Here is a 55,258-nt window from a genome sequence, read left to right as displayed (position 1 = left end):
TATTTTAACCACAAATCAAATTTTAATCTAAAGAGACATTATCGTTAAGTGAGCATGCAGCAACGGGAACTATCACAGGGCCATTATTTATTTCATATAGGCCCATTATTCTTGGGCATCGAGGAACCACGAATATCAGGAAGGTACTCTATAGAGGAAACGATTGGGACATTTAATCATGCATTTTTAATGTGGCACAATTGGAAAAAACGCTAGTTTTGCCAGGGTGATCTCTTACACAGATACTGCTTGTACAGCGCAAGTAGCTCGGCTTCTGTATTTCAAATCATTCTGATTTAACCCACCGCCGGTGACAGCTTCATCTTGACAGGTGACAGGCACGGCTATAAGAGTAATAACAAGGCAGTCAGACCCGGGATTTTTAGTGTCCCTTTCGTGTATTGCATCACTGATGCACATATCCAGAAAGCTGAACCCTTTTGCTATTTAAGCACACAATTCCTACATAACACATCTTCGTATAGTAAAGGGGCTTCAGAGCAGGACTATAATGTGTGTATGTGTGTGTGTGGGGTGGGGGGGATTGTGATTAGGTGCCGGATCATTGTTCGAAGGTTCGAGGCCCTCCTTTTACCTCTAAGATTCCATCTACCACTAGGTATCTTTTAACGTAAGCAAAATCCTCCCAGCAAAATGACCTTTATGATTCACTGAAGCATTGGGATCAGATAATTTATTGCATGGAAATAAGATTAAAATAGTTCATGATACAAATGATAATGTCGCCAATTTCATTATTGATAAATGGAATTACAATCTGATTCCTTGAGGTGTATGGAGTTTACACACAGTAACAAAACTGTAATGCGTGGAAAATAACATGTATTATGTGATTTATGGTGTGAATGCCCTCTTCTGTCTCGGTTATCCTTCAAGATTTTGTTGATATTAAAGTGACGATCTCGCGTATATCATAAAATCTTTTAATGCTTCAACAATTTCTCACTATAAAGAAGTTGAACGTAAAGAAAATATATTTTATTATTAAGTAAGTGATGTCACCAACAACCTGTGTGTTTTTGTTAGCTCTAGTAAAAGTCCCAGATGTAGTGGGTTCCGTGGAGGCTCAGTGTGTAAGGCGGCGGCTCGCTAATCTGGAGCTCCCGGCTTTGATCACAGTGTTGGCAGAGAAAATTCGTTCAGTTTGCCCTTCCTCCTCGCCGGGGGGGGGGGGTGTTAACGCGTGCGCTTTAAATCACAAGCTCTATCATTAATTCAAGTGGCATGATTTCGACGCTGCGCGTGTACGTGACAAGGAGCAGGGTCGCCTGCACAAACTCGTGGGTTTTCTCCGGGTCCTCCGGTTTTCTTCCACTGCTAAAGACTCCTACACGCATGCGAATTATTGAAATAAAAATTGAACCGTGTGTTAGTATGTTAATCCCGAAATGACCTTGTTTGTGTCGACGAGTGAGTGGACGTTACCCCCCCCCTCTCTCTCTCTCTCTTCCTTTCTCTCTCTCCTTCATCAGCCCGGTAGGAGTAGAAAAGTAAGACTTTAAGTCACATTTCATTTCATTTCCTAGATGCCGTACGCCTTGTTCCAACATTCATATCAGCGATGGCTTGGAAGATGTTTCTTTATGCAACTGTAGAGTCAAATCACGAAATCACGTCAAAAAGAAAATAGAAACTGGCGAATATGTTTGCCTAATTAAAATATAGGAGATTGCGTCAATAGAATAGTACATCTCATAATAGGCGTATCTAAAGTCGAATGAAATCGACTGAATCCAACAAAATATTGACGAGTTTGAATTCCTTTTGAAATGATTTAGATTTGCCATTCATTCCAGTGGCGGGTAAAGGGGGGAGAACCCCCTCCCCGAATAACAAATTCATTTATTACGGAACGTTGGTTAGGGTTATGTAGCTATGAAATTGAATGTCGTATTCGGGTCCAGATGTTGGCCCCAAGTAACCACTGAAACCCCGATTTTTCCAAATTTTATTAAAGGAGGACCCCTGACCCCTCCACCTCCCGTACCAAAAATCCTGCGTCCGCCACTTCTACGTTCGATGGATTGTTTTACCAGAAAACCATAGAATTCTGTAACAACAGTAGGTGGACATCCGGAATGTCGAGACATTGGGTCCAATATAGATTTCATGATGCCCTACCAAGCTATACAATGTCAGTTTGACCAGACAATCGTTTTCATCGATTTGTCGCAAATTTAATTGTCTGAGTACTGTGCCATGTTTAATATACAGATCGATTTTTCTCACACTTTAAATGAATAAAAAACACAATACGATCTTCTAGTATAAACTTTTTTATACTCCCAGATGTGAGGCAGCTTAATCGCAAATAACCTTCGAAACAGACCCTTCCATATAATATCATACCAGAAAGAAGCGTCCAGTGTGTATTGATTTGATTTCGTAATTCCAACACGAATTCATGGGAGGTAGTTGCCTTTTGACTGAAGATACCGTTACTCCATTTTATCTTCACCTTGTCAAGAGAAAAATGGGGTTTAATGTCCACTCTATACAAACCAGCTCATTTCGGGATCAGCATTATTGTAAGCAACACTTTTATTTCAAAATGAAATGAACGAAAAAATTAATGTGTAGAGTTCGCAAAGGTGTTTTCCTGCGAGAGTGGGGTGACCAAAAAGTCATTAGATTTCGGTTTATTATTATTAATTTTTTTTTTGTGTATTTCTTTTTACTCGCCTGGTAAAGTGCTTACATTATATCCATTTTGATATTTATCTATCTGAGAATTCGCTCACCTTAAAACGATTTGCTGGCGCGACTGTATAGGTGTATTGTTGAAAATGAATGACTCTGTCGTCAGACGAAGAAATAATATTCGAACGTGTTCACGATTTTATTCAACGCTTTATTGCCGAATTTTTAAGTGTGCCTGTGCATATATTTAAATAAATACAGCAATCTTGAAAAATCAAGTGATGATATGTCAGATACAAATAGATCTTAAACATGTAATATCTTCAATGGTTTGAAAATAATTGTCAGCTTGTTGACGTTGACGTGGACCACAGAGTGACGTGGACCTTATAATGTCCATGACGTTGACAATAAATATTAAAATAACCTTGAGCAAATATTAAATAGGGATAATATTCATCATTGAAGGGGGATAACTCTGATTACTGTCCGATATGGCGGGAAAAGTTGTCATTCATTCAATTTTGCTCGACGAACCATTTCGGCTACACAATAGGCACAAATACATTTCATCAATCACAAGAGCTAGAGAAATAGGGTCATAACGTTCGTCTAAAGCAGCCTAGACCCGAACCCTTTTATCTCTACGTAGAGCGAAATTGTGAAGCCGCCGTTGTAGGGAATTTAGTCTATTTTTGGTACTATTTCAGTAACGTGTCGTACTTTCGTAGAGACTTGAAATTTTCAGGGGGTGTTATAAGTTTCATCAATCACAAGAGCTAGAGAAATAGGGTCATAACGTTGGCCTAAAGCAGCCCACACCCGAACCCTTTTATCTCTATTTTTTTAGCATTTAACTACATTTTTACATGATCATCATATAGTTTCATAATCATGCTTGATGACGCAAGAACTCAAATTATAAGCCATGTTAGAACAGTTTGATTAGTAACCTGTTTAGCTAGATTCCTTTTTATTCTTTAGTAAAATGTCCCCCCCCACCCCAAAAAAAAAATGCCGACCATATAGCTCTAAAATACCTACTGTAGACTGTGCCCCCGGCCCCCACCCCCCACCCTAAAACCTTCAATGCCCCTACGCAGCCAGCAAGTTAGCTGGCTACAGTAATGTAGGGCACACTCGCCTTAAATTAACTATCCTAATAATTTAAATGTAAGTTTATAAGTAGAGAAGAGAACCCAAAATCAAAGAATTTTACTTGGGTAATTGAACATTTAACAGCTCCCTAGTAAAGTGTTTCATAAAGACAATGAAAATGCAAATAAAGCAACTGAATTTAGCAAGGTCTATATGAAAACTAGGAACCAATTAACTAATCTAGTGGTGTAGCAGGTAGGGCACATGCTCTGGGTTTCACTTGAAGGCACCACTGAGCTGAGGGGTTCTGACTGTAAGACCAGTCTCCTGTGTAAACTAGTGAAGTGGTCTAAAACTGAAAAACTGATCGACTTTTCCCACATCTTAGACCATTTCGCATCAGTGAAAGCAAGGAAATAAGTTGAATAAGATTACAAAATTTATTTGAATTTTTTAATGGATTTTATGGTAGGCCTAAAGTTCCCTAAAATAAAATGTTTGTCAGATGTTTAGACAGGACCACAATTTCAGGACCACAATGTGACCATAGTAGTCCAATCCCCCCCACCCCACTTCACTCTACTAACAAACACACCTGTTGTAAAAGCATATTATTCTGTTAAAAATACATTTTCTCTTATTTTATTTTTTTAGACATTTAATTAAGTATGGATGTGGTCACAGCAGCACCAGGTCATGTTGATCATGATATTGCATGGAGTGTAGTATCTTTATCTTTCCCAGAACCTGTTTGTATAGCATGTTTGATACAACATTTAGAAGATACATCTATACCGAGCATACAGAAACGACTTATATTATCAATATTTACCAATATACTGAAAGAACATGAAGATATTGCTCTGTTGTTTCGAAAAAATCTGTTGGTGGCCAGACATTTGCTTGATATACTTACAGGTGATTATTATTACTTTTATCAAAATTTTAATGTCTTGTCAACATTCTACTTCGGTCATTTTGATCCAAAAATATGGTAATTTATATAACTATGGTTATGTGTACAATACAAGATGCATAGGCGTACGAGCCAGGGGGCAGGGGGGGCAGCTGCCCCCCTAACTTTCGGGCAAGCTGACTTTTCGGGCAGATGGGTAAAGTGAAAAAAATTTTTTTATTTCATCTACTTGGCAAAATAAAGTGCCCAAAATCTAATAAAACACTAATTTTACGGGCTGACATAGCATGAAAACGCGTTTGTGTCTCTCAAATATTCAAAATTTTTCTTGGGGGTCCATACAAGGTCAGTTCCACTTCTTCACCACTCGAAGAAAACCGGTGCCGCTGTCTGTAATATTCAAAATTTTTCTTGGGGGTCCATACAAGGTCAGTTCCGCTTCTTCACCACTCGAAGAAAACCGGCGCCGCTGTCTGTAAACCCGAAATTTTTTCGGGCATTTTTAGTTTTGCTTCCCTTACTGTTATCGAGCCCTAATATAACACTAATTTTACTTTTCTTTTAATTGAATACCACGAATTTGTACTGAGTTGACTATGGATTAAAACATGTGCCACATTTTTCGGGCATCGATTATTATTTGTGAATGCAGCTGCAACAGTCTGATTGGATGGTTGGGATTCAGAGTGGGATTTCGGTTACAAAACCATTGGATACTTTTGGAGTTTACACAGGCTAGAATAGCAGTAAACGCATTTGCGGTAGTTAAATTTTCAAACCCCGAACCCAGCGACGATTGATTTGTTGTTTGGAATTCCGGTCAGCCAGGTAGGCTATATTGGACCAAATTAAAGTTGCTGTATTCACAGGCTGGAATAGCAGGAAAACGCGTTTGCGGCAGTTAAAATTTCAAAATTTTCTCCCAACGGTCCCGTCTTCGTGGACTGTAAACGATTGATTGGAATTCGAGTCAGCCACCTTAATAAAGCTATATTAGACCACTTTAAAGTTACTTTGTTCGCGGGCTGAAATAGCAGGAAAACGTGTTTGCAGCCGTCAAATATTCCAAAATTTTCTTTTGAGGGGGGTGAGGGTGGGGGCAAGGTAAGCTCCGCTCTCTTCCTCTGTCAAGGAAGACTGGCGCTCTCTGTAAACCCGAAAATTTTTCGGGCATTTCGGGTTCTGCCCCCCTAACTGTCATCAAGTCCGTACGCCTATGACAAGATGTTAGAATTTAGCCCAGACAACGCCATTTCAAACTGTATGCCAATGTGTATATGGTGCCACCAATGACAATTACCACAGCCCCCAAAACATAAATACAAAAGTGATAAAAAACTAAATCCTGAGACCACATATATCATAAAACCTGTACAAAATTCTATGTGTGACACGGTTACGGCAAATATTCAGAGACCAGATGGCAATGTTTGAAGAGATTCTCAGTATACTGTAGTGTAAAATAAAAAATCGATCCAAGCAAGAAATTAATTTGTAAAATGTGACCTGTCGACACTGACTTTAATTTCAGTTTTCAGTAGAAATGTTTTTCAGTGTAATTAAACCCAGAAATCAATAAATATTGTCAAACATGGCATACCTCAAAACAACACAATAATCAATTGTGATTAATTAGAAAATAATAGGCTAACCAGAGTCATTGATAACAGCATAACAGAGTCATTGATGACTACATAACCATCATTGATAACTACATATGTACATATTAGCAGTCATTGATAACCACAGTCCAGCTTAGGCATGGGCCAAATTGGTCAGGACCTTGCGGTTTAAGGGTCTCCCGCGGTTCACAGTAAAAAACCCAAAAAAACTATTAAATTCCAGATGAAAGTTCCACTCATTGGTCTAGCGGCACGATGGGCTGAGACTGGGTGAGTCGGCAGGGGACAATTGAAATGGGTTTACTTTGTCTTTACATCTGTCTGTCTGTCACACTTTTTGGAGAACCACAATAATTCTGCTTCTAATTGAGGTAGTGTTCAAACCTTGTGTAGATGTTTATTAGGTGAATATCTTGTCTAAATTTGACTATGGGGTTTTTCTGCATAGTTTGATTTGTTGATGCTTTGGTGCACGATAGATTTGATCCTAATTGAGTAAGAGTGATGAAACTTGTTGCATAACTTTAATAGCGTGACTAAGATCAATAATGATCATTTTCTGCATATATCGACGGGAGTAATAAGCAATTCGATTCGTCAGTGCTTTTTGAAAAAGCAAACTGTGCATGTGATTAATGTTTTCAGACATTAGTGATCAAGAGAATACTTGTTGAAATGTCGTGCTGTTAGAATAAAACCAGTGATTGTTTCCCATAAAAAATTGTGTCCTGCTAACTAACATTAGCCTCATCTTTTGGCTATTTTCATTATACATTCGTGTCAACCTCTGTTGGTTGACCTTCCTCAAATTCACAAAGAATAAAACATGTCTTCTTGGAGACTCGTTGTTGATATTGTCCAATAATTCTGCTTTATACATGAAATTTTTTTTTTGTTGGGTTTTTTTTTTTCAGATAGTGACGTAACTGATATATCTGTAACAGTATCGGGTAAAATTGTTTATTATAAATTAATAAAACATTATTTATATTATATACTGTTTTAAATCAAAATTCTAAATTTGTAAAGGAAGAGAATGAAGTTGTATGGATGAGATGCATGTGACATAGCAAGTAAAAAAAGCATAGGAATTTTGTAAAAAAAAATGTTGGCAGAAAAACGGCTACTCTTAAATAATTAAATGCTTCCAAGCTTTGTGTATATTACTGTAAAAAATAATTTATGATGTTCTTGAAATAATTTTTTTTATACAAAAACAGATTAGAAAATATTAGACAAAAATGGAAGTCTATAGATAATTGAAAACAATGGAATAATATAATTTCAGTGTGTCAGTTGTTAATGGAAAAAATGGAGTGTGAGGAGTTAGTTTTATATTTATTAGATAAAACTGAATGGCAGGTAAAACGCTAATTATGGTATTAAAATGTTAAATTGACAAAAAAAAAGGACACAAAAATGAAAACCTCCCTCCTGCATCATATTTTGTGGAAAGATTATCTGAGAACCAGAATTGTGTTTTTGTATTATCCCATTGTGTTAATGATTTGTGGGTTCTTTTTTTTATTAATTAAGAGAAATACCATATGAGGTCAATAAAATGTATTGCTGCATGAATCAATGCTTTTGATTTCCATATAATCAGTAGGGCTGTGCCTATATGCTGATAAACCAGTGCGTATCGATGCATTTGAGCAATATTTATATCGCTTCGAGAATTGAAAGAATATTCTATCGATGTATTGTTGCAAAATGTTCTTTTACAGAAGACAATGAAACTTATTGATGTCTTAAATAAAAATTAAATTACTAATTTATTGTTAATCAGTTTAAACATACATTATGCAAGAACTAAATCTGCCTATTGCAGGTCTTTCTTTAGGCCTGAAATGTTATCTAAATTATTAATTAGACATTAATTAACTTATCCAGGCCATAATCAACTCTCGATGTCATCGAATGGCTCCAATATTTAGTAGATTTGAATACATTTTGCGATTGATGAAATAACCGTCAAAATGGACAATCAAGACTTTGTTTTATTATCGTAACGGTAGCAATGATAATCGCCGATAACTCAGAACAATCTGAGTAAAACACAGATCCTGTTCATGCAATGCAGTGCACGAAACTGTAGGTATCCCACTAGAAACGTCATAGGGTCAAAAGCCGTTCATATGACCCCTGACACGACCTTCCACTACAACCGGGCCATTGAAAGTATAAAAAAAAATGAAACGAAATATAGATCTGTATTTTAATCAGATTGCAGAGTGAAGTAATTTGACTGAAATTTTCAACATATTGCCTTTTTATTATGTTTTTTTTAACTATTATAGCGAGAACTGTCGTCTCTTTATCTAAACTTACCTATTGCCCCTTTTAAGATAGATATAATATATTATGTTTGAAAATTCAAGACAGGTAAAGCATAATTTGGACATAAATTTTGATTACTGTATCCCAATATGTATATCGTGTATTATCTTGCCATATTGACAATCATAATGTGGAACAGTGTCGGCACAGTCCTAATAATCAGTCTTGTCATACTACCTGCTCCTCAGATCAGATTCCAACATGTTGTCTCTATCATCTTTTATGAAAATATTACCTTGTTAGTCACAAAGTTTTTCCTTCAACAATTCCTGTTTATTTTTTAAAAACAGGTTGAAAATATGTGTGAAGAAAAGAAGATATTAGCATGTTTATTATTGATAGGTCAACTAGTATCTTTATCCCCTGTATATAGTTCTATATTACTACAAACACATGGTAAATATTGTACTTTATTATAATAGTTCTATATTACTACAAACACATGGTAAATATTGTACTTTATTATAATAGTTCTATATTACTACAAACACATGGTAAATATTGTACTTTATTATATAGTTCTATCTTACTACAAACACATGGTAAATATTGTACTTAATTTTTCATTAGATGTTTTTCATTTTTCATCTTATTTGTATGTAACTATTAAAAATGTATCTAGAGAGGTGCAATTGCTTGATTAGAGTACAGTGCAGGATGGGGGATATGGCAATGAATAGTGTTTGGTCGTTTGGATGGTATGGAAAACTGAGGTCCTGTGTACACATTGGCTTGCATGTAAAAGAGCCCTTGTAATTCAATGATGAGTATGCTGTAATGCTGCTGTTCATGCAAGATATCCCTCATAGCACACTACATGGGGTATACCTGTTTTCATTAGCCCAGTTGTTGCAGAAAAGTAGGATGTTAAACCCCATTTCAGAATATTTCAGTTGTGTGTGGAAGGCTATAAAAATCTGTCCATAGTATACTATTCAAAAAAAGTAGGGGATATTTGATTTTTAAGTGTTATTAAAGTCACCTAATGAAACTGACGAAGAAACAAATGACAAAATGAAATGAAGTTCACATTCATCGATTTATTCCAAATGATCGTTAGACTAAGTAAGGCACAGACTGACCATTATAAGGGTAAAATGATACCCGGGGTCAAACAGCAAAGTTACCACAGCATCACAACCAAGTCAGTAACGGGTAAATCCTCCTCTGTTTGCCAAACAAGCATTGATCCGACGTGGCATACTCCTAATGAGACGTCTAAGGTCATTTTGGTCCAGATTGTCCCATTCCTGTTGCAACGCAGCAGCAAGTTCTTGGACATTGGCAGGACGTTGTTGACGTTGACGTAACCTCTGTCCAAGCATATCCCAGACATGCTCGATGGGGGAGAGGTCGGGACTCAGTGCTGGCCAAGGTAATGTGGTGATGTTCTGTTGTTGGAGGTAACCTGTAACGATCCTGGCCCTGTGACATCTTGCGTTGTCATCCTGGAAGATGAAACGGCGGCCATGACGTCGTGCGAACGGCACAACATGGACTGCCAAGATGTTGTCCCGGTAGTACTGGCCTGTAACACGCCCTGCAACAACATGTAAAGCCGTTCTTCCAGCAACAGTGATGCCTCCCCACACCATAACAGAACCACCCCCAAATCGATCATGTCTGATGACGTTAACGTCTTGGAAGCGCTCGTTTCGACGACGCCACACCCTCCTACGTCTGTCCAAAAAATCAACAGTGAACCTTGACTCATCTGAAAACATCACATTGCTCCAGCGTCGATTATCCCAGTGTTGACGATCCCTACACCAACGACGTCTTGCCTGAATGTGATGATCTCTCAAACAAGGGATCACGCGAGAACGTCGGGCGCGAAGGTGACCCCTATGCAGTCGATTCCGAATCGTCTGGCCACTCACTCTCACACCAGTGTCTGTTTGAAGACGAGCGCTGATCTGATTTGCTGTGATGACACGATTTCTCAAGGCCAAGGTACGGATAAATCGATCCTGGGCTTGAGTTGTCGCCCTTGGTCGACCTGAGCGTGGTCTGTCCTGTACAGATTGTGTATCACGGTATCTGGACCATAGCCTGCTAATGACAGACTGAGAAACATTCATCGTCCGCGCCACAACCGCCTGTGTTGTGCCGATCTGTAGCATGCCAAGGGCACGTAACCTTTCATTTTGGGTAAGCCGACGCATATCAAAATTTGTTTTCTGGTCACTAAAACAATTAAACTGATGTTTCCACCCTGGAATTCAATGCCACAATGACTGTAACATTCAAAGTCAGAGTCGTGCAAATCTTGGGTTGGACCCCCATGATGATCCCAAGCATCACCTGCATTCCATGCGGTAGCTATTGGTGCGTTTGGGCGTCACATGTAACTGGAAATGTTTCTTCTGTTAGGTTCTATAGTGACTTTTTTCGTAGTCATTTGCATATTTTAGTATTATGCCCCCAAAATCAAATATCCCCTACTTTTTTTGAATAGTATATTATTCAGAAACTATATACCAATGTCCAGTTGTCAGGACATTTAACCCATTTCATTTCAATTTATTACAGGCCAATTAGTAGAGAATTTGGTGTTTCTGTTAGCATCAGCAGTTGAAAGTTTACAATGTTGTATTGTGTTTATAATGGTACATGTATTTGAACCAGCATTAATCTCTTACATTCCTGTACAATTAAAACAAGCCTTAGTCACTCAAACAGTTCAATTACTCAATACTGCTCAAGATTTAGAATTGCAGATAAATATTTTAGGTAAGTATCAGATTTAGATTACACAGAATCTATTTTTGTTTGAACCCTAGTATTACAAAATCAGTTGTTGCTTGATATTACAAAATCTGTTGTTGCTTAAACACTAGTATTACAAAATCTTTCGTTGCTTGAACACTAGAATTATAAAATCTGTTGTTGCTTGAACACTAGAATTACAAAATCTGTTGTTGCTTAAACACTAGAATTACAAAATCTGTTGTTGCTTGAACATTAGTATTACAAAATCTGTTGTTGCTGGAACACTAGTATACAAAATTTGTTGTTGCTTGAAAACTAGTATTACAAAATCTGTTGTTGCTGGAACACTAGTATACAAAATCTGTTGTTGCTGGAAAACTAGTATTACAAAAACTGTTGTTGCTTGAACACTAGTATACAAAATCTGTTGTTGCTTGAACACTAGTGTTACTCTTATATGTCCCTAAACATTTTGTGGCCTCTACATCTGATGCCTGGACATAAACAAAGGATGATTGAACCAGAGCACAAAAAAATCTTATTGTGGACATGATAATGTTGCTTTCTTGGTTTATTTCTAATAATCCATCTTGTGATGCTAATTGTATGTCTGGATGTAAACGATTGCAGGTTGAGGCTGATGAAGCAGCTGTTTGTATTGTTGCACTGTAACTTCACTGCTGGAAGTTGTGCGGCTTGTGTTTAAAGGGTTAAGAGTAGTGGTTGTCCATGTAAAAGTGTCCTACTGAAACACAAGCTATTATACCCCAGTCAATTTATAATGAACTAAGTTGTTATCTGAAACTTTTGGAGGATGGATGCAATCAAAATCATATCTTTTAGGACTGACTTCCATATTAGCCTCTACAGAGAAAGAAATAGAGTTTAACATTCACTTGACACAATCTAGGTCATTTCAGGACTAACATATGTGATAATTTTATATTAATAATGCGCTTGCACATGCGGTCCTTAGAAGTGGAGGAAACCTGAGAACCCAAGAGGTTGGCCAGGTGACCATACTCTCTGTCACATACAAGTTTGGGATTGAAACCATGCCTTTTGACTCAATGACAGACATTACGATGGTAAGCGCATGTGTTAGACCACATTATTGAATGTTTTGCACTAGATGCATATTTTAGTCAGCAAGTTTAAGATTCGTAGAAAATAACCAGATGTAACTGATGTAATAAAATCATCAATTGTTCTCTGAGTATATTTGTCGAGAATTCATCATGAGTCAGCCAGATAATATTACCAGAAAAAATATCTTGAGTGTAGTTAATTCATCAGATGGAAATGTCATGTGTATGTTTGAACAATTTCTTCTTCATGTAATCCACTAGAGTCTAGAACAGATGCTGTCATTGATTTCTTTAAAAACTAAGAACATGGCTAACGATTCCTCTAAAGCCCATGACTTGGTTATTAGCTTTGGTTGAAAATGATCAGGCATTATATTGACCTGCCATTTATTTTTTTTTTAGCTTTTTAAAAAAATTACCCCAAAACACTGAAACATCACCAGTGATATTGATACACTGGATCATATACAGAATGATAGTCATAAGAGAAAGTCGTTAGTAAGCGATTTTAAGAAATTGCTTTTAATTTTTTTTTTTTTAGCTTTGTTTATAGAAAATCGAAACATCAGCATTGATACAGAATGATAGCAACGAGAGAAAGACATTAGTAAGCGGTTTTAAGAAACTTACTTATATTTATTTTTTTTTAGCCCTGTTAAAGAAATTATTAAAGAACATCGAAACATCATCAATGATACAGAATGATAGCGATGAGAGAAAGTCGTTAGTAAACGGTTTTAAGAAACTGTACGTAACTAAACAAGAAGTATTACAGACGGCTGGAACCCAGTGTATAGTCAGTCTGTTATCTACGTGTCAAACGGATCAGCCTATACACGATATACTAGACAGTGATTTAACAGGTATTATCTCTAGTTCTCTACTATTAACAATGGTGAACACAAGATAATTATTTGGTTAGGGGGTCTTGAGTGTGGTGTATGCTCCCAATTGCTCATAACCCCACCCCACCACACCCCCCAACAAACAATAAGCTAAAATTTACGTGTTTCATGGAAATAGAATAATAAGTGAATTTTTTATACTGTTATTTATGGGTAGGGGGGCTGTTCCCAAGGATCCCCATCTGGATCAGCCACTGTGTATGAACTCTAACTCAGTAATTATATAGTACTATCAGTCCATCACTGACCATTGTACAGTTAATATCACCATCTGTAATCTTAGTGCCATTATTAATGACAGGTACCATTCCTCTAACTATACGTTGTGTGACACCTAGATTAATCATTGGTTTTAAAAGATTCATGTCTAGTGTGATATCACACACAAAAGAAATATAACTAATCTCATATAATCTCTACAAATATAAGATAAAACCTATCTTAAAATCTCTGATACTTCTCATATCGGCATCTTGCCTTCTGGAAATGGGATATTTTTGGTCTTTGGTACTATATATCCAGATTCCAGAGTTTAATCTAGATCCATTTATAGAAATATCTAGTCTGGCCAATTATTGGCCTTTATGTCTAATCTCAGTGCTATGCAATTACTGATTCTTATAAAATACCTGCCTCTGGCTGTCTATATCTTATATAGAACTATCATTCAATTTGTTTTCACTGACACCCATTATTTTATATTTGTTCTGTTCTAATTAAGGTTGATCGATTACAATTACATATTGGGTAACAAAATAGCAACCATAGCTTTGATTATATCCAATTCCAACTATGTGTATTTAAATGATTCTTCAGTTGGTGACTTTTTATTCAACAGATTAAAATATTTAAATTAACTTCTCGGAGACAAATTATATGAGGGGTGAGGGGGAGCGCATGTGGGTGCTGTATCATAAGGTCTGTCATTGAGTCAGCTGGGGCATGGTTTCGATTTTCCGGTTGTACGTGACCAGGAGTAGGGTTGCCTGTCCAACCTTGTGGGTTTTCTCAGGATCCTCCGGTTTCCTCCCACTGCTAAAGACCCCTACATACAAACAAATTATTGAAATAAAAATGAACCATGTGTTAGTCCCAAAATGACCTAGTTTGTGTTGAGTGGACATTGAACCCCATCTCGGTCTCTATGTCTCTGTCTGTCTGTCTGTCTGTCTCTGTCTCTCTCTCTCTCTCCAATTATATGAATTTAAAGAAATAATTATGGTCAGAATTTGAATGGTGTCATTGTCATTTTCAGAATTTCTGTTTGAATGTTTACATACCCAGAGTGCTACACAGATTGAGTATGATATCATCTGTATTTTGTTGTTTTAAACTTGTTTATTATTCTGTTATTATTACTTAGTTTAGATTTGTAAGTTTTCAATAATCCCTTGTTGCTTTTCTATTTTCTATTTTCTTTCTTTAAATTTATGGTTTAGAGACTGGCCCTTGCTGACAAAATGTCCAAGTCTAAATCATGCTGGCAATGCATGGTAAATGTCTTATAATAGATGGAATAAGTACTACATCTTCCATTCTTTGATGAGAAATTAAATCACTTTCGATTTGATTTTAAGAATAATCATATAAAGATTATGATTTGAAATTATTTATCTGGTGTTTGATAAAATTTACCGACATGCAATAAAATGTCATTTCTTGTTTATTTACACCTTTTAAAACATTTCAAGAGGAAAAGTCTAAGAATATAATGTATGTTATATTTCACAGGTGTGTGATGAACTGTTTATTGAAATTAACAGAATATGATCTGTTTTTTACCAGATGTCATGCTGTTTATGGTGATTATATTATTCATGTATTCTATACCTCACAGTCATATCCATTATTACCCACTCTATTCTTTATTCAGCTGTGTTGAGTGGACATTAAACCCATCTTTCTCTCTCATTCTGGGAGTCATGGTGGCCCAGTGAGTAGGATGTTGGCTCGCTAACTTGGAGGTCCATGTTCCATCCCTGCATTGGCCGAGAAAGTTCATCAGGATTTTCCTGCGTATTTCCCCCTTGTCAGTGGTATAGGACGGAGGGTTTGGCAAGGGACAATGTATAGTTGTTCAGATGGGCCAAAAAACCCAAGTCCTGTGTACACATTGGTGTGCACATAAAAGAACCCTTGACAGTTGGAATTCAAAATAAGAGTAGGCCATATCTCAGACTGTCTGGACAAAATTTCGCTCATAGCAAACTGCGTGGCAGATTCTTGTCTTCATTAACCTAGTAGGACGTTAAACGCCATTTCATTTCATTTCTCTCTCTTTCATTGAAATATATCTTATAATAGTCAGACTTTAATGCATGTTTTTTTTTTTAATTTTTCTAGGTACTGAATCAGTACTGTTGGCTCTAGATGCTCTTCAAGCAATGAAACACATCAAACTTATAGAGAAAGGATTAAATCTATTGGCCAGCTTCTTAGAAAAGTTAATTTTTATAAATGATTTCATCACAAAGAAGTTATTATATATTTGTCTGTGACGGACATAAATTGAAATTGTGGATTCATTTCATTTCAAAACAATATTCTTTTGAGCATATTTTATGTCCCCTGTCTGTTTATTAAGTGGTTGAGAGTTTGGAGTTTGATAACTTTGGTTCTAATTGAGTGAGAGTGGTAAAACTTGGTGTATAGTCTCATTACACCAATACCTTGACTAAGCATTTTCTGCTTAGGCTAAGTAGAGATAAGCAATATGAATGGTCACCAAAGTTTTGAGAGAGACTGATCAAACTTGGTGTATAGTTTCACTACATTGATACCATGATCAAATTTGATTATCAGCATTTTCTGCTAGACGAAGTATAGATAAGCAGTTTGATTGCTCAATGCTTTACTTAGTGTGCTGGTGTCATTATTTAGGGGGAGATCATTGTCACTTCTTACTTGTTTTATTTTCAGACAACCATCTAATATACCATTATTTGTAAATACATCAACTATATCTACATGTGTAAGTAAGATACAGAAAGGTATACAACAACATCATAAACCTATAGCTATACAGGCTTTTAGATGTACTGCTGCTTTCTTCAGGTAAATACTAAATCACGTATCGCCCTGTAACTCGTGGATCAAAATAACATAGTCAATGTTATAATTCCCTGCTTTCTTTAAGTCAAATATAAATAGTGAATCAGAGTATATTAATTATTTTGGAAGGTATGATGGTACCCCTACACCAAATCCCAATTTCATGAATCTTGAAGGTTCAATAATGAATCAAGTGAAAATGAAATAGGGTTTAGCGTCCTGGGATATTGATTGAGTTACAGGACAATTATACACAGATTCTATGGAATACAATTAAGCTGTTTATTTCTGAGTGATGTTCCACAGAGGATTCTTTAGTCTTATCAACATAGAATTATGCTCAGACTAATTCATGCCTTATTCTGTCATTGATTTAATTCATTTTTTTTACACAATTTCAAGAATGTGGTCTTTGATTTTAAGACTGGGGTATAGGGTGTCAAATTGGTCTAGTGCATGTGATTTTGATTTCAGACTTATAAATAAAAAGGATTTAGAAGCTTATCGGCTCTATTTCCTGAAGCGTACATCAACCTTTGGTGACCTAATTCTGGCCTCTGTTAACCCTATAAATATTATACATGCATCATTTTGATACAGTATCCTTGGGCTAGCAAATGTGTGTTAGATCACAGGGTCTGTCATTGAGTCAGGTGGCATGATTTCGATCCCTGCCTAATAAGTGACAATTAGTAGGGTCTCCTGACTAACCTCGTGGGTTTTCTCCGTGTTCTCCAGTTTACTGCAACTGCTAAAGAAATATTTGATTGCTCTATTATTATACTGATTATTAATACACTATACTTCTGATTTCTATTGTTTATTAAACAGAGAAGATTATTTACCACCAAGTTATGTTTATACAGCTCTAGAAACATTATTAAAAGATATTTCACATCGAATGTCCCAGATTAAATTAGATAGATTTACTAAGAAATCTACTTGTGACAATAAAAACCGTAATGAAGAGGAAGAATTGATGATTCTATTTATAACTGTCATAAGTGCTGCTGCCAGGTTGGTAACTATTGGTTCTAATGATTTGTCAAAGAATACCCTGGTTCAAATCTTGCCAAGGGTCAATAATAACCCTCACCGTCATGGGTAATGTGTGCTGGGCTGGCAAGGTCATCTATGTTATCACTTGAAGGAACACCATCTCCTTTAAGCCATATTCCTTTGCTTTATTATGAGATATGACACCACCACACCAAACAATGAATTAGTTCTGGATTCAAATTAAATCTCACTTATCTTGAAAGTTTTCTTGTATCTTGTCCATGCATTTCTCAATATTTCATTGTTTTTATAATAAAGTTTTTTTTTTATGGTAGCCTTATGTTGGTATGAATATGTACATGTAGTCAATTTGGAGGTATGGAGAGGCTTATAACTTATGTTTTATTCCTTTTTCAGATTGTTAGATGTAAATATTATTAATTGTAATATACCATGTAGTTCTCAAGATACATCATCAACAGCTACATCTGATACAACACCATTAATATATACTCTATTTATACAGATTACAGTTGATTTAATACTACCTTATATCATGGTACAGTTAATTTAATTCTACCTTATATCATGGTAAAATTATTTATACAGGTTACAGTTAATTTAATACTACTTTATATCATGGTACAGTTAATTTAATACTACCTTATATCATGGTACAGTTAATACTACCTTATATCATGGTAACATTATTTATACAGATTACAGTTAATTAAATACTACCTTATATCATGGTAACATTATTTATACAAATTACAATTAATTTAATACTACCTTATATCATGATAACATTATTTATACAGATTACAGTTAATTTAATACTACTTTATATCGTGGTAATATTATTTACTACCTTATATCATGGTAACATTATTATTTTAATTGTTACATATGGACGATGCTCGTGGTAGTTAAACAGATTGGGAACAGAACTTTCAAATAGAATGTCCCATGTACCCATGTGTGGATTATTGAAGCCTGGCTCCTACTTGTCAGAATGTACCCAATCGTTGGGATGGTACAAAAAATCAAACCTTTACATTGATGGAATTGGGAGAATAGTACAGGCAGAAATCCACCTGTGTTCTCATTGAACACATAATCGTAGTATATCTGTTCATGTATCTCTCACAAAAACTTTGGTAAAGAGACGAGACATGGAACTCAATTTCTTTCTAGACGTTTTTACTCTTATTTTGTTGTAATGAACTCGCCATGATTGCTGGCACTAGAGACAACGCCAGAAAATTGATTTTTGCAATGTATTGTATTTTTGTCAACGTGTAGTCCATTTCGAGGAGTAATATCTATCTATAAACTACGAAAGATCTTGCTGAAAAAATTGTGAAACTAGTTAAAGATGCATTATGTAAGAGCTAAATCTGCCTGTTGCATGTCCTTATTTGGACTTCAAATGTTATATAAATTATTATTTAGATATTTATTCACATAGCAAGCCTAAAATCAACTCTCTAGAGTCTAGAGTTTTAAATGGATTTGAACACCTGCGAGATTTAAAAATGTAATGATAAAATGGATGATTTAGACTTAGACTCGATTGTCAAGTACTGTTGCTACAATAATAAAAAATCTACGCTACATCTTCAAACACTCATAACTCAGCTCAGAATAAAGTAATTTGAATGAAATTTCAATATATTCATTTTTCATTATCTATTTTTGAACTATTATAGCAAGAACGGAGAGATCTGTATCTGAATCTTCCATTAATGCATCTTTAAGAGTAAGAATATAATGAGTTTAACTAGGTTGTATTTTTTAAAACGACTAACTGATTTTGAATTTGCTAATTTCAGATTTTATATGAAAGGAGTGAAGATATAAGATTAATATTAGAACATTGTGATATATTATTAACTGTATTTAAACTGAATCTACCAGATATACAACCATTAACTGTTAAACTTGTTAGTTGTGGTTGGTTAATAAAACTACTTTCTATTAAAACACAAATCAAGTAAGTTGTATTTATTCTTTCAAATATAAAAGGATACAATAAAACTATTTTCTATCGTATACTTAAGCCATGTTCACAGTAAAACTGCTTTCTATTAAAACACAAATCAAGTAAGTCATGTTTATTCTATCAAATATAAACGGATACACTAAAACTATTTTCTATCGTATACTTAAACCATGTTCACAGTAAAACTACTTTCTATTAAAACACAAATCAAGTAATTAAGTTATTTACTCTTTGAAATATAAAAAAGGATACGTGTATATACTTAAGCCATGGTCACAATAAAACTACTTTCTATTATATACTTATTGTTCACAATTTAGTTTTGATTAAATGTAGGATCTGATAAAGACAGTGTGACTGGATTCCTGAGGTAACCTGGTAACTAGCTTACAATGTCTTTTGGACTTGTTTTGTCCCCAGTTTAAAGCAATTGTTGCATATTTTCGAAGAAAGTCAAAACATAATTATTTCTTTATCTATTCCTTAAAAGTTTGTCCAATCACTATTATGCAATCATAGGAATCATTCTAGCACATTCACAGAAAAATTAGAAATATTTTCTAAAAATGCAACTATCGCTTTAAAGGGAAAGAACGTAACCACTGTGGCTCCATGCATATTGTCCTAGCTCACTAAGCAGGAATTCCTGGTTTGATCCCAATGTTGGGTAAGAAAGTTTATCAGAGTTTTCAACCCAGTTTTCTTTGGTCATTGAGGCAGGACGGAGAGCCTGGCATGGAAAATCATCTATTCATTTAAAGGTGATGATAAAACTGAGGTCCCATGTACACTTGGTGTGCATATAAGAGGACCTTTGGCAGTTGAAATTCAATGAAGTGTTGGCAGAAATGTCACTATGTGGGCAAAATTTCATTCATGACACGCTGCATGGCATATATCTGTATTCATTAGTCTGATTGATACAGAAAGAAAAGTAAGTTGTTCAATCCCATGTCTTTGTTTCACAACCTGATTAAAATACAAATCTATATTTCGTTTCGTTTTTTTATACTTTCGATGGCCTACAAAACATGAAGATCTGACAAGTTATAGTGGGAGTTCACGTCAAGGGTCAAACGAGCGGCTTTTGACCCTATGATGTCAGACATTAATTAATCAATTTACCCACAGTTCTGTGCATCAAAAGACCAAGAACTCGCCGTAACAGACTGTTTCATTGGCTAATCCCCAAAATCATCCAGAACACGTCAATGATAACAACTCGTCCAGATCCTAGTGTAGTAAAGACAAATAAAATGAAATTTTGAACTATAAAAAACGAAACGAAATAGGATCTGTGTTTTAATAAGATTCTTTGTTTCATTTCTTGAAAGCAAGTTTCATGTGTTCATGTCTTAAATGACTGAAACGTATAAATTACCTGATTGTATAGATATAGTGGTGAGATGATGAGGGACAGTGATAGAATATCTATATTATTGGTATTGGCCTTTAAACAACTACTACAGTATGAAAATATGCCTGAATGGTTGGTGGTTGGTTTAAAACAACTAGAATGTAAATATTATATTTTTATAACTTTTTGTACTTGAATCATTTATACTAGTAATTATTTTGGATCTTATGCTCATCGTTTCTGGAACACATGACGCCACTTGTGTGTCTGTGACAGGGTTTTAGTCTTGTGATGAGTTTATTGCCCCCTAATCTTTGGGAGACTTAATGAATGATATCCAGAAAGTTGTCTGTATTATACCATGCTTTCACTAAATACCTTTAAGAGATACTTTTGTAGACTATTAGGACAATAAAAATGTGCTTGTAAGCCTGTTTGTCACCTTTTGTCACAGTTTTGACTTTTTATCTGTGCCATATTTATGTGCATTTCTTCCCTTTTATTCTGTTTAGCTGTCCGAGCGATATTATTAAAATAAACATAAAAAACATATTTGATGATGTCTTTAAGATAAGACATATTCTAATAATAATTGAATTTCTGAATATCATGTATTACAGTGCCAGAAGTAGTAAATGAATTTAATTTAGATGAACTAACGAAATCAGCAGAAACATCATCCGCTTTACTTATAGTCCTCTATTATTCTTATCTATATGATTATATGTAAGTATACATTATAATTTATAGCTATGTGCACACAGGGAGGCCTTGGTGTTCCATCCCATCCAACTGACTAGACACACTTGCCTTGTCAGCCCCTGACAAATGAGACGCTTCCACTGCCCTTTGTTCACTTAATCATACTAACAAACGTTTATTAAATTTATTTTGTTGCCCTTTAAATGTAATAAAGTCATACCTTATGTTATTATAGGATGTGGGCACCTGTATTATTGATGGGTAAACAGCTAGTATGTAATAAAGTTATATCTTATGTTATTATAGGATGTGGTCACCTGTATTATTGAGAACATATTTAGAAACATTTACTACAAACCACACAGATTTAAAAACTTTACCTGTACAATGTATTAAATGTTTAGTTCTATTATTGGCTGTAAGTATAAATATACTCTTCATCAATTTATTTTTATAATATTCATGTAAATCAGCCAATATCTGTCTAATTTCTCATAAGTTTGATACGTACAGTTTTTGTTGCCTATCTTTGGTAGATTTTCCAGTATTTTGGTTATTTATTCAAATATCATTTATTAACCATATAGTAAATTTTGTTTGGTGACTTTGCATTTTGTCAGAGCAGTGTTACTAGTCTTTGGTAGATTTATTTGAATGAAACATATCTTTATATATTGTTGTACCAGCAACTGGTCCTCAAGTGCTACTCATCTTCTACGTGACAAGGAGTAGGGTCGCCTGTCCAACCTTGTGGGTTTTTCTCCGGGTCCTCCGGTTTCCTCCCACTACTAAAGACCCCTATGCACAAGGTAACGAGATGTAAAGAGGGCTAGCGCTAACCCTAACCCACAATCTCGTCGACAGTCAGTGCCCTAACCCGTTTACATCTTGCGACCTTGACGGAATCTGCAGGTTGTCTTAATATTTAGACCTGACCCAATGACCATCAATTGACAGACTTCTATATATGACGTCACAATTCCAAGATAGGGGTGATGCCATCATGCTTGGTTCCAGGTCCATAGCACACTCATACTGTTTTCTTAAAAAATATATTTAAAAATTTGCATTGAATGAAATATGCCATATATCTATTTCAGTGGCTATCAACATCATCAGAAATCAGTTATAGTAATAGTTGTTGTACAAGAAGGTTATTAGATATATTACGATCATCATCAATAACTAACTGGTACACTCATCATCCATGGATATTAAACTGGGCATTTACTGATGTACAGATAACAGAATGCTGTGGTGCTAGAATAGTAAGTTGGGCAATAAACAATACAGAGATGGGGTCTAACATCCAATAAACACAATTAAAATACAGATGTGACATCATCCCTTATGTTGGCGCACCATTATTTCACATAATGGTACGAGCAATGTGCCAAGCTTACATTATTTATACTAGTTGAAATATTAGACCCGCATGACTTTTTCATTGAAATGCACGTGCTGGATAGTGTCTGTTATAAACGCACTCATGCAATATCAATATATTACTTAATGTCTCCTCGCACTCGACCATTAAACTACACTTAACACACCCACCCACCCACAGAGAGAGGGAGGGGATAAGAGAGCGGAGAGAGAGAGAGATTTTAACCTCAACTTAACACGAACTAGGTCATTTTGGAATTAACATATGGTACAATTTCATTTCAATAATTTGTTTGTGCATTTGGGAGGAAACCGAAGGACTCAGTGCCTAATTTATGTTGCATAGATTATAATGTAAAACCTTTCATAATTAGCTGGTGTGGGGATTCCATTGTAATTTACAATGTAAAGGAAGAGTCCAGATGAATACAGATGAAGCAGAAATTTGGATTAAATAATGCTTTAATTGTTTTCAGTTAGAATTATGGCTACCAACCTTAGTAGAAGAAATAGAACATGATGAAGAGAATAATGGGGGTCGAGAATCAGAGAATTGCTTATTACATATTCCTACAATACTCAAATATCGTGATACTTCTACAGTACTAATAGTAAGATATTATGTCATTTTTTAACTTTGAGATAAATTGACAATATTAAATATATGGTAAAAATGAAGACACAAATGTTGGTAATATATGTACAAGAATTACTGTTTATTTAATTTGCTAAATATAATATTTTCTAGAGTTTAATGGGATCTGAGGACAAAGAAATTTCTGATTCTTCAAAAAACATTATTCACTGGATAATAAATAAGGTAAGTATTTTGTTGAAAACAACGTTGATATATTTTTCTATGTTACCTTACAAAATATTTTCTATTTCATCTGATTACCGGTACGTTAATGTTAGCACTAAGAAAAAATCAAATTTTAATTATTTCTGATAATTACTTCATAGATTGTTACCCTTGATCAATTTTTATAAGCCCACATTGAAATGTGGTTGTATATTGTCGTCACCCCCTTCCGTCCGTCCGTCCGGCGTCCACAAGCAGGCTAAAGTTAATATCCAATTGACTTTAAATTTAAGGTCATGAGGCGAAGAATCATATTGATTTTCAACGATTTCCGATAATTACTGCCAAAGTTATGGCCCTTGATCACTTTGAAAAATCTTGTGACGCACTAGAGGCTAAAGTTATCATCCGATTGATTTCAGATTGATACACAGAGTTTAAGATCTTGAGACAAACAAGTATAATGATTTTCAATTAATTTTTATGACTTGAACAGCTAAATCCATGATATTAAAAGTTTTGTATACTAAATGTTAGCATGGGGCAGAACTTTATAAAAACCAAACAAATTCTAATGATTTTCTGATAATCACTTCATGAGTTGTTACTCTTAATCAGATTTTAGTGTAATATAAATGTTTCATTACAGAAAAAAGTAAAAATATGCGACAACATTTGTTGACTGCCCGGATGATTTAGCTGCTGTGGTCGTTGACTGGCAACCTATCTTTAGTGTTCTATTCCCATTACCTACAAAAGAATAAATTAACAGCGCTTGTTGACTGCTCCAATGACTTGCCTGCTGTGGATTTAAGTTTCGTTGCTTTGACATAATTTATTTGAATACTATTGTAAATTATTTTAGAATGATGAATATGAAGAAAGTACAATAGATACAATGACTAAACATTCTACAGATTTACTTCATCAATTATTTAGACAAGAACAATATCCACAAGGTAAAACTTTAATACATGTTATTAATCTCTTATATTTCATAATGAGGAAATGAATAACCAATGACTTTCTTAACACCATTGATGTTATCAATATTAAAGCGAGAATTTCATATTTTCTAAGAAAGTCAAAACATAATTATTTCTATGTCTTTTGCTCAATAGGTTGTCAACTCACTATTATACGATCATAGGTATCATTATCACACTTATAAAATCATTCCCACCGGAAATAATAACACAATTACCTCCCTTGTTTTTCTATTCCCCCCTCCCCACCATGGAATAGCTATCTTCAAACGTTTGAATTTGAAGTTGAAAATATTTTTGCCAATTTCTCAACTGGCAATAGTGAATTATAGGATTAATAGGATTATTCTTTAACAAGGTAGGACTGTTTATAGATACCATCTATTTTAAGGCTTTATTTTAATCCATTTTAAAAATATAACTTAAAAATATGAAATTCTTGCTTTGACAAATGTTTTTATATACCCTTTATTGCCCCACTAAAGGATTATAGGGTCCTAGTTGAAACCTAGCTCAGAAATTGATAATTGTATTCTATAGAATATCTTATGTATATCCAATCATTTTATTACAGAATATCTTTGTCACTAATTTACTTCCAATTTCTGACAAAAGAGAGACCACATCCAGATTTCTGAGCAGGATCAAAAGCCGTTAATTGCAGTCAGTTTTAATAAAACATTTGATATATTTATATTTTTCAGATCATCAGATTATAAATGTGTTAGGAGTATTAACAAAACTATTAGATAATCCTAAACATAATGATACTATCACAAGAGGAGTAGTACCAACTCTTTATCATAGTAAGTGTCCATCAGATTTATTTTAGTGGCTAATTTAATATAAGCATTATTAATAAAGTGTATAAATTCTATTCTTTAGATGATGATGAGTTAGTTGTATTTTACGTCCGCTTCCACCGAGGTGATATCGCAGAATTCTTTTTATATGCCGTCACCCCCGTCCGTTGTCCACAATTATGGCCTTTGTTTCACTTTGTTGCACCTTGTGAACGCTCCAACGCCAAAAGTTATCATCCGATCTTTGAGAAATTTATATGCATTATTAAATTAGTGGAACGAAGAAGCCTATTGAATTTCAGCAATTTTTGTTAATTACTTCTAGAGTTATTGCCTTTGTTTCACTTTGTTGAACCTTTTGAATGCCCTAACACCAAAAGTTATCATCCGATCTTTGAGAAATTTATACCCATTATTTAAATTAGTGAAAAGAAGAATCCTATTGAATTTCAGCAATTTCTGTTTATAATGTCTATTTGTAGTTATAAAGATGATCGGACAAGAAGAAGATATAGAGAATGATATAACATCAGTTAGTTTACAATATATACTCACTATACTACATCATAAAACAGATCTAGGACATCTTGGTGGTAAGATAAATTAAATTTGAGTGGTCTAAGTGTGCGCTTTTGATCATAAGGTCTGTAATTGAGTCAAACGGTGTGGTTTCGATCCAACACATATACCCGAGAAGAAATTGAGCTTGCCTGCCTACCATAATCCCACTGCTAAAACCCCCCTACATGTAAGCAAATTATTGAAATAAAATTGATTCATGTTATAGTTCCAAAATGTCCTAGGTTGTGTCCAGTGGATGCTAAACCCCAAATCTCTCATAAACTTTTATCAGATCATATTAGATGTAAACCTATTTTTATTTTTCCAGTGACAGTAGCACCAATGCTGACACAGAGTACAGAGTTTATGAGTAAATTAGAGGAATGTGTGAAGTGTAAATTATGGAAAATTAAAAATAAATCTCTCCATATAATAACATGGTTAGCTATGTCACCTCAACACATTAATGTGAGTATTATATGACAGCTTCATCTACTAATCAAAATACATTTATAAGTTGTATAGCCATGCTTCCTAGAATGATGCAAAAGTAGAATTACAAATAAACTATAATTTTTATATTCAAGCTGCTCAGAACACTATAAACCTAGAGTTACAAATGTGAGCAGTCATTTAATCTACATTACTTAGGCCGTGTTGAATTGATTCCTTGTTTCTCCTCGCCCGCGCGCTTAGGTCGAGGACCCCGAAAATCGTGCGCTTACGTTTTTAACACAAAAAAAAATATTCAAAAAATTACGTTAATAACATCTAAATAAAATTCTACCAAACATCAGAAGTCAATTCTCGTTGTTTATTCCTCGTTACGAACTAAATAAGTAAGTGCAGGGGGCCGCACTACACGCAAAACAATAAACCTGCGGACAAGACAGAAAATAGGCATTGCACCGAATAAACACATATCAAATCAAGTGAATGGATCCGGTTGATAATACACATGTAGGGGCCCGCATACTATGGAATAAGTTACACTGTATATGATTGGATGAATTCCGCAAAATGGCGCGTGTAGCAGTCATTTCGGCTAATGAGAAAGCATATTATAAACTGTAAGACAATCGCTAATATTCAACCGCGAACCTGAATAATCAATTTTCCATTGGCTAAAATTATAACACGTCATTATTATTCAAGTATTACCCAATCATATCTTGTGTAATAAATAACGCACGCCTTACAAAATGGTGAGCTATGCCGGGATATAGGTAAATTCGCGTACCGGTCGGCCTAATTTATTGATGTTCAAGGAAATAATAGTGGCCCCGTTCGCTCGTTTGTGGAGTTTAACGAACGAACGAACAAACGGGACCACTATTATTTCCTTGAACATCAATAAATAAATTAGGCCGACCGGTACGCGAATTTACTTATCTCGACTCGACTTTGGTGGTTATTCCCAGCACTTTCACGTTCGATGATATTATCGAAACCATCTGTAACTCAACAAGCGAATCAAATATCGTCTAACTGGAATGTTTCCATTGTATTTTAACACAAGAATACGGAAAATTTATATCAAAATATGGTTATTTCATTTTTTAAAAAGTTAAACAAGAAGCCACTTGTTACCAAATTTTAGTTTGTTATTAAATTTATTTAATTAAATATTATCTGTGTTTTTATTCTAACCAATAATATAACTAGATTATTTATAATATTATTAAAAATGGTACACAACCCTCAGACTATATAGGTATTATGCCAGACCACTTTGTGTTTTGAAACCCACTTTGTGTTGTGTTTACCGCACTACCGCACATGATTGTCTGAGTGGTGGCAGGAGAAACAAGGAATCAATTCAACACGGCCTTAAAGATACTTTCCTCACATACAAACTGTGATTTGATGGACTAAAAACATTCAAACAAATTAATCTATTAAAAATTTGCTTGAAATCCCTCTCAAACCTTTGTATATGCGGGGAGATTCCTCAAGCTGTAAATAAACTGATGTTAGAGGCCATGTCTGTCATCTCACTTGAGTGAGGGTCCATTTTTCATAATGTATTTTTCATTACTTACTGTCCATTTACCATATATATTGAGGCCTAAGTAAATTCTTAATTATTTTCTGTCAACTTCTTTGTCTGCTGTTTCATTGCAGAGTCTTTTGTAGGTTGACACCCCTTCATGTTCTCAAACAACGGCTTCCCTCGGTCAAGCTAGCACACAATAAGCTGGCAGACAATAAATACTTTCTGGAGAATGTATCTTTAATAAAATGTGCTTGTGTTTTGTATTTATATGTATATTTACAGGTGACATCAGTTATTAGAATAAAGACGAGTTATATTATAGAGTTAATATCTACCTGTCCTACCTGGTGTATTATACCTACTCTACGTTTATTGACTATAGCGTTATCTATACCTGTTAAAAACACCCCAGTAGTATTTTATAGAGAGAGTTGTATCGTAGAGGAACCATTATTTACTAAACGTGAAATACGACATATATACATGTACATGCAACAGTTTATGTGTCAGGTAATAATATATTCTGTTTTTTTAAATAAATTTTGATCCTTCATTGAGACTGAAAATAAATACTTCATACATGAGTCTTTCGTTTTCAAATAACCCAATGAGGTAAAACGTAATCCCTTTAATTTTGCTGAAATTTGTTTTATATATGCTTATTTTGGCTGATATTTGAATGATGAGAGTTTGATCAAATTTTGTTTATTCTTTAGGATGATATTGAGATATTAGAACACTGTACAGACTGTCTCAAAACCATTTTCAGTTTCTGTAAAAAGTGCAATAATGGATTAGGTATGGTTTAGATTTTATATTCATATATTTTGTATAACCATCAAAGATGGAAATATTCTAAATTTTATTCAAGTGTTTTTAATAAGGGGTAAATTTATCAATTTGAATTTTAATATACTGGTTTATATGATAACATATTCTATCTGATTGATATAATTGATGTAATGACTATCTATCTGATTGATGTAATGACTATCTGATAGATGTAATGATTATATCTGATTGATTTAATGAAATATGTTTTCTAGATAAAGAATTATTAAATCATCCATGGAATCAACATTTAATTGATACATTGATAGAAATCAACTATGGTCATGGTGTTAAAGATGCTGTATTAGATATTCTTATATTAGTAAGTCTTATCAAATTTATAACTGATACTTATATCAGCTAAAATGTTCAATAAAACAGAGAACAAACTGTACACAAAAATAGAACTTACAATTCATTATGTCAAATGTGAATCGTGCATTTTACTTTGAACACAAACAGCATCCCTCCCACAGATATTTTTTTGGGGGGTGGGGTGGGGGTGGATGGTTAACTGGTCTTAATGTTTTAGATCATAAGGTCTGCTAACCTTGTGGGTTTTCTCCGGTTCCTCCACCATCCCTGTTTATCAGAGTATATTATTATTATAGTTACAGGTTGGAGATGATAAGGTGTATTTTTCAGAGTATATATTGTTATGTATTATATATAGTTACAGGGAGATAATAAAGTGTTTATTAGAGGATATATATATAATGTATTATATATAGTTGCAGGTTGGGGATAATAAAGTGTGTTTATCAGAGGATATATTAACTTTATGGTTATATTCGATATTAGATACAACATTAACATCACATAAATCACATCTTCTACAACAATTACTAGCTAAGGTAAAATATATTTATTTATTTATTTATTTATTTATTCTTCAATATTTATATGGTACTCAATATATGCCACTCAATGCCCAGTTCAATATATGTTACTCACTACCCAGCTCCAAACATGTCACTCAATGTCCAGTTCAAGATATGTTCCTAGATGCTCAGTTCGAAATATGTTTCTAAATGCCCAGTTCAGTATACTTTTCTTAACACCAAACTGAATGTGTTACTCAATGCCCAGCATGTGTTACTAAAGGCTCAGCTCAATACAATGTCCAGCTAAACGCTTTATTTCAGGTCGATGTGGTGTCTTGAAAGTGTGCCTAGTCAATTAGATAAAACTTAAATAAATCGGGTCCAAGTGTGTAAACAAAGAAACCTTTGGAATTAACAGTTGAAGTTCAAAGACAGAAACTTGACTGCCTGGGCAAAATTATACTCTCTTGCAAAGTATAGAAAAGAATAGTATAAAGAATTAACAATATGACCTAGATTACATGTCGAGATGTTAAACCAGAGAGAGAAATGGGGTTTAATGTCCATCCAGCACAAACTAGATCATTTCGGGACTAACATATTGTACAATTTTATTTCAATAATTTGTTTGCACGTAGGTGTCTTTAGCAGTGGGAGGAAACCGGAGGACCTGGAGTTAACCTACGAGGTTAGGCAGACTCCTTGTTACTAGTGTGGGATCGAAACCACACCAATTGAATGACTTGACTCAGTAACAGAACTTATGATCTGTACCATCCAATCCCCCTCTGTTTTAAGTCTCATTTGTTCATTTACAGGTAAAGAAAGAAGGTGTTGATAGTCAATTATTAACAGATGTTAAACAACATCTACTGAATGTCATGGAATAATCATTATATTATATTAAAGACTAAGTGTTATTTTAGGGCAATAAAATCAAACTATAATATTCTAAGTTGAATAGGAATGTCAATGCAAAAATATACTGCTCCTTACAGTCTGCCACCATCTTAGTTGCCATGAATCAAATTGAGGGGCTTGTTTTTAATCTGACTAAATCCAAGCCGGGGATTATCTAGTGTTGGTATTTTGTTTTCTTAATTACCAGTAAATGCTAAATGATCAGTCTGATTACATAATAGTGTGTATTAAGCTGTGAGGAACAGATGCAAATTCGGCATCGTTACTTTAAAGACAATAAAATACATTATTATAATCATATTTTTATTACGTTTTGGATGATATGAGAGTTTTTTTCTTTAAACTACCCGGTGTTACCGGTAATTTTCCCCGTTTTGTTGATTTAGTCATAAAATTAGATTTGGGGGTTTCTATTTTGGGGGTTTTACTTTTTGTACAATGAACAACTGGTGACACTTCTACCTTGGTGCGCTTGCCTTGTTTAACCTGGAAAAAAAGGCAAAACAAAATGTTACCTAAAAGAGCTGAACCCCTTTGATTCAAAATCAAAATAAAGTATTGAATAAAGTTGATCTGATGTGATATTTCGAACAGTGATGGGACACCTGCTACATTATCAAATTTTCATTTCAAAAGATTAAGCAGAAGTGCAGTTTTTTTTTTATTAATTTTTATTTTAAATTTTGGCTTAAAGATGTATTATGTAAGATTTAGATAAAGAGTTGACAGTTCTTGCTATAATAGATTATGAAAAGGGAATATGTTGAAAATTTTAGTCAAATTCCTTCATAATGAGTGGAGTTATTATTGTTTGCAAAACAGTGTAGTCTTGATTGTCATTGCTTCCGTTGTTACGATAACAAACAAAGTCTCCATTATCCATTTTTAAATTAAATCATTAACTGCCAATCATATTTAAATCTGCTGGAAATCAAAACCATCCTTGGTTCTAAAGAGTGGATTATGGGCCTGGCATGTAAATAAATGTCAAATGAATGATTTATATAACAATTGAGACCAAACGAATGATCTGCATTAGGCAGATTTAGCTCTTGAATAAGGCATCTTTAAGCTGTTATCTTATCTAAAATTTGAAACACAGACAGATCGTCATCTCCTAAGGCAGATGAACTGGCAACTAGTGCAGGAAATTTACCATAAATTTTGCTGTATATTTATAGATGCCATTGTCTGGGATATCACCTTGGTGGAAGCAGACATTAAATAAAGCGGTTTCACACTATTAATATGAAGAACTAGCAGGATACCCGGCATCACTCGGGAGTCATAACTCCAAAACTGGAAGTGGTAGACTAACGCCACCTGGCCTATGTTACTCCCCTGTCCAAGCTACCCCTATACCCCAAATTTCAGACTCGGGGCAGACCTAGTGTAGCCGCCAACCCTGAACAGATAGACAGACAGACAAACGACAGTCACAAATATATATATATATAGATAATCATAACTTGTAGAAACCAATTTACCTTTTTAGAAGAATCTGTGTTTGTGTGTCGTGTTTTAAGGGGTGATGTTTTAAGGGGTGATATTTTGGGTTTTGTTTCTACTTCCTCATCACTCTCCTCGGATGATTCAGATTCATCAGAGTCATTGTTTAAATCTAATTGTTTAGGTTCAGAAACTATGTCAGTGTTCATATCACTTTCTTCTGAACTTTCATCATTATCACTATCTTCTTTCATTTCGATATTCTTCATGGGTTTTGATCCCTCCCTAGATTCGAAATATCCTACTTCAGGTAATGTTGTTACTTCCATTCTGAAAAAAATAAATGTTAATTAACTATTTACTCAAATAGTCATATATTAAAGTCATCTTTATAGTAATATAAACTGGGTGATAAAAGTTTATACAGAAATAAAATAATATGATATAGGAGTCTTTGCCTCATTCTAACTACAATTACACAGGCACATTTTCTATAGCAAATCATATTTGCCTGGCAGTTGTCTTTGCCAGAAATTTTCCTACTTCCGTGTTCCATCTAATAAGGGGGTCCCATCTAATAAGGGGGTCCCGGTGGCTAAGTGGGTAAGATGCTGGCTCAGTGACTCGCTAGCCTGGAGTTTGGGTGTTTGATCCCTGCATTGGCCGATAAAGTTCATCCAGATTTTCCGGCATGGTCCCCCTTGTCAGTGATGCAGGACAGAGGGCCTGACAAGGACAGCCGCTAGTTGTTTGAATGGTACAAAGAATGTACACATTGGCGTGCACGTAAAAGATCCCTTGACAGTTGGAATTGAATATAAGAGTAGGCCATAGTGCTGCTGTCTGGCAAAATTTCCCTCATAGCAGACTGTATGGCATATGCCCGTCTTCATTAGCCCAGGTCGGAGCAGAACAGTAGGATGTTAAACCCCATTTCATTTCATTTCCATCTAAAAAAACAGTCCCAGAATCTTTGCCCAATTCAATCAAAGTGAATTTGACAAAGTAAAAGCCATTTAAACACCAGGACAAAGATTATCAATAGATTTAATTAAAACATACATATTTTGTTGATCTGCTATTCTGCCCATACATGCCCATGTATAATCTACAAACATTGACTGTTGTAATAAACGATTCATTCTTCGAAAATGGCGTTCTGAAACATCAAGTAGTATGAATGAAAAGGTTTGAAATAAAACACAAATTTAGGCTTTGTCCAGCACAACCCCTCTGATTTGTCTTTTTGCTATGTTTTTATTAAAGGCTCAATACCACTCTTGTTGTAACTGAATAATATGTCCCAATCTTTATTCAGGTCAACAAATTGTACTATTTTACAATATTCCAATTAATTGATGATAAACCTAATTTCAAAAATTGGAAAAATTCAACTAAATGATTTGAAAAGCCTGACGTAAAGCTTTTCAAATGTGACTTGGATTTAAAAATATTTTTGAACCCTATGGACAAGTAAAATAGGATTTAATGGATAATTTACACAACAGGTAGGACACTGAAACATCTAGTACTTATAAAAAGGCTATTTTTTATTTTCTGGAGCTGTCAAGCCAGCAAGAGTGTTATTGTCCCTTTAATACATATCAAAATATCAGGAATTACCAGTTAGTTCAGTAGTGCCCGACATTTTGTCGGCTACAACTGAACTCATTATTTCCAGGCATGTTCTGCTGTTATTTGTTCATTACTAAATTATATATAACCACATTAATACCTACAATCACATAATAATTATGTGTTTGGTCATTGGGATAAATAAACAATTTTATATTCAGGGCAGGTTTATTTTTCTTTAAGGCTAGTGGTTCAAAAGTGAATTTGTGCATTCCTGCACAAACTAAGAAATGAGAAATGGTATTAACCTGTGTATGGTAGAAGACCCTCTAATGTAGATTGTATATTAGGAAACTCCACTAGTTGATTTGGTGAAAATGATTTTAAAACTATACCAATCACAAACTGTGCTTCTTGACAATGTTTACTGTTTGTATTCCAAGTCACAGCAAATCTTAATATAGCATCTTTAAAAACAAACGTCATAATACATTTTTATTGTTATTTGTAAAATATTCATGTACCTCAAATTTAACATCTTAAGACTGACAATAAAGGTCTAATCTAAAGACAATCAATTCATTGGGGTTTAAAGTCCTCCTTTTCTGAAGACCGGTGTATGCCATTCAGTGTGCTATGAGGAAAATTTTGCCCAGACACTACAGCCTATTCGAATATAGTCTTGGTCACCCAGAACCTCCTAGTCTTCAACATACAGAGGGTCTGGGAAGGTTGTCAATATTTGACGTAAAGTCCATTGCCCATGCGTAACCGGGAGTTTGGTTTTTAATGTGGTTGATTATCCAGTCTCTTTAGCCAAGTCAAGTAAGAGTTGCGCCCCTTCCCACAATAAATCCCATAATTCTTGCATTAATATAAACAAACATGAATCGTGACGACGAATTAGGATTAATTTTAAAAGCATATGGCCCATGAAGAGAGAAATTTTACAATAAAAAATTAAGAGTGTTAGATATTGAACTCACATGCAATCAAATGGACTTTTTGAAATGACATTCTTAAGTTAATTTCATGGGCGTTACCATCTTGTTTTAAGAGGAGTTAACTCCCTTAGACATTGTTTATGATAATGTGAAAGACCGGATTATCTAGCCAATTTTTCTCAAATGTTAACAACCTGTCCAGACTAATATTCGTAGAATATTTTTCTGGATGATAGAGACTAATTCGAATATCAACAACTAGGCAGTCTGACAATGGAAAACGAAGCTGCAAAATCCTAGAGAACTTTCTCGACCAACACTGGGATCGAACCTCGGTCATTTAAAATTTATACCGAAGTATAACCATCTAGTCTATTCTGCATTTATGACATGAGGGACATCTCATTAAATACTTTTATAGTTCTTGTGACTCAAGTGGGATTTGTGCTCAAATAGTAATTTGTAAGTAGATAATAAAACCACTCACCAACTTGATACATCTGTAAGTTAGATAATGTTCTCTCTAATTCTTCTTTTCCTTCTCCACCTTTCAATATTTCTGTCATATAAATTAATCACTCATTATCAATACATGTGATTTCTCAACAAGAGGTCGGAAGATTAAATTATCTCCCTTTAATTTATACACTGAATTATTTGTTACCTTTTACAGAGGAGTTGAGCGATTGTCACTCCGGAACTGACAAAATTGAAATCAATTGAGACAGAATTGAGTCCTGTCACAAATGAGTTAATGTGAGTATAATCGTGAAGTAATTCAGATGTCGTTGTTTGATTGTCACTATTTGTGGGATTGAGAGAAGTTAATTCTGTAATTTCCAATCGAGTATCTCCAGAATAAAAACTTTTGGGTCTAATTACCTCTAATAATGGTAAGAACTCTATATGGTTGTTCTAATGTTATAGCTAAACTCAGAGCTTTCAGGTATTTCTTCTGTTGTATTAAATTAGACAGTAGTTGTTCTCTGAAATAACATAACAATACTCCTTTAATTTGTTGATTATAAGCTTGTGCCCTATTCGTTATTTGACATCAATAAAAATTAAAATCAGATTTTTATCTGTTACAGAAAACATATATGAAAAATGTATTTATTTGAAAGATTCACAATTTCTTGAAATCTGAAAACCCCCACTAAAAATCAGATTTTTATCTGTTACAGATAACATATATGAAAAATGTTTTTATTTGAAAGATTCACAATTTCTTGAAATCTGAAAAACCCCACTAAAAACAATGCAAACAATGATTATTTAAACTGATTCGAGTAGCATTCAAATAATGAATAGTAAAATCAACATTAGATGTGACCACTATTATAAGCCAGGTTTTTGATAAATAGAAATTACAAATTTAATTTACTATTGAAACTACGAATTACAGAGAAGAACTTACTTGACAATTATATCTTCTCTTTTTTTTAACTCTTCTTCGCGTTCTTCTTCAGTTACATCCTATATAATATAAAATTCATAGTTTGCTTTCACAAGTTATAAATAAATAAAAAGTCCTTGCCATTTTTTCTATCTTTTAGAAGTGGGAGGAAATTGGAGAAAAGCCATGAGGTTAAGCTGGTGCACCCTACCCATGTTGCTTACAAGTAAAGGATTGAAACCATGCCACTTGACTCAATGATAGACCTTATGATCTAAAGTGGTCACCCAACCCCTTCAAATTGGATAGAAAGTGGGTATAAAGTATTAGATGTATTTTACCTTCCAGAAGACAACAGTAGAATCAGCTGCTCCAGTAACAACTACATCTTCCTTACTATTAGTAGTTAATGCCCAGATTTTACCATTATGATCATCATATGATTTAATACATTCATTAGTTTTAATAGTCCATAATTTCATAACACCATCAGCACCACTATAACACAAAACACCATTTATACTGATAATTATTATACTAAATACAAAACACAATTTATACTTATAGTTTTATCAATCTTTCAATTGTAGTTTGGATATGAGAGCTAGACAAATTTAGACAGCTTTTTTATGCTTCAGATTTTCACATATTTTTCAAAAGCATAGTACTCAGTGAGCCACAGTACTACAGGATGAAAATGAGAATATTGTCTGATGTTAAAAGACATACCTTGATAATAATTGCATACCATTACTAATAAACATGGCTCTTAAAACAGATGCAGAATGACCTTCAAAAGTCTGAAACACAATGTTAACATTATACACTGATTGCAATTACATCAGGTTCACAAGGTGATCAATTTCTAATAAATACCTACAATCGCAAACTGTGCCATGATTTAATGAGAAATTGCACAAAAATATGGCTGCATTAATTTCTTTTAACATAATTAAAGGTAAGATTTGAAATCTATAGAGTAGTGAGTAGCTAATCCAGGTTCCTCTCCTTAAAGACAGTCCCCAAAGTAATTAGTGAGTATTCTGCCTATGTTCACTAGCCTTTAATTCTACATACATGTTTCACAATAATTTCCTCTTGAACACAGTACCGGTACAATATTATTTACATTTGGTAAAGAAAAAAACAGAAAATGTAATAAAAATTTATCACCAAACTTATTCCCCCCAAGTAGTCACGATTTGTGACCAGATCTTCCTTTTAAATGGTTATAATAGTAACTCACCTTGACACAAGAGAAATCTATTAATGACCATATCTTAACAGTGGAATCTGCTGAACCAGTTAAAAGACACTGAAATAAAGAATTATTTACATTTAATAAAAAGATCAGTATATTAAATATTGGTATTGAATGGATTGGTAGCTGATTGTAATACAAGTAAGGTGCTTTATCAATTCGACTACCAGTAAAATAATATGGGGTCTAAAGTCTTACTTTTCTGCACCAACCAGTTTAATAAAGACGGGCATATGCCTTTGCCCTGATACTCCGTGCTTCAGCCTAATCTTCTTCCAAATTAACTGTTAAGAGATCTTTTACATGCACAGGGCCTTGGTGTATTGTACCATTCTATCTCACTTTCCCACACCACTAAAGGGTAAACTGGGCTTGACTATGAAATGAAATTATCAACAATACCTGATCAACGGGAGAGAACTGTACACACCATATACCACGTCTATGACCTCTCATAATACCTAATAACTTTAAATCATTTCCTTTCCAAACCTACAATTTTAGGAATAAATAAAAACATTTTATAAATTACAAATGATATTACTCTTCTCAAATATATTACTAGACTTACCCAGTTCAATTTAATCAATAGAACTTCCGTCATGGTTTGGATGACAGACTTAGATAGTTGCTTGATGAGCAAAAGATGCAGTGAGAGAAATGGGAGTTTAAAATTCTACACAACAATGGACATGTTAGAACACTCGGCTACGGAAATCTGACAACAAAAGATGAGTACAATTTGTAAAGATTTTCGGATATGGTTTGATTTAACCTATTCTATTCTAGATGGGAAGAAAGTCCACTTTTTGGAGAAGGCAAAATGATTAATTTACTGGGACCACACAGTATATTAAATGTCAAATGTCAGCATGGTGCCCAATATATCACAGTGAAGCTCTTGTACACGTAGGCTGTAATTCAAAAGAATTTAGTTGACAAAAACAGTGTCAACATGGCCTCTCAATAATATTACAGTGAAGCTCTTGTACGTGTAAGCATCTGGCTATAATTTAAAAGAACTTAGCTGACAGAAACATTATAGTTATTTTCTTATTAAAATGACATAATTGTATCAATTACATAACAGTTCACCGACCTTAGCTGTTTTATCTAAAGATGAAGAAGCTATAAATTTATCATTCGGTGAAATATCAACACAGTTTATATCTTTTTCATGTGCTATATCTGTAACTGTGGCTTTTAATGTTATCATTTCATCCTCTTCAAATTTTGATGGTAACATCCATTTTTTTAATGTGTTATCTTCACTACCACTTATAATAAAATCTGGACTTGTTCTGTGAAATATCAATAATGACAGATTATATTTAAGTTTCTGACCATAGCTGGAGTGTATTCAGTTTACAAATATATTAAATTATAATTCTAAAACATGTCTTTTATAAACCGGGGAGACTAAGAGAAATGGGGTTTAATATCCACCTGACACAAACTAAGTCATTTCGGAACTAACATGGTACAATTTTATTTCAATAAAATGCTTGCACATTTGGGTCTTTAGCAGTGGGAGGAAACCTTAAGCAGTGGACACACTAGCTGAAATTCGCCTAGTGTGTCCACTGTCACTCGACCGAATGATTCGCCTGAATTAAACATTTGATATATTTGCCCAGTGTCACCCCAATGTAGAATTCATTAGCCAATCACCACTCATATTGAGAAGTCACGTGATTGATTGAAGACATGGTCGCTGCCATGTTTAATCATGTGACGTGAAAGGTGTAGCAATCGATTGGTGAATCGGGCGAAGGATTCGCCTAGTGTACTTCTCCACTCATTCGCCCCTGCAATTCGGCCCAGATTGATTCGGCCGAATTATTAGGCTAGTGTGTCCACTACTTAAGGTCCTGGAGAAGACACACAAGGTTGGGCAGGTGATCCTGCTCATGTATGAGCTTGGGATCAAAGCCATGCTACTTGATTCAATTACGCACGTGTTAGACCTCTTGACCTCCCTTTATTAACTGGATTTGCCATACAATAATAAAAATATTCCTTGCTCATGGCTTATCTTTCAGTTGTACTGATAATGTAACCATTATACAGATTATAGACTACTTACTTTGATAATACTACTGCACCTACAGCTTGTATATGACCTGCTGCTATAGCAACACATCTTATATTACCAGTATCTTCTTCAAACTGCCATACACGTACAGTACTATCCTACAGAAATACAAATATATACAGAACTGTATTGTAGACATACAAACATCATGCACCCTTGTATACCATAAATTAATAAATCCTAGCAACTTCTAATTACCGGTAGCACAACTGCTAAAACAGATTGATATTGATAAGTTAACAAAGTTTCATAAAGATATCTGGAACAATTTATGAGATATGCTCCAGAAATAAAACTAGGAGTCTGCAGATCATCATTTGCCAGATTTTGAATCCTCTGCAAACAACAATATCATTTGGTATCCTCAGGGTATAAGGTAAAATCTTTTAAGTTCCTATGTATCTATAACTGTAACAGCAAAAACAGGTTCAAATTTGCAGAAATGATCAGGGTCCTCATACCTTGTTAATCTCTCGCAAACCACAATACTGTTTAAAAGGATTATCAGTACAAAAATGATTTCAATCTGATCAATGTCATAATTTTAAATGTTATCTTAAAGGAGCTAAATCGCTAATATTTGGGACCTAGAAACTGACCCAAATGGGTCGCAACGCATATAATAATGTAATCTGATTGTGTATAAACTTATTTACATTCAATTGCTTCCATTTTGACTCTAATTTCAAATCAGTTATGTTAAGCGAAATACGGCATAAGTCTCAACCGAATGCCAATTTCTAGCGTCTGGTTATTCCAGTCTATTGCACATGCTCTCCAGATAAGATATGGCGTCACCGTTTGACATGAGTTGTTGAATATGTCTAGCCTCGTTCTTTCTGGTCATTTGTTACAAATGACGCTGAAACACACTATGGTACACTATTGGTAAAATGATTATTTTGTCTTAAATATTGGATATCAGAAACCCATCTTTTCCCGGTAAAATTACAACATCAATGTTGATTCAAATTGACAAATAATTTGTGTTTTTAACGTGTAAGACTTTGGATGATATTGAGTTAGAGACTTAGCTACTTTAACAATAAAAGGGTTTACAATATTCCTAGTATCATAATTAAATACCCTGCCGAAAAGATGGCATGAGGGTGGAATGGTAGTGAAACACCTACCTTAGCACTAGATACTATCAATCCTGATTCTTTATGTACAGAAACATTTAATACAATATCTGTATGTCCACTCAATATCTGACATTTCCATGTTCCTCTTTCATAAACTTTAATTTTTTCACTGTTTGTTACCACTACTAAATGACTGTCAATTTTACCGACAAAATGTATATCTAATACCTCATCCATATAACCAGCAAACTATCAGCAGAAAAAAAAAAATTTTAATACATAACAAATATACTCCAGAGAGAGAAAAAATGGGTTTAAAGATGGGTTCCCGCGTACAAACTGGGTGATTTAATGGTATATATGGACCAAAAACATATTCAAACTAATTAATTTGTCATAATTATGCTTCAAATCCTTCTCAAACATTGTAATTGCGAAGGAATGCCCTGCTATTACAATTCGATCAAACCAGGTCATGTTTACGTCACGTCTTGGGAGTCAGAGGAGAATTCATTGCATACATAAGACGATGTTGTCTTTAATCACTTACTATTTATTACAAATATCGAATCCTAATTAAATTCTCGGATTATCCACTACCCGCGTCTTTTCCGGTCATTTTTATCTCAGAAAGTATTGTACATCTAACTCTTCATAAAGTTTATCAACTTGTACATCAAGCGCTCAATGTTCGCTTGTGACCTTTGACATCACGCGTGCAGAAGTTCCTAATCGTCGGGCTGTTGATTAGGGGAACCCTTACATTTTTGTCCTGTATACGCTCCATGAGTGTTATTTGGGGAATCCAGTATTTTTCTAGTAAGATTGGATATCTCTGCTTTCCATATATACCAAAATTGCCATACTTTTATTGGAAATAACCACCCGATAAATACTTTTCTGGGAACCCATCTTTAACATCCACTTGAACCAATTAGGTCATTTTGGGACTAACATATGGTAGACAATTTTATTTCAATACATTTCTGTAGGCGCTTTAGCAGTGGGAGGAAACTGAAGAATTGATTGAAAACAAACAAGGTTAAGCAGATGAGCCTATTTCTTGTCACGGCACTTGTCTCCACTTTTTCCTTTCAAATTTCATCAAAGTAGGATATTTTAGAAATCTTATCAGAGACACTAGTAAAGTTGCAAATAAGGAACAGGTATTATGAGTACAGTTGATAAAAAAGCAGTTACAGTGAAAGCCAAACACTACTTCTCAAAAATCTGATTCATTTTATAACTCAGTTTCTAATATATTTAAAATGCGTGATATAATTTTACCTGTTTTTGTATAGAGAAGTCTTGTTGATCTAGAACTAGTATATTATGATCATATGTTACTGCTATATAACTATGTAATATAGGATGATAAATAGCTTGGGTTATAACTTGTTCATCTTCAGATTTACCGGCATCTACTGTTACTAACTTCTTACTATATACACATTTACCACTTGTTGATTTATATATACTTAATGTTCCTAAAGATATAAAACATATATACTTAATGTTCATATACACTTAATGTTCCTACAAATATAAAACATATATACTTAATGTTCCTACAAATATAAAACATATACTTAATGTTCCTACAAATATAAACATTTTCGTAACATTTATCAATTATAAGATTTACATTAGCAAATCACGTAATTAAATAATAATATCTTAATAATAATAATATCGTCATTTATAAAGCAGTTAATACTGAAGAAAACAGTTTCTAAGGCGCTGTTGGTTTTTATATTCACTGATTATTTACAGATCAGGGTTTTGAAATAAGAATGTTTTGAGTTGAGATCTCAAATGGCCCACAGACGGTAATTGTTTCATTGATTGTGGTAGCCCATTCCAAAGAAAAGATCCAGCATAAGAAAACTTCTATAAAACATTTTGTGAAATATTTGGATCATAGTTACCCGCTTACGACCAAAAATATTACATTTATAACATTTAAAAACAATAATTTTGTTTGTAGACACTTGACAACAATAAAATTCTTTAAAGACACTTGTCAACAATAAAATTTTTTATCGACACTTGTCTACAATAATATTATTTATAAACACTTGTCTACAATAATATTATTTATCAACACTTGTCTACAATAATATTGATATTGTTTAAAGACACTTCTCTACAATTCTACCTAAGTGGAGAGAATTTAATGTCACTGATTGCCCTTTGCTTTTTTCGGAAAATACCTAATTTTTTATAGCTGAATCCACACTAATAGATTATATAAAAGTAGATAATCTTCCGGTTGTGATTCTGGTATAAAGTAAAAGTTGAATATAATATAACATTAATTTACTGAAGATTAAAGCGATACCAATTTATCATTGTATCTAGTGTATGGTATACATTACCTTTATTGCCAGCTATAACATAATATGGTGATGTATCATCTACATTATATTGACTATAATCTATCGTATCATCTAAAATCATTAATGATTCTATTCTCTGGAATTATAAATATTAATATACATACACAGATCAAATAACATTCACTTGACACAAACTAGGTCATATGGTACAATTTTATTTCAATAATTCGCTTAAGAGAATGGGTTTGTAGCAGTGGGAGGAAACCTGGGTAACTTGAGAAAACCCACAAGCATGGGCAGGTGACCCTACTCTTTGTCACATACAAGATTGGGATCGAAACCACGCCACTTGACTCAATGACAAACATTATGATCGTAAGGAGACAGTTACTGAGAAAAAAAAATTGTGGATATCATTTTTTTTTACTGTCATCCATATATAAGTCAATGCGGCGTAGAAGACAAAGGCCCAACCTCTGCAAAAAAAGTATTTGCTTATATACCCCAAAATATATGGTATGTGACAAGTACATAAGCTCTGTGAGTTGTCACTATGAGATAAAATTCAGTAACCATAAACCAGACAGTTGAAACATGGCAATCAAAGTTCTCTCACCTCAAAAACAGGGACAGTCTTTAGTACTTTTATTTCTTTCATATCCCAGGTAACAACAACACTATCTCTAGCAGTGCTATAATATAAACATAATGAACGATAGCAGTGCTATAATATAAACATAATGAACGATAGTAAGTAATGGTTAATACATAATATCACTAAAGTTAAACTAATTCTGAAAACCTCAATCATACTGGAAAAAACCCTGGAAACCTTTTGATCATCAAGTCAAGAGCTCTTTCTGATCTATATTCAGACTAAGAACTGGTCTCCAAGCCCTACTGATCTTGTTGTTGTTCTTCTTCTTAAGGGTGACACTCTTCGAAAAAAGCCTAAGACTCTGTTATTCAAGTACGATCTATATGAAACTTGTTCCTTGGACAATTGTTCATGAATTGACAGATTTTGATCTTTGATATGATGTCACATTTCAAAGATGGCTTCAATGATGTCAAGATCTATTCCTGGTCCATTTAGTATGTAATAAATCACATAATAAAATATACTCTAACGTAGATATATAGATATCAGATAACGATATTACGTAATAGGTTGATAAAAAGTTCAAACTACTCTGCTTCTAATACAGTCTTGTCAAATTCTCCAAGCAATAATCAATCTGATTAAAATCAGATCTATATTTGTTTAGTTTTTTATACTTTTGATGGCCTCCACTAAATGAATATCTGACCAGTTGTAGTGGGAGGTCATACGAGTGGCTTTTGCCCCTATGACATCAGACATTTGATTAACCAAGAACTCACCACAACAGACCGTTTCATTGGCTAATCGCTCACATCAACCAGAAAACTGGTTATATAACAACTCTTCCAGATCCTAGTGTAGTAAAAACAAGTAAAACGAAATTTTGAACTATAAAAACGAAACGATTTAGGATCTGTGTTTTAATCAGATTAAGCAACAATTTTTATTGTTCATAAACATTATCTTATTCACGATCACTTTCTGAGAATAAAGTATTGTTTATAAAAAAAACAGTTTGTTGCTTGGGGAATTTACCTATACTTTGAGAAAATATACGATACCTAGATATTTGACCTACCTGTACATAGTGTCTCCATCTGGTGTAAATACTAAACTTGTTACAGTACTATAATGTGCTTGTATTTCATTAACACATGTACTAGTAACTAAATCCCATATCCGAATCATATTATCATCAGCAGCTGATACTAACTGTAAACGACTCTTACTGGGATTAAACGCTAAAGCACTGAAAATATACAATAAATAAAATAAATAAATAGCCATGCGTTCATACTTGGCTGAAAAAAAAAAACTATACATGTATATAACCATGAATTATTTGATTTCTTGTATACAGTATATAATATCAAGAAAGGGTTAGAGCATAAAGAATAGTATTTTACAATTAAAGGAACCGCCCCTGATATATTTTAATGAATCAAACTGGGTAAATTGTCTGTGAAAGTCTCTTACAAATGTTTACCCTATACCTGTAAAACTATCTAAAGTGGTGTGTTACAAGCTTCTAGTTTTTATGTCGTTGGCACTAAATCCTCCAGTCCCATGCTATTGCCAAGTGTCTGAATAGCCTTGTCTTTATACTTGCCTATGTATAAAGTAGCGATAAACCAACAGCTCAATATTTTGAACTGAAACCTTCAAACAAGGTACTTGAGCTATTTATCAATATGTTAGTGTTTAGTTTGTATACTTAAATCCAGAAGTACTCTTTGAAATCTGGGACAGCTCCTTTAAAACATCTAAGATTAAGTTATTCCCATAACATATTTACTTTCAATTTTCTTCTACACTTGATACTAATATTTGACGTGTACCATTTCAATTACATATGAGTAAGAGCACCTAGAAAGCTTTCTAGTGATGACAATACTGTGAAATAAAATAGAGTTTAACGTCGTGCCTTTCTAGACATGCAGGCTAATGAAGACGGACATATGCTGTGCAGTGTGCTATGAGGGGAAACTGTGGCTTGATGGTGTTTTTTTCCACTTACCCTTTGTTTTTTTCCAATTGCCAAGGGTTATTTACAAGTACGCCAATGCTTAGACATTTTAATGACTGGTTGCCTTTCCTTATCATTCTAATGACTGGTCGCCTTTCCTTGCCATGCCCTCCCTCCCCCCATCCAGCACCAGATTCATTGTATTCCAACTGCCAAGATGATTTTTACACGCAGGCGAACAAGGGAACTTTTTTTTTGGATAAAAGTGTAAATTTTACATACCATATGACTCCTTTATGACCGATTAAATCATGTGTACAATGTTCCTGTATGATATCCCAGACTTTAATAGTAAAATCCGTACTACCAGTAGCCAGTAACGTAGAGGTAGTATCAAATGCCATTGATATAACAGGAGTTCTGTGAATTGCCTAAAAAAACCAATTTATTCATAAATTATTTGTGTTAAATTTATTGCATCAACATATTTAAAGAAACTTTCTCACATACAAACTGTGTGGTTTGATGATATATTTGGACTAAAAACATATTCAAAGTAACCAATCTATCAAACATTTGCTTCAAATCCCTCTCAAAACCTTGTTATCGCAGGGAGATACCTATAGCTATAAATAAACTGTTGTTAGATGTCATGTCTGTCTGTCACCTTGCTTCATTGTGGGAAGGTCCATTTTTCAGAATGTATTTTTCATTACTTAATGTCCATTTACCATACATATTGAGGCCTAAGTAAATTCTTAATTATTTTCTGTCAACTTCTTTTTCCGTCATTTAATTGCAGAGTCTTTTGTATCTGACATCCCTTAATGTTCCCAAAACTGCCTAACAATTTGATCGTGAAATAACAACCGCTCCCTCAGTCCTAGCTAGTACACAATCCACTTGCAGACAACAGTCGGGTTGCCAGTTAGTGATACCCTGACACTTTTGCCCAGTGCTTGCCCCATGGGTGTTTTTCCGGTAATCCAGTATTTTTCTAGTAAGATGGATTTCTATACTTTCCATATATAATGTACCAAATTTGTCATATTTTATTGGAAACAGCCACCCGATAAATACTTTTGGTACAATGTAGTGATAAACCTGGGTATAATACAAACTATTATTTAGACATTTTTTCACATGACAAGCCTATATTCAACTCTCTAGGCCATCGGATGGTGGAGATTTAACCATGGTCGCCATTTAATATGTAATTTAAATAGTGAGAAGCAAAGCTAAATCTCGAATACCAAGTATCTATGCGACATCTTGTAAAAACTTCAAACAGTGATAACTGGGCTCTGAATAAAGTAATTTAAATGAAATTTTCGGGATATTCATATTGCATTAATTATTTTTGAACTAGTATAGCAACAACGGTCAGTTCTTTATCTAAATCTTACATAATATTAGTAAGGGAGACAATTCTCAAAAATTAAAGATAAATGCAGTTAGTCACATTGAGGAAACAATTGTTTTGTTGGTTCATTTTACTCATCAGAGGAGTTTCAAAGAAAAGAAAGAAATGGGATTTATTGTCTATTGGACATTAACCACATTATTTTGGGACTAACAAATAGTATATGTATATTTAAATAATTATCTTGTGTATGGGGTTCTTTAGCAGCAGGCAGAAATTTAAATACCTGGAAACAACCCCACTCTAAACAAGCAGACAACACTACTCGTCAAGTAAAAATCTTTCCAAGAAGAGGATTTAGCCCACTTGATTATAAAATAAAGCATCATTACCCTCCATGATCTGATAAGTTTCTTATCTTTCCAGTTCCACTGTCGTAGAAGTAGGTTCTGTGATGCAATTATCAAATACTGAAAAGACAATATTATCATGTTGATTATTTCTCTAACATATTTAGACAAAAACTAAGTTTACTAAATTATACAATAAATGAAATGGTTTTTAATGTCCTCCTTTTCTTGCGCCAAGTCGGCGAATGAAGACAGGCATATGCTATGCAATGAGGAGCATTTTGTCTGGACAATGATGCTACAGCCTACTCTTATATCAAATTCCAACTTCAAGGGTCCATTTAGGTGTACATTAATGCTCACAAACTGTTCTATGCCAGGCCTTCCATCCTGCACCACTGACACGAGGAAACCACACTGGAAAATCCAGATCAACTTTCTCTGCCAACCTTCTGATTAGCAACCTGGCACCACCAATCCCATTACACAATACAGATACATAAGACTTTTAAGAGAAAACATACCAATCTAAATTCAAACTGTAACGTTTCTTACCTGGTCATCTGGACTCAAAATAAAGTTTGTGACCACTTCTTCTTCCTAAATAAAACACATTATATGTTATCAGTATAAGTAACCAACATAGACTAAGTATTGAAAGAAAACAATTCAATTGTGTTATCGGTAGATTATGGTGACTGTTGATTACGTACAACCAGAGAAATGATAATGTGGAACTGTAAAGGCTTTTGAAAAGTGCAACTAAGTATTTCTGGTTATTAGATTACATTTTGTTCACTCAAGAAATAGGACTACGATATTTTAATAGGTGTTACCACAGGAAATCAATAAATGACCTGTTATTTGACTTTGTTATACATGTGAAGTGCGTTGAGAGACCTTTTTACCTTTGAAAATGTTGCTGCCAGGTTACTTGTCTGTATGTCAAGCATCTGAACTTTCTGACCACACCCACAAAACATAAACTGGCCATTTCGACTTATCTGAAAAGAAAATGGGAAAGCATTAAATGATTATCAATATTAACTAGGTCTTCACTATAATGTTGATGTAGGAATTCACTGACAACACCTTTATTATAGTGAGATACTTCTACATTATACATAAAATTATTTAAAGTTGCAATTTCATATTTTTAAGTTATATTTTTAAAATTTATTAAAATAAAGCCCTAAAATAGATGGTATCTATTAACAGTCCTACCGTGTTAAAGAATAATCCTATTAATCCTATAATTCACTATTGCCAGTTGAGAAATTGGCAAAAATATCATTTTCATCTTCAAATTCCAACGTTTGAAGATAACTACACCATTGTGGAGAATAGAAAACAAGGGAGGTAATTGTGTTATTATTTCCGGTGTAAATGAGTTTTTTAAGTGTGAGAATGACACCTATGATCGTATAATAGTGAGTTGACAACCTATTGAGCAAAAGACATAGAAATAATTATTTTTTGACTTTCTTAGAAAATATGAAATTGTAACTTTAACCATGTCACTCCCATCTTCCCATACTCTGGTGAAACCAACCCTCTTAGACTCACTATAGTACACAATCCTACCATTTTATCATACTAAGCTTTTCATATAACACAACAACAGTTCAGGACATGCTATCCCTTTTGTGAACACCTGGTACTATACTAAATACCTAAGTCCTGTGTCCACAGCTTGGTATGTATGCATGTAAAAGAATTCACAACGGTTCGAATTTGATGAGTAGAAGACATAAATACCACTGTCAAGGCACAATTTATAGTGTATGCCTGTCTTCATTATCACTTTATAATACCATTTCATACCTGTATTTCTATATGAAAATCTAAGATAAACATACCTCAATTTTACCTTCTGTATAAAAAGCTTCTAATTTTGTTTCAATTTTGAAACTGAAATGAAGAAATTAATTTGAATAAGAACAATTTGATCTCTGCATTGTACAGTTTGACCACCATTTCGTATAATTTATGATTTATGGTGTAATCCTCTCAGAATTATAATCAGCGGACATTTTCAGCACTCTACAGTAAACTGGTCAACATGACTCTTAGCCGACTTACTCTATCAAGATCACTGAAAGGAGTATGACTCTGTAAGAGCTGAGCACACATGCATTATGTAATTAAAACATGGTGCACTAGCATCGCCAATTCTTCTTAGGTTATGTACATTAAAATGACAATACAGTGGAGTTTGCCACAACAGTAGATGAATTAAATTGGTATAGGAGTCAAGTGTGGTTATGTAATTATATAAAAATGACAGTGCCGTGGAGTTTGCCGCAACAGTAGATGAATTAAATTGGTCACATATGAATCGAGTGTGGTGACAGTGAAAATCTGAATAATATATTTCTATTGTACAGTTACAGTACATTTGTCTGACATCACCCCAAAAAATGACCAAAATTACCTCTAATAATACTGAGGTCCTAATTAAAGAAGCTAAGTCGCTAATATTTGGGACCTAGAAATTGACACAAATGGGTCGCAACACATACAATAATGTAATATGAATGTATATAAATTGATTTACATTCAATCGTTTCTGTTTTTACTGTAATTTCTAATCAGTTAGGTTTGGCGAAATACGCCAGTATTCTCAATCGAATTTCAATCTCTTCTAGCGTCTGGTTATTCCAGTCTACGCCAATATTATTTTTTGGGCTTGCTCTCCAGATAAGAATATAGTGTCACCGTTTGACATGACATGTGGAATATCCCTAGCCTCGTTTTTCGAGTCCCTTTTTACAAATAGCGCTGAAACGATTTGTGTACCAATTGTAAAATCATTATTTTGTCTTATATACTGGATATCAGAAACCCATCTTTTCCCGGTAAGATCACAACATCAATGTTGATTTAAACCGACAAATAAATCGTGTTTTCAATGTCGAAGATTTTGGATGATATTCATATTGACTTTAGAGACTTAGCTACTTTAAGTTACTGACCCTCCTTTGGTCTGTTGTCATCTGTGAACAGGTATGTTTAATTCAAGTCTGATATATACATTGCTGTAAATAATAATGGTGTCGTGCACACGACAGAATATACTGGGAATTATCTCTTGAGCGGAGGCTGAATTTAATTTACATGACGACATGTACTTCAATCTATCAAATTTAAGAAGTAAGCCTTAGGGAAAACGCAACCAGTCTGTCATGAATGTGGCGGTCGGGATATTATAACGGACATTACCTTGATTTAAGCTGCGTCATCTTCTATTTCTGAGATTATAAAACAATAACAGAATTCAACTGGTCTAAGATTCACTAAAGTCCTACTTTATTTACATTTCCAGAGTTTGTTTTCATTTCCCACGTGTGTACTACTTCCGGATTCAATCGGACCGCAGTAAATGAGCTCTCTAGCAAATCATTGGTAGTAATATTTTTATATTGGACGTCATTGGATAAGCAAGCAAGCAAGCGACTTAGCTAGCTAGCTAGCTGGCTGGGGCTGGGGTGGGGGGACCATAGGCATACCTCTTCTGGCACTTTTCTGTCCGTGGATGCTATCTCACTGATCAGCAGTGAATTTTCACAACGTTTTTAAGTGTTAGCCTTTTCAATACAACGTCGTCGTCTTTTACTCTTATAAATTCTAATATTTTGGGACAATTATAAAGAAAACATTTCTTAATTTCATTTTCTACTGCGCAGTGTGGTCGACGGAATTCTTAATTCGATAACCTTGATTTATGCCCCCCAACCCTCCTATAAGCGGCAAATATTTTCGATTTCGTTTTGCATTGAAAATTGTTTATTTTGCTGTTTTTAGCTCATTTTGCTGTGAAAATTGTTTAAATTCTACCTCCTATTCACAAAAAAAAAAATTCGCGACTTTTCGGCACCCATTGCATAGTTTCGTTATAAACAAAATGTATATCATTCTATAGTCAATAATTTAGTCCCCGAAAATTTTTGGCTATTTTGAACGTCGGTTGATTTCGTTTCTATTTACCGACAAATACCGATTATTTTTCAAGCTGATAACCAACCCAAACTTAGGTTGCCTGTCTACAGCTAGCTCCGCCTGAGAACATTTTCGAGGTATGACGTAGATATTATTAAAGTAATTATAATCTGCAAGTTTCATTGAAATCGGTTTATAATTGTGGTCTGTAGCCGTGCCACATGAAATGTGTGGTAACCTGATATCTCGTAAACCGCTAACCTGAAGTCGCCGAAATGTTGCCTACTCTTAGATATTATGAACGTTGTCATATTCTGTAAGTTTCATGGAAATCGGTTGATAATTGTAGTCTGTAGCCGTGCGACATGAAATGTGTGGTAACCTAATATCTCGGAAACCGCTAACCGGAAGTGGCCGGCTACTCTGAGATATTATTAATGTTGTTATATTCTGTAAGTTTCATGGGAATCGGTTGATAATTGTGGTCTGTAGCCGTGCCACATGAAATGTGTGGTAACCTGATATCTCGGAAACCGGTAACCGGAAGTGGCCGAAATTTTGGCCACTCTGAGATATTACTAAAGTAATTATAATCTGCAAGTTTCATTGAAATGGGTTGATAATTGTGGTCTGTAGCCGTGCCACATGAAATGTGTGGTAACCTGATATCTCGGAAACCGCTAACCGGAAGTGGCCAAAATTTTGGCTACTCTGATATATTATTAATGTTGTTATATTCTGTAAGTTTCATGGAAATCGGTTGATAATTGTGGTCTGTAGCCGTACTACATGAAATGTGTGGTAACCTGATATCTCGGAAACCGCTAACCGGAAGTGGGCGAAATTTTGGCTACTCTGAGATATTATGAAAGTAATTATAATCTGCAAGTTTCATTGAAATCGGTTGATAATTGTGGTCTGTAGCCGTGCCACATGAAATGTGTGGCAACCTGATATCTCGGAAACCGCTAACCGGAAGTGGCCGAAATTTTGGCTACTCTGAAATATTATTAATGTAATCAATTATAATTGAAATGGGTTGATAATTGTGGTCTGTAGCCGTGCCACATGAAATGTGTGGTAACCTGATATCTCGGAAACCGCTAACCGGAAGTGGCCGAAATTTTGGCTACTCTGAGATATTATTAATGTTGTTATATTCTGTAAATTTCATGGAAATCGGTTGATAATTGTGGTCTGTAGCCGTGCCACATGAAATGTGTGGTAACCTGATATCTCGGAAACCGCTAACCGGAAGTGGCCGAAATTTGGCTACTCTGAGATATTATTAAAGTAATTATAATCTGCAAGTTTCATTGAAATCGGTTGATAATTGTGGTCTGTAGCCGTGCCACATGAAATGTGTGGTAACCTGATATCTCGGAAACCGCTAACCGGAAGTGGCCGAAATTTTGGCTACTCTGAGATATTATTAATGTAATCAATTATAATTGAAATGGGTTGATAATTGTGGTCTGTAGCCGTGCCACATGAAATGTGTGGTAACCTAATATCTCGGAAACCGCTAACCGGAAAGGGCCGAAATTTTGGCTACTCTGAGATATTATTAATGTTGTTATATTCTGTAAGTTTCATGGAAATCGGTTGATAATTGTGGTCTGTAGCCGTGCCACATGAAATGTGTGGTAACCTGATATCTCGGAAACCGCTAACCGGAAGTGGTCAAAATTTTAGCTACTCTTAGATATTATTAAAGTAATTATAATCTGCAAGTTTCATTGAAATCGGTTGATAATTGTGGTCTGTAGCCGTGCCACATGAAATGTGTGGTAACCTGATATTTCCGAAACCGCTAACCGGAAGTGGTCGAAATTTTACCCACGCTGAGATATTATTAATGTTATCGTTATCTGTAAATTTCATTGAAATCGGTTGATAATTGCGGTACGGAGACTTGCCACATATGTGGCAAATAGTCTCCGGATTGTCTTACCACATGTGGCAAATAGCCCCAGCCTTTTACAATATTCCAATTAGGCCTAATTGATGATACAAATTTCATCTTAACACACCTAATTTAAAAAAATTGGAAAAATTCAAATAAATGATTTGAAAAGCCTGACGTATGGACTAGTAAAATAGGATTTAATGGATAATTTACACAACAGGTAAGACACTAACACATCTAGCCCTTAGAATAAGGCTTTTTTTTTATTTTCTGGAGCTGTCAAGCCGGCAAGAGTGTTATTGTCCCTTTAAAGACCATCGTTTGCTAACAATTTTTAACATTGAGTCTATCATAATAGGTAATATCATTTGATAGCAATATTTATGTGTATTAACTGCGTTTCAGCTAGTCTTGTTCTGAAAAATTAATTGGGATACATTTTGAAGCTATACACCTCCAAAGATAGAATGGAGCCACGGTAGAACTCAGCGAGTGAGACGTTGGCTAACTAACCTGGTAGTACCGCATGTTCCTGAAGCAACGACCGCGAGTTTTACAACATCTAGCTTGATAAGATGTACGTAGTTAAGTCGAGATCAAGACTTCTATTGAAGATGGTAGTACCGGTGTTAGCCGAGAAAAGTCGTTGGTATTTCCCGGCGTTCTTCCCCGCATGTCAGCGGTGAAAGACAGAGGGTCTGACAAGGGACAACGTATAGACGTCCGGATGGACGAAAACCCGAGGTCCACGAGTGTCCACATTGGGGTGCACGTAGAAGAACCCTTGACAGTTTGAATTATAAATAAGAGTAGACTGTAGTGTCGCTGTCTGGGAAAAATTTCACTGATAGATAGTACATTAGCCCAATCGGAGCAAAAGTGTTGGACGTTAAACCCCATTTCATTTTATTTCCACAGATAGATAGCACATGTTCCCTCGGGATATGATTACTTCTCGAGTGAAAGAGACAAATAGTCAACTCAGATCATTAGAATAGTGTATTTATTTTGTTAACGGAATTGTTATCTGGTCGGCTATATATGGGTTAGGTCTAAAAATTAAGGCCAACTGCAGATTTGGTCAAACGTCACGAGATGTAAACAGGGCTATCGCTAACCCTACCCCTAAACCTAGTCCTTACCCAAAATCTCGCCAACAATCACGTGCCCCAGGCCTGTTCACATCTCGCGACCTTGACGAAATATGCATGCAGTTGGCTCTAGACTTTACCCTATAAAAGCCTATTAGTCCTACTCCACCTTTCCACGAAAGGAGTAATCATTTACTGGGGATCAAGGTAACAGAAGCGGGTCGAAGGGAAAACCAAGCTGAATTATATCCAAATATAGGCCTCCTCACCTCCCCCCCCCCCCCGCCACACACACACACAATTAACAGTAAAAGAAATTGAATGTTATTGAGAAAATATGTGACCGCGCATAAAGGTTACAAATTAATATATTTTACTCAGACATCATTCAGAGCATAGGCGTACGGGATCGATGACAGTTAGGGGGCAGAACCCGATATACCCGAAAAATTTTCGGGTTTACAGACAGCGGCACCGGTCTTCTGCGAGAGGCGAAAATTTTGGAATATTTAACGACCGCAAACGCGTTTTCTTGCTATTCCAGCCCGTGAATACAGCAACTTCAATATGGTCCGTCCAATATAGCCTACTTGGCTGACCCGAATCCCAAACAGCCAATCAATCGTCGCGGGGTATGGGGGCCTCGGCCTCCCGGAGAAAATTTAACCGCCGCAAATGCGTTTTTTTTGCTATTGTAGCCTGCGAGTTAAGCAACTCCAAACTCGCCCTCACGGAGAAAATTTAACCGCCGCAAATGCGTTTTTCTGCTATTGTAGCCTGCGAGTTAAAACTCCAAAGATGTCCAATGGTTTTGTAACCGAAATCCGACTCTATGTCGACCTGAATTCCAACCAATCAGAATGTTGCAGATGCATGCTCAAATAGTAATCGATGCCCGAAAAATGTCGCACAAAGTAGAGTGACTCCAGACAAAATGTTTTAATCCATAGTCAATTTAATACAAAAGTTCGTGGTATTCAATTAAAAGAAAAGTAAAATTAGTGTTTTATTAGATTTCAGGCACATTATTTTGCCAAGTAGATGAAATAATTTTTTTTTTTTCACTTTATCGTCTGCCCGAAAAGTCAGATTGCCCGAAAGTTAGGGGGCAGCCCCCCCCCTCCCCCTGGCTCGTAGGCCTATGACCGTGGTTTCCCTAACTAGACTGTCTGACTAGCAACGGAGGGGCGCGGCCAATTATTGTTATAGTATTGCTTCTGTTTATCAAGGCTCTATGGATGTTTTGGAAAGGTGAGTCAATTCTTACTTAGTGGCTATAAGAGCACACATTAAACATTTGGTAATCGTTGCGATATGGGGTTAAGT

At 34.6% G+C, this 55,258-nt stretch overlaps 2 protein-coding genes and 1 long non-coding RNA gene across 3 annotated transcripts; 2 read left to right on the top strand and 1 right to left on the bottom strand.

Annotated features, from left to right (window-relative positions):
- Positions 1-15,216: 15,216 nt before the first annotated feature.
- On the top strand, positions 15,217-17,931 carry LOC126810855 (uncharacterized). The gene is made up of 5 exons (XR_007675305.1): positions 15,217-15,275; positions 15,686-15,785; positions 16,262-16,396; positions 17,225-17,410; positions 17,810-17,931. It is a non-coding gene; the product is annotated as an uncharacterized LOC126810855 (long non-coding RNA).
- A 2,865-nt stretch (positions 17,932-20,796) lies between these two features.
- On the top strand, positions 20,797-31,213 carry LOC126810857 (meiosis inhibitor protein 1). Its single transcript, XM_050536170.2, has 15 exons — positions 20,797-20,915; positions 21,375-21,480; positions 21,763-21,874; positions 22,557-22,724; positions 23,319-23,453; positions 23,591-23,662; positions 24,510-24,603; positions 25,335-25,436; positions 25,916-26,026; positions 26,323-26,462; positions 28,273-28,500; positions 28,707-28,788; positions 29,037-29,143; positions 29,553-29,675; positions 30,464-31,213. Exons 1-15 carry the CDS (start codon positions 20,804-20,806, stop codon positions 30,533-30,535), a joined length of 1,764 nt encoding a protein of 587 aa, XP_050392127.1. The 5' UTR covers positions 20,797-20,803; the 3' UTR covers positions 30,536-31,213.
- A 10,694-nt stretch (positions 31,214-41,907) lies between these two features.
- On the bottom strand, positions 41,908-50,349 carry LOC126810856 (transducin beta-like protein 3). Its single transcript, XM_056098367.1, has 10 exons — positions 50,216-50,349; positions 48,853-48,904; positions 47,902-47,997; positions 47,549-47,593; positions 47,036-47,113; positions 45,563-45,711; positions 44,393-44,563; positions 43,327-43,402; positions 42,750-42,846; positions 41,908-41,969 (listed from the first exon to the last, which is right to left on the bottom strand). Exons 1-10 carry the CDS (start codon positions 50,233-50,235, stop codon positions 41,908-41,910), a joined length of 846 nt encoding a protein of 281 aa, XP_055954342.1. The 5' UTR covers positions 50,236-50,349.
- Between the last annotated feature and the right edge of the window lie 4,909 nt (positions 50,350-55,258).

This window comes from Patella vulgata, chromosome 2 (assembly GCF_932274485.2).
Source record: "Patella vulgata chromosome 2, xgPatVulg1.2, whole genome shotgun sequence".
NCBI lineage: Eukaryota > Metazoa > Mollusca > Gastropoda > Patellidae > Patella > Patella vulgata.
Note: the sequence above shows the minus strand (reverse complement) of the source record. Positions and strands in the feature narration are given on the sequence as shown.

Bases quoted from the DNA above. Each gene is read 5' to 3' on its own strand.
- LOC126810857 (XM_050536170.2), top strand. From the start codon at position 20,804: ATGATGAGGGACAGTGATAGAATATCTATATTATTGGTATTGGCCTTT. The intron at 21,481-21,762 runs GTAAGTATACAT...ATGTTATTATAG, and splicing joins TCTTATCTATATGATTATAT to GATGTGGTCACCTGTATTAT. The intron at 21,875-22,556 runs GTAAGTATAAAT...TATCTATTTCAG, and splicing joins GTTTAGTTCTATTATTGGCT to TGGCTATCAACATCATCAGA.
- LOC126810856 (XM_056098367.1), bottom strand. From the start codon at position 50,235: ATGACGCAGCTTAAATCAAG. The intron at 48,905-50,215 runs GTAATGTCCGTT...TCTTCATTTCAG, and splicing joins ATGACGCAGCTTAAATCAAG to TTTCAAAATTGAAACAAAAT. The intron at 47,114-47,548 runs GTAAGAAACGTT...TTGTCTTTTCAG, and splicing joins TTTTGAGTCCAGATGACCAG to TATTTGATAATTGCATCACA.